This window comes from Scyliorhinus torazame, unplaced genomic scaffold (assembly GCF_047496885.1).
Source record: "Scyliorhinus torazame isolate Kashiwa2021f unplaced genomic scaffold, sScyTor2.1 scaffold_1078, whole genome shotgun sequence".
Taxonomy (NCBI): Eukaryota; Metazoa; Chordata; class Chondrichthyes; order Carcharhiniformes; family Scyliorhinidae; genus Scyliorhinus; species Scyliorhinus torazame.
In genome coordinates, this window is record NW_027308805.1 from 1 (window position 1) to 68752 (window position 68752).

At 60.7% G+C, this 68752-nt stretch overlaps 2 protein-coding genes across 2 annotated transcripts; both read right to left on the reverse strand.

Annotated features, from left to right (window-relative positions):
* Positions 1-8390: 8390 nt before the first annotated feature.
* LOC140407002 (ubiquitin thioesterase OTUB1-like) lies at positions 8391-43059 on the reverse strand (the record flags this gene model as incomplete). Its single annotated transcript, XM_072494801.1, has 6 exons — positions 42948-43059; positions 38828-38889; positions 23154-23252; positions 15996-16114; positions 15742-15826; positions 8391-8585 (listed from the first exon to the last, which is right to left on the reverse strand). Coding segments are annotated over exons 1-6 (672 nt in total), but the record flags the coding sequence as incomplete, so codon positions are not given.
* LOC140407003 (uncharacterized) lies at positions 25649-38806 on the reverse strand. The gene is made up of 12 exons (XM_072494802.1): positions 38800-38806; positions 33975-34057; positions 32582-32594; positions 32329-32444; positions 31999-32067; positions 31387-31499; positions 30178-30469; positions 29187-29270; positions 28480-28548; positions 27673-27741; positions 27032-27192; positions 25649-25793 (listed from the first exon to the last, which is right to left on the reverse strand). Exons 1-12 carry the CDS (start codon positions 38804-38806, stop codon positions 25649-25651), a joined length of 1221 nt encoding a protein of 406 aa, XP_072350903.1.
* Positions 43060-68752: the final 25693 nt, after the last annotated feature.

Consider the following 68752-nt stretch of genomic DNA (forward strand, 5'->3'; position numbering starts at 1 on the left):
TGTGGACTCGCTCGCGCGGGGAGTGGGGAGAATGTGGGACTCGCTCCCGCGGTGTGTGGGGGAGAATGTGGGACTCGCTCCCAGGGGGACTGGGGAGAATGTGGGACTCGCTCCCACGGAGAGTGGGGAGAATGTGGGACTCGCTCCCACGGGGAATGGGGAGAATGTGGGGACTCGCTCCCACAGGGAGTGGGGAGAATGTGGGACTCGCTCCCACAGGGAGTGGGGAGAATGTGGGGACTCGCTCCCACAGGGAGTGGGGAGAATGTGGGACTCGCTCCCACGGGAGTGGGGGAGAATGTGGGACTCGCTCCCGCGGGGAGCGGGGAGAATGTGGGACTCGCTCCCGCGGGAGCGGGGAGATGTGGGACTCGCTCCCACGGGGAGTGGGGAGAATGTGGGACTCGCTCCCACGGGGAGTGGGGAGAATGTGGGACTCGCTCCCACGGGGGAGTGGGGAGAATGTGGGACTCGCTCCCACGGGGAGCGGGGAGAATGTGGGACTCGCTCCCACAGGGAGTGGGGAGAATGTGGGACTCGCTCCCACGGTGTGTGGGGAGAATGTGGGACTCGCTCCCAGGGGGACTGGGGAGAATGTGGGACTCCGCTCCCACGGGGAGTGGGGAGAATGTGGGACCTCGCTCCCACGGGGAATGGGGAGAATGTGGGACTCGCTCCACAGGGAGTGGGGAGAATGTGGGACTCGCTCCCACGGGGAGTGGGGAGAATGTGGGACTCGCTCCACAGGGAGTGGGGAGAATGTGGGACTCGCTCCCACGGGGAGTGGGGAGAATGTGGGACTCGCTTCCCGCGGGGATCGGGGAGAATGTGGGACTCGCTCCCACGGTGTGTGGGTGAGAATGTGGGGACTCGCTCGCGCGGGGAGTGGGGAGAATGTGGGGACTCGCTCCCACGGTGTGTGGGGGAGAATGTGGGACTCGCTCCCAGGGTGACTGGGGAGAATGTGGGACTCGCTCCCACGGGGAGTGGGGAGAATGTGGGACTCGCTCCCACGGGGAGTGGGGAGAATGTGGGACTCGCTCCCGCGGGGAGCGGGGAGAATGTGGGACTCGCTCCCGCGGTGTGTGGGGAGAATGTGGGACTCGCTCGCGCGGGGAGTGGGGAGAATGTGGGACTCGCTCCCACGGGGAGTGGGGAGAATGTGGGACTCGCTCCCACGGGGAGCGGGGAGAATGTGGAACTCGCTCCCACGGGGAGCGGGGAGAATGTGGAACTCGCTCCCACTGGGAGCGGGGAGAATGTGGAACTCGCTCCCAGGGGGACTGGGGGAGAATGTGGGACTCGCTCCCAGGGGGACTGGGGAGAATGTGGGACTCGCTCCCACGGGGAGTGGGGAGAATGTGGGACTTGCTCCCACGGGGACTGGGGAGAATGTGGGACTCGCTCTCCCGGGGAGTGGGGGAGAATGTGGGACTCGCTCCACGGGGAGCGGGGAGAATGTGGGACTCGCTCCCACGGGGAGCGGGGGAGAATGTGGGACTCGCTCCCCACGGGGAGCGGGGAGAATGTGGGACTCGCTCCCACGGGGAGCGGGGAGAATGTGGGACTCGCTCCCACGGGGAGCGGGGAGAATGTGGGACTCGCTCCCACGGGGAGTGGGGAGAATGTGGGACTCGCTCCCACCGGGAGCGGGGAGAATGTGGGACTCGCTCCCACCGGGAGCGGGGAGAATGTGGGACTCGCTCCCACCGGGAGTGGGGAGAATGTGGAACTCGCTCCCAGGGGGACTGGGGAGAATGTGGGACTCGCTCCCGTGGGGAGAATGTGGGACTCGCTCCCAAGGGGGAGCGGGGAGAATGTGGGGCTCGCTCCCACAGGGGAGTGGGGGAGAATGTGGGACTCGCTCTCCCGGGGAGCGGGGAGAATGTGGGACTCGCTCTCCCGGGGAGTGGGCAGAATGTGGGACTCGCTCCCACGGGGAGTGGGGAGAATGTGGGACTCGCTCCCACGGGGAGTGGGGAGGATGTGGACTCGCTCCCATGGGGAGTGGGGAGAATGTAGGACTCGCTCCCACGGGGAGCGGGGAGAATGTAGAACTCGCTCCCACGGGGAGCGGGAGGGAATGTGGAACTCGCTCCCACGGGGAGCGGGGAGAATGTGGAACTCGCTCCCAGGGGGCACTGGGGAGAATGTGGGACTCGCTCCACGGGGAGCGGGAGAATGTGGAACTCGCTCCCAGGGGCACTGGGGAGAATGTGGGACTCGCTCCCCACGGGGAGTGGGGAGAATGTGGGACTTGCTCCCACGGGGAGTGGGGAGAATGTGGGACTCGCTCTCCCGGGGAGTGGGGAGAATGTGGAACTCGCTCCCACGGGGAGCGGGGAGAATGTGGAACTCGCTCCCAGGGGCACTGGGGAGAATGTGGGACTCGCTCCCACGGGGAGTGGGGAGAATGTGGGACTTGCTCCCACGGGGAGTGGGGAGAATGTGGGACTCGCTCTCCCGGGGAGTGGGGAGAATGTGGACTCGCTCTCCCGGGGAGTGGGAGAATGTGGGGACTCGCTCCCAAGGGGAGCGGGGAGAATGTGGGACTCGCTGCCACGGGGAGTGGGGAGAATGTGGGACTCGCTCCCACGGGGAGTGGGGAGAATGTGGGGCTCGCTCCCACGGGGAGTGGGGAGAATGTGGGACTCGCTCCCACGGGGAGTGGGGAGAATGTGGGGACTCGCTCCCACGGGGAGTGGGGAGGATGTGGGACTCGCTCCCATGGGGAGTGGGGAGAATGTAGGACTCGCTCCCACGGGGAGCGGGGAGAATGTAGAACTCGCTCCCACGGGGAGCGGGGAGAATGTGGAACTCGCTCCCACGGGGAGCGGGGAGAATGTGGAACTCGCTCCCAGGGGCACTGGGGAGAATGTGGGACTCGCTCCCACGGGGAGCGGGGAGAATGTGGAACTCGCTCCCAGGGGCACTGGGGAGAATGTGGGACTCGCTCCCACGGGGAGTGGGGAGAATGTGGACTTGCTCCCACGGGGAGTGGGGAGAATGTGGGACTCGCTCTCCCGGGGAGTGGGGAGAATGTGGAACTCGCTCCCACGGGGAGCGGGGAGAATGTGGAACTCGCTCCAGGGGCACTGGGGAGAATGTGGGACTCGCTCCCACGGGGAGTGGGAGAATGTGGGACTTGCTCCCACGGGGAGTGGGGAGAATGTGGGGACTCGCTCTCCCGGGGAGTGGGGAGAATGTGGGACTCGCTCTCCCGGGGAGTGGGGAGAATGTGGGGACTCGCTCCAAGGGGAGCGGGGAGAATGTGGGACTCGCTGCCACGGGGAGTGGGGAGAATGTGGGACTCGCTCCCACGGGGAGTGGGGAGGAATGTGGGGCTCGCTCCCACGGGGAGTGGGGAGAATGTGGGACTCGCTCCCACGGGGAGCGGGGAGAATGTGGGACTCGCTCCCACGGGGAGCGGGGAGAATGTGGGACTCGCTCCCACGGGGAGCGGGGAGAATGTGGGACTCGCTCCCACCGGGACCGGGGAGAATGTGGGACTCGCTCCCACCGGGACCGGGGAGAATGTGGGACTCGCTCCCACCGGGAGTGGGGAGAATGTGGAACTCGCTCCCAGGGGGACTGGGGAGAATGTGGGACTCGCTCCCGTGGGGAGAATGTGGGACTCGCTCCCACGGGGATGTGGGGAGAATGTGGGGACTCGCTCCCACGGGGATGTGGGGGAGAAATGTAGGGGCTCGCTCCCACAGGGGAGTGGGAGAATGTGGGACTCGCTCCCACAGGGGAGTGGGGGAGAATGTGGGACTCGCTCTCCCGGGGAGCAGGGAGAATGTGGGCCTCGCTCCCACGGGGAGTGGGTAGAATGTGGGACTCGCTCCCACGGGGAGTGGGGGAGAATGTGGGACTCGCTCCCACGGGAGCGGGGAGAATGTGGGACTCGCTCCCGCGGGGAGCGGGGAGAATGTGGGACTCGCTCCCGCGGGGAGTGGGGAGAATGTGGGGACTCGCTCCCGTGGGAGAATGTGGGACTCGCTCCCACAGGGAGTGGGGAGAATGTGGGACTCGCTCCCACGGGGAGTGGGGAGAATGTGGGACTCGCTCCCACGGGGAGTGGGGAGAATGTGGGACTCGCTCCCCACGGGGAAGTGGGGAGAATGTGGCACTCGCTCCCACGGGGAGTGGGGAGAATGTGGCACTCGCTCCCACGGGGAGTGGGGAGAATGTGGGACTCGCTCCCATGGGGAGTGGGGAGAATGTGGGACTCGCTCCCACGGGGAGCGGGGAGAATGTGGGACTCGCTCCCACAGGGAGTGGGGAGAATGTGGGGACTCGCTCCCACGGGGAGTGGGGGAGAATGTGGGACTCGCTCCCACGGGGAGCGGGGAGAATATGGGACTCGCTCCCACGGGGAGTGGGGAGAATGTGGGACTCGCTCCCGTGGGGAGGAATGTGGGACTCGCTCCCACAGGGAGTGGGGAGAGATGTGGGACTCGCTCCCACGGGGAGTGGGGAGAATGTGGGACTCGCTCCCACGGGGAGTGGGGAGAATGTGGGACTCGCTCCCCACGGGGAGTGGGGAGAATGTGGCACTCGCTCCCACGGGGAGTGGGGAGAATGTGGGACTCGCTCCCACGGGGAGCGGGGAGAATGTGGGGACTCGCTCCCGTGGGGAGAATGTGGGACTCGCTCCCACGGGGATGCGGGGAGAATGTGGGACTCGCTCTCACGGGGAGTGGGGAGAATGTGGGACTCGCTCCCACGGGGAGTGGGGAGAATGTGGGACTCCAGTGGGGAGAATGTGGGACTCGCTCCCACGGGGAATGGGGAGAATGTGGGACTCGCTCCCACAGGGAGTGGGGAGAATGTGGGACTCGCTCCCATGGGGAGTGGGGGAGAATGTGGGACTCGCTCCCACGGGGAGTGGGGAGAATGTGGGACTCGCTCCCACGGGGAATGGGGAGAATGTGGGACTCGCTCCCACGGGGAGTGGGGGAGAATGTGGGACTCCCTCCACGGGCAGTGGGGGAGAATGTGAACTCTCTCCACGGGGAGCGGGGAGAATGTGGAACTCGCTCCCACGGGGAGCGGGGAGAATGCGGAACTCGCTCCCACGCGGAGCGGGGAGAATGTGGAACTCGCCTCCCATGGGGAGCGGGGAGAATGTGGAACTCGCTCCCAGGGGGACTGGGGAGAATGTGGGACTTGCTCCCACGGGGAGTGGGGAGAATGTGGGCATCGCTCTCCCGGGGAGTGGGGAGATGTGGGACTCGCTCTCCCGGGGAGTGGGGAGAATGTGGGACTCGCTCCCACGGGGAGCGGGGAGAATGTGGGACTCGCTCCACGGGGAGCGGGGGAGAATGTGGGACTCGCTCCCACGGGGAAGCGGGGAGAATGTGGGACTCGCTCCCACGGGGAGCGGGGAGAATGTGGGACTCGCTCCCACCGGGAGGCGGGGAGAATGTGGGACTCGCTACCACCGGGAGTGGGGAGAATGTGGAACTCGCTCCCAGGGGGACTGGGGAGAATGTGGGACTCGCTCCCGTGGGGAGAATGTGGGACTCGCTCCCACGGGGATGTGGGGAGAATGTGGGACTCGCTCCCACAGGGGAGTGGGGGAGAATGTGGGACTCGCTCCCCCGGGGAGCGGGGAGAATGTGGGCCTCGCTCCCACGGGGAGTGGGTAGAATGTGGGACTCGCTCCCACGGGGTGTGGGGGAGAATGTGGGACTCGCTCCCCACGGGGAGCGGGGAGAATGTGGGACTCGCTCCCGCGGGGAGCGGGGAGAATGTGGGACTCGCTCCCGTGGGGAGAATGTGGGACTCGCTCCCACGGGGAGTGGGGAGAATGTGGACTCGCTCCCACGGGGAGTGGGGAGAATGTGGGACTCGCTCCCACGGGGAGTGGGGGAGAATGTGGGACTCGCTCCCACGGGGAGTGGGGAGAATGTGGGACTCGCTCCCCACAGGGAGTGGGGAGAATGTGGCACTCGCTCCCACGGGGAGTGGGGAGAATGTGGGACTCGCTCCACGGGGAGTGGGGGAGAATGTGGGACTCGCTCCCACGGGGAGTGGGGAGAATGTGGGACTCGCTCCCACGGGGAGTGGGGAGAATGTGGGACTCGCTCCCACAGGGGAGTGGGGGAGAATGTGGGACTCGCTCCCACGGGGAGTGGGGAGAATGTGGGACTCGCTCCCACGGGGAGTGGGGGAGAATGTGGGACTCGCTCCCACGGGGAGTGGGGAGAATGTGGACTCGCTCCCCACAGGGAGTGGGGAGAATGTGGACTCGCTCCCACGGGGAGTGGGGGAGAATGTGGGACTCGCTCCCACGGGGAGCGGGGAGAATGTGGGACTCGCTCCCGTGGGGAGAATGTGGGACTCGCTCCCACGGGGAGTGGGGAGGATGTGGGACTCGCTCCCACAGGGAGTGGGGAGAATGTGGGACTCGCTCCCACGGGGAGTGGGGAGAATGTGGGACTCGCTCCCACGGGGAGTGGGGAGAATGTGGGACTCGCTCCCGCGGGGGAGCGGGGAGAATGTGGGACTCGCTCCCGCGGGGAGCGGGGAGAATGTGGGACTCGCTCCCGCGGGGAGCGGGGAGAATGTGGGACTCGCTCCCACGGGGGAGTGGGCGAGAATGTGGGACTCGCTCCCACGGGGAGTGGGGAGAAATGTGGGACTCGCTCCACGGGGAGTGGGGAGAATGTGGACTCGCTCCCACTGGGAGCGGGGGAGAATGTGGGACTCGCTCCCACGGGGAAGCGGGGGAGAATGTGGGACTCGCTCCCATGGGGAGCGGGGAGAATGTGGGACTCGCTACCACCGGGAGTGGGGAGAATGTGGGACTCGCTCCCGTGGGGCGAATGTGGGACTCGCTCCCACGGGGAGTGGGGAGAATGTGGGACTCGCTCCCACGGGGAGCGGGGGAGAATGTGGGACTCGCTCCCACGGGGAGCGGGGGAGAATGTGGGACTCGCTCCCACGGGGAGCGGGGAGGATGTGGACTCGCTCCCACAGGAGTGGGGAGAATGTGGGACTCGCTCCCCACGGGGAGTGGGGAGAATGTGGCACTCGCTCCCACGGGGAGCGGGGAGAATGTGGGACTCGCTCCCGTGGGGAGAATGTGGGACTCGCTCCCACGGGGAGTGGGGAGGATGTGGGACTCGCTCCCACAGGGAGTGGGGAGAATGTGGGACTCGCTCCCACGGGGAGTGGGGAGAATGTGGGACTCGCTCCCACGGGGAGTGGGGAGAATGTGGGACTCGCTCCCACGGGGAGCGGGGAGAATGTGGGACTCGCTCCCGCGGGGAGCGGGGAGAATGTGGGACTCGCTCCCGCGGGGAGCGGGGAGAATGTGGGACTCGCTCCCACGGGAGTCGGGGAGAATGTGGGACTCGCTCCCACGGGGAGTGGGGAGAATGTGGGACTCGCTCCCACGGGGAGTGGGGAGAATGTGGGACTCGCTCCCACTGGGAGCGGGGAGAATGTGGGACTCGCTCCCACGGGGAAGCGGGGAGAATGTGGGACTCGCTACCACGGGGAGTGGGGAGAATGTGGGACTCGCTCCCATGGGGAGCGGGGAGAATGTGGGACTCGCTACCACCGGGAGTGGGGAGAATGTGGGACTCGCTCCCACAGGGGGACTGGGGGAGAATGTGGGACTCGCTCCCGTGGGGCGAATGTGGGACTCGCTCCCACGGGGAGTGGGGCGAATGTGGGACTCGCTCCCACGGGGAGTGGGGAGAATGTGGGACTCGCTCCCACGGGGAGCGGGGAGAATGTGGGACTCGCTCCCACGGGGAGCGGGGAGAATGTGGGACTCGCTCCCACGGGGAGCGGGGAGGATGTGGGACTCGCTCCCGCGGGGAGTGGGGAGAATGTGGGACTCGCTCCCACAGGGAGTGGGGAGAATGTGGGACTCGCTCCCACGGGGAGTGGGGAGAATGTGGGACTCGCTCCCATGGAGAGAATGTGGGACTCGCTCCCACGGGGAGTGGGGAGAATGTGGGACTCGCTCCCACGGGGAGTGGGGAGAATGTGGGACTCGCTCCCACGGGGAGTGGGGAGAATGTGGGACTCGCTCCCACAGGGAGTGGGGAGAATGTGGGACTCGCTCCCACGGGGAGTGGGGAGAATGTGGGACTCGCTCCCACGGGGAGTGGGGAGAATGTGGGACTCGCTCCCACGGGGAGTGGGGAGAATGTGGGACTCGCTCCCACAGGGAGTGGGGAGAATGTGGGACTCGCTCCAAATGGCCTGCAAATAAGTTTGTAACTTCTCAGAACGTGAGAAATTTCAGTTCCAAAATGGTCCTGCTAAAGCAGATCGAAGCCACGGCCGAGATCCCGGGCTGTCTGCTGCGATTATAAAGCTGCTGTCTGGACAGAACGTTTTGGGCCGATGCACAGACCAACGCTTACCTGCTGACAGAACTCTTTAACTGTGCGGCCTCCCTCAATGAAATGTTCGAAGAAGGCGGACTCTCGCTGGAGGTAGCCAGAGGTGAGGAGTCGGAGGTAGACCACCAGGTAGTCAGACGTACTCTGATCATTGAAGGCTGTCATCAGGTTCGCCAATGATCCCTGTTTCTCCACGAGCTCAATGACATCCATAAACTAAATCAAACAGGAAAAGAGGCTGTAAATTAAACCAGGTAGCCATCTGTATGTGAGGTAACATAAACCAGCCCTCCTCATTGCAAAGCAGTCCTAATACCCTGAGAATAAATCAGAGCTGCTTAATGCTGCATTTGCCGCCCAAACTGCAGTTTAAAACTTACATTAAAAACAGCAAAACATAGATTTCATAGAATTTACAGTGCACCAGCTCTTGGAAAGAGCACCCTACCCAAGCCCACACCTCCACCCTATCCCCATAACCCAGTAACCCCACCCAGCACTAAGGGCAATTTTGGACACTATGGGCAATTTATCACGGCCAATCCACCCAACAGCACATCTTTGGACTGTGGGAGGAAACCCACGCACACACGGGGAGGATGTGCAGACTCCGCACAGACAGTGACCCAAGCCGGAATCGAACCCGGGACCCTGGAGCTGTGAAGCAACAGTGCTAACCACTGTGCTCCCGTGCTGCCCATTTCCTGACGCACTGTCCCACTGCTTCACCTACCCTGCACATCTTAAACCCTCGAAGCCTTTTCTTCATTGCAGCTGACCTGTGGAGATGATTGGGGGCAGCTTTTGCCAGCTATCCCTGTCCAGCAAGCTGTGACATTCCCAGATCAGGGGCAGTTCAAGCCTGTCCCGACAGCAGCTTCGCAGGTTGGTTCCTGGACTGAGGGCTTTGTCCTGAAGGGAAACGTTTTACTAAAAAATTTCAAATACCCAATTTCCCCCCCCCCCCCCCCAATTAAGGGGCAATTTAGCGCGGCCAATCCACCTCATCCTGCACATCTTTGGGTTGTGGGAGTGAGACCCACGCAGACACGGGGAGAATGTGCCAACTCCACACGGACAGTGACCCGGGCTGGGATTGTATCCGGGTCCTCGGCACCGTGAGGCAGCAGTGCTAACCCACTGCGCCACCCGTGCCACTCCCTATGATGAAATGTTGAGCTGATTGGGGTGACATTCTGTGGCGTTTAGGAAAATGGGCAGAGATCTCATCCCACGAAATAAGCAGGTAGCAATGTGGAACGCTAGTTGGCACTGCTGTCTCACAGTGCCAGGGACCCGGGTTAACACTGCTGTCTCACAGAGCCAGGGACCCGGGTTAACACTGCTGTCTCACAGTGCCAGGGACCCGGGTTAACACTGCTGTATCACAGTGCCAGGGACCCGGGTTAACACAGCTGTCTCACAGAGCCAGGGACCCGGGTTAACACTGCTGTCTCACAGTGCCAGGGACCCGGGTTAACACTGCTGTCTCACAGTGCCAGGGACCCGGGTTAACACTGTTGTCTCACAGTGCCAGGGACCCGGGTTAACACTGCTGTCTCACAGTGCCAGGGACCCGGGTTAACACTGCTGTATCACAGTGCCAGGGACCCGGGTTAACACAGCTGTCTCACAGTGCCAGGGACCCAGGTTAACACTGCTGTATCACAGTGCCAGGGACCCGGGTTAACACAGCTGTCTCACAGAGCCAGGGACCCGGGTTAACACTGCTGTCTCACAGAGCCAGGGACCCGGGTTAACACTGCTGTCTCACAGTGCCAGGGACCCGGGTTAACACTGCTGTCTCACAGTGCCAGGGACCCGGGTTAACACAGCTGTCTCAGCGCCAGGGGCCCGGGTTAACACTGCTGTCTCACAGTGCCAGGGACCCGGGTTAACACTGCTGTCTCACAGAGCCAGGGACCCAGGTTAACACTGCTGTCTCACAGTGTCAGGGACCCGGGTTAACACTGCTGTCTCACAGTGCCAGGGACCCGGGTTAACACTGCTGTCTCACAGTGCCAGGGACCCGGGTTAACACTGCTGTCTCACAGTGCCAGGGACCCGGGTTAACACTGTTGTCTCACAGTGCCAGGGACCCGGGTTAACACTGCTGTCTCAGCGCCAGGGACCCGGGTTAACACTGCTGTCTCAGAGCCAGGGGCCCGGGTTAACACTGCTGTCTCACAGAGCCAGGGACCCGGGTTAACACTGCTGCCTCACAGAGCCAGGGACACGGGTTAACACTGCTGTCTCACAGAGCCAGGGACCCGGGTTAACACTGCTGTCTCACAGTGCCAGGGACACGGGTTAACACTGCTGTGTCACAGTGCCAGGGACCCGGATTAACACTGCTGTCTCACAGAGCCAGGGACCGGGTTAACACTGCTGTCTCACAGTGCCAGGGACCCGGGTTAACACTGCTGTCTCACAGTGCCAGGGACCCGGGTTAACACTGCTGTCTCACAGTGCCAGGGACCCGGGTTAACACTGCTGTCTCAGCGCCAGGGGCCCGGGTTAACACGGCTGTCTCACAGTGCCAGGGTCCCGGGTTAACACTGCTGTCTCAGAGCCAGGGGCCCGGGTTAACACTGCTGTGTCACAGTGCCAGGGACCCGGATTAACACTGCTGTCTCACAGTGCCAGGGTCCCGGGTTAACACTGCTGTCTCAGAGCCAGGGGCCCGGGTTAACACTGCTGTCTCACAGTGCCAGGGACCCGGGTTAACACTGCTGTCTCAGTGCCAGGGACCCGGGTTAACACTGCTGTCTCACAGTGCCAGGGACCCGGGTTAACACTGCTGTCTCACAGTGCCAGGGACCCGGGTTAACACTGCTGTCTCACAGTGCCAGGGACCCGGGTTAACACTGCTGTCTCAGCGCCAGGGACCCGGGTTAACACTGCTGTCTCAGAGCCAGGGGCCCGGGTTAACACTGCTGTCTCACAGAGCCAGGGACCCGGGTTAACACTGCTGCCTCACAGAGCCAGGGACACGGGTTAACACTGCTGTCTCACAGAGCCAGGGACCCGGGTTAACACTGCTGTCTCACAGTGCCAGGGACACGGGTTAACACTGCTGTGTCACAGTGCCAGGGACCCGGATTAACACTGCTGTCTCACAGAGCCAGGGACCGGGTTAACACTGCTGTCTCACAGTGCCAGGGACCCGGGTTAACACTGCTGTCTCACAGTGCCAGGGACCCGGGTTAACACTGCTGTCTCACAGTGCCAGGGACCCGGGTTAACACTGCTGTCTCAGCGCCAGGGGCCCGGGTTAACACGGCTGTCTCACAGTGCCAGGGTCCCGGGTTAACACTGCTGTCTCAGAGCCAGGGGCCCGGGTTAACACTGCTGTGTCACAGTGCCAGGGACCCGGATTAACACTGCTGTCTCACAGTGCCAGGGTCCCGGGTTAACACTGCTGTCTCAGAGCCAGGGGCCCGGGTTAACACTGCTGTCTCACAGTGCCAGGGACCCGGGTTAACACTGCTGTCTCAGTGCCAGGGACCCGGGTTAACACTGCTGTCTCACAGTGCCAGGGTCCCGGGTTAACACTGCTGTCTCACAGTGCCAGGGACCCGGGTTAACACTGCTGTCTCACAGTGCCAGGGTCCCGGGTTAACACTGCTGTCTCAGAGCCAGGGGCCCGGGTTAACACGGCTGCCTCACAGTGCCAGGGGCCCGGGTTAACACTGCTGTCTCACAGTGCCAGGGACCCGGGTTAACACTGCTGTCTCACAGTGCCAGAGGCCCGGGTTAACACTGCTGTCTCACAGTGCCAGGGGCCCGGGTTAACACTGCTGTCTCACAGTGCCAGGGACCTGGGTTAACACTGCTGTTTCACAGAGCCAGGGACCCGGGTTAACACTGCTGTCTCACAGAGCCAGGGACCGGGTTAACACTGCTGCCTCACAGTGCCAGGGTCCCGGGTTAACACTGCTGTCTCAGAGCCAGGGGCCCGGGTTAACACTGCTGTCTCACAGTGCCAGGGACCCGGGTTAACACTGCTGTCTCACAGAGCCAGGGACCTGGGTTAACACTGCTGTCTCACAGTGCCAGGGACCCGGGTTAACACGGCTGCCTCACAGTGCCAGGGACCCTGGTAAACACTGCTGTCACAGTGCCAGGGACCCGGGTTAACACAGCTGTCTCACAGTGCCAGGGACCCGGGTTAACACTGCTGTCTCACAGTGCCAGGGACCCGGGTTAACACTGCTGTCTCACAGAGCCAGGGACCCGGGTTAAAACTGCTGTCTCACAGTGCCAGGGACCCGGGTTAACACGGCTGCCTCACAGTGCCAGGGACCCGGGTTAACACTGCTGTCTCACAGAGCCAGGGACCCGGGTTAACACTGCTGTCTCAGTGCCAGGGACCCGGGTTAACACGGCTGCCTCACAGTGCCAGGGACCCGGGTTAACACGGCTGTCTCACAGTGCCAGGGACCCGGGTTAACACTGCTGTCTCACAGTGGCAGGGACCCGGGTTAACACTGCTGTCTCACAGTGCCAGGGACCCGGTTGAACACTGCTGTCTCACAGAGCCAGGGACCCGGGTGAACACTGCTGTCTCACAGAGCCAGGGACCCGGGTTAACACTGCTGTCTCAGTGCCAGGGACCCGGGTTAACACAGCTGTCTCAGTGCCAGGGACCTGGGTTAACACTGCTGTCTCACAGCGCCAGGGACCTGGGTTAACACTGCTGTCTCACAGCGCCAGGGACCCGGGTTAACACTGCTGGCTCACAGTGCCAGGCACACGGTTAACACTGCAATCTCACAGTGCCAGGGACCCGGGTTAACACTGCTGCCTCACAGTGCCAGAGACCAGGGTTAACACTGCTGTCTCACAGTGCCAGGGACCCGGGTTAACACTGCTGTCTCACAGAGCCAGAGACCCTGGTTAACACTGCTGTCACACAGTGTCAGGGATCAGGGTTAACACTGCTGTCTCGCAGTGCCAGGGATCCGGGTTTACACTGCTGTCTCACAGAGCCAGGGACCCGGGTTAACACTGCTGTCTCACAGTGCCAGGGACCCGGGTTAACACTGCTGTCTCACAGTGCCAGAGGCCCGGGTTAACACTGCTGTCTCAGTGCCAGGTGCCCGGGTTAACACTGCTGTCTCACAGTGGCAGGGACCCGGGTTAACACTGCTGTCTCACAGTGCCAGGGACCCGGTTGAACACTGCTGTCTCACAGAGCCAGGGACCCAGGTGAACACTGCTGTCTCACAGAGCCAGGGACCCGGGTTAACACTGCTGTCTCACAGTGCCAGGGAACCGGGTTAACACAGCTGTCTCAGTGCCAGGGACCCGGGTTAACACAGCTGTCTCAGTGCCAGGGACCCGGGTTAACACTGCTGTCTCACAGCGCCAGGGACCTGGGTTAACACTGCTGTCTCACAGCGCCAGGGACCCGGGTTAACACTGCTGCCTCACAGTGCCAGGCACACGGGTTAACACTGCAATCTCACAGTGCCAGGGATCCGGGTTTACACTGCTGTCTCACAGAGCCAGGGACCCGGGTTAACACTGCTGTCTCACAGTGCCAGGGACCCGGGTTTACACTGCTGTCTCACAGTGCCAGGGACCCGGTTAACACTGCTGTCTCACAGTGCCAGGGACCCGGGTTAACACTGCTGTCTCACAGTGCCAGGGACCTGGGTTAACACTGCTGTCTCACAGTGCCAGGGACTCGGGTTAGCACTGCTGTCTCACAGTGCCAGAGACCCGGGTTAACACTGCTGTCTCACAGAGCCAGAGACCCGGGTTAACACTGCTGTCTCACAGAGCCAGGGACCCGGGTTAACACTGCTGTCTCAGTGCCAGGGGCCCGGGTTAACACTGCTGTCTCACAGTGCCAGGGACCCGGGTTAACACTGCTGTCTCACAGTGCCAGGGACCCGGGTTAACACTGCTGTCTCACAGTGCCAGGGTCCCGGGTTAACACTGCTGTCTCACAGTGCCAGGGTCCCGGGTTAACACTGCTGTCTCACAGCGCCAGGGACCCGGGTTAACACTGCTGTCTCACAGAGCCAGGGACCCGGGTTAACACTGCTGTCTCACAGTGCCAGGGACCCGGGTTAACACTGCTGTCTCACAGTGCCAGGGACCCGGGTTAACACTGCTGTCTCACAGTGCCAGGGACCCGGGTTAACACTGCTGTCTCACAGTGCCAGGGACCCGGGTTAACACTGCTGCCTCACAATGCCAGGGACCCGGGTTAACACTGCTGCCTCACAGTGCAAGGGACCCGGGTTAACACTGCTGCCTCACAGAGCCAGGGACCCGGGTTAACACTGCTGTCTCACAGAGCCAGAGACCCGGGTTCGATTCCCGGCTTGGGTCACTGTCTGTGCGGAGTCTGCACGTCCTCCCCATGTGTGCGTGGGTTTCCTCCGGGTGATCCGGTTTCCTCCCACAGTCCAAAAATGTGCAGGTTAGTAGGATTGGTCATGATCAATTGCCCTTTAGTGTCCAAAAGATTAGGTGGGGAACGGGGGGTGGGGCGGGGAATCCGGGACGGGGCACCGGTGCGGGGTACTGGGATAGGGCCCAGGAAGGTTGCCCTTTCAGTGGGTCGGTGCCGACTCGATGGGCAGAATGACCTCCTTCTGCACTGTCGCGTTTCTATGTCTTGCTGCAGGTATGTTCACTCGGGACCATAATGGGGTTCACCAGCTCCCCCATCACACAGTACACATCACCAGCATCTCAGAGAAACAGAGAAAGCAGGAGCAGGCCATTCGGCCCTTCCAGCCTGCTCCGTTATTCACTATGATCATGGCCGATCATCAAGTTCAATACCCTGATCCCGCCACCCCCCCCATATCCCTTTCCCCCTTTAGCCCCAAGAGCCAAATCTAATTCCTTCTTGAAATTATACAACGTTTTGGCCTCAACTACTTTCTGTGGGAGTGAATTCCACAGATTCACCGATCTCTGGGTGAAGAAATCTCTCCTCACCTCAGTCCGAAAGGTTTACCCCTTATCCTCAAACCCTGACCCCTGGTTCCGGTCTCCCCACCATCGGGAACATTCTTTCTGAATCTACCCTGTCCAATCCTGTTAGAATCTTGGACGTTTCTATGAGATCGTCGAAACTCCAATGAATATAATCCTAACCCACTTAGTCTCCCCTCCTGTGACAGTCCCGCCACCCCAGGAATCAGCCTGGTCACCCTTCGCTGCTCTCCCTCCACAGCAAGAACATCCTTCCTCAGGTAAGGAGACCAGAACTGCCCACAATACTCCCGGTGCGGCCTCACCTAGGCCCCTAGGTGTTTTATAACTCTGTAACGAGTTACATGTCTTGGCAGGAGGTCTGGTTGAATGCAGCTGGGAGGGCAGAAAGGAGGATCAGAGACATACTAACCGTGTTGTGGAAATCCTCGATTGTGAATTCAGTGAACCCCTGGGTTACCAGATCCTCTTTGCTTTTGGAGGCAATGGCTTTAAATCTGAAACACAAACGGGGGGAGGGGGAAAAAAAAATCAGTTTGGTTTTTAACCGAAGGGATGGTCATCAGATTTTCTCCGACAGAAACTCGCCACCAATGAACGAGTGAATAAACAGACTGAATGGTGAGTGAGGGGGGGTTAGTCTCAGCTCCACGAGGAATTTCATACTTCTGTAACTGGTTGCTGTCTTCAAGCAGAGCCTCCAGGTGGGCAAAACCAAAAGCTCGGTAGAAACAGTTACCATCTGGTCTGGTCTTCCGCATGCAGCAATACCGATTGTGTAAATCCTGCGTCCGGGGACAAGAAAGAAAGAAATCAAATAGAAGGCAACACAGCTCGATAGCTGCACCTCTCTCTCCTCCACCCCCACAACACAGTCTCTGAAACACACAGCTCGATAGCTGCACCTCTCTCTCCTCCACCCCCTCAACAGTCTCTGAAACACACAGCTCGATAGCTGCACCGCTCTCTCCTCCACCCCCACAACAGTCTCTGAAACACACAGCTCGATAGCTGCACCTCTCTCTCCTCCACCCCCACAACACAGTCTCTGAAACACACAGCTCGATACAGACGCATAGCGATCGTTACAGACGCATAGCGATCGTTACAGACGCATAGCGATCGTTACAGACGCATAGCGATCGTTACAGACGCATAGCGATCGTTACAGACGCATAGCGATCGTTACAGACGCATAGCGATCGTTACAGGCGCATAGCGATCGTTACAGGCGCATAGCGATCATTACAGTTTTACAGCAAGCAACACCGTGGGTGTTCCCATTATCAGAATGGATCAGCCAGGGGAGCCAGACATCAACCCCCTCTCCTCGGCCACACCACCGTGGAACGGGGACAGGACAACTGGTCCAGCGGAGTTCACACTCCTTAAATCTCAATGAATTGTAGGGCGGCACGGTGACGCAGTGGTTAGCACTGCTGCCACACGGGGGCATCATGGTGGTGCAGTGGTTAGCACTACTGCCTCACGGGGACAGCACGGTGGCACAGTGGTTAGCACTGCTGCCTCACGGAGGGGCAGCACGGTGACGCGGTGGTTAGCACTGCTGCCTCACGGCGGGGGGCAGCACAGGGCGCAGTGGTTAGCACTGCTGCCTCACGGCGGGGCAGCACGGGGACGCAGTGGTTAGCACTGCTGCCTCACGGTGAGGCAGCACGGGGACGCAGTGGTTAGCACTGCTGCCTCACGGTGAGGCAGCACGGTGACGCAGTGGGTTAGCACTGCTGCCTCACGGGGGCAGCATGGGACGCAGTGGTTAGCACTACTGCCTCACGGCGGGGCAGCAAGGGGCGCAGTGGTTAGCACTGCTGCCTCACGGGGGGCAGCACGGCGGTGCAGTGGTTAGCACTGCTGCCTCACGGGGGCAGCACGGTGGCGCAGTGGTTAGCACTGCTGTCTCACAGGGGGCAGCACGGTGACGCAGTGGTTAGCACTGCTGCCTCACAGGGGCAGCACGGTGACGCAGTGGTTAGCACTGCTGTCTCACAGGGGGCAGCACGGTGGCGCACTGGTTAGCACTGCTGTCTCACGGGGGCAGCACGGTGACGCAGTGGTTAGCACTGCTGCCTCACAGGGGCAGCACGGTGACGCAGTGGTTAGCACTGCTGTCTCACGGGGGCAGCACGGTGACGCAGTGGTTAGCACTGCTGCCTCACAGGGGCAGCACGGTGACGCAGTGGTTAGCACTGCTGTCTCACAGGGGGCAGCACGGTGACGCAGTGGTTAGCACTGCTGTCTCACAGGGGGCAGCACGGTGGCGCAGTGGTTAGCACTGCTGCCTCACAGGGGCAGCACGGTGACGCAGTGGTTAGCACTGCTGCCTCACAGGGGCAGCACGGTGACGCAGTGGTTAGCACTGCTGTCTCACGGGGGCAGCACGGTGACGCAGTGGTTAGCACTGCTGCCTCACAGGGGCAGCACGGTGACGCAGTGGTTAGCACTGCTGCCTCACAGGGGCAGCACGGTGACGCAGTGGTTAGCACTGCTGTCTCACGGGGGCAGCACGGTGACGCAGTGGTTAGCACTGCTGCCTCACAGGGGCAGCACGGTGACGCAGTGGTTAGCACTGCTGCCTCACAGGGGCAGCACGGTGACGCAGTGGTTAGCACTGCTGTCTCACGGGGGCAGCACGGTGACGCACTGGTTAGCACTGTTGCCTCACGGGGGCAGCACGGGGCGCACTGGTTAGCACTGCTGCCTCACGGGGGCAGCACGGGGACGCAGTGGTTAGCACTGCTGCCTCACAGTGGGGCAGCACAGTGACGCAGTGGTTAGCACTGCTGCCTCACGGCAGGGCAGCACAGGGACACAGCGGTTAGCACTGCTGCCTCACGGGGGCAGCACGGGGCGCACTGGTTAGCACTGCTGTCTCACGGGGGCAGCACGGGGCGCAGTGGTTAGCACTGCTGCCTCACGGCAGGGGGCAGCACAGGGCGCTGTGGTTAGCACTGCTGCCTCACGGCGGGGCAGCACAGGGCGCTGTGGTTAGCACTGCTGCCTCACAGCAGGGGGCAGCACAGGGCGCTGTGGTTAGCACTGCTGCCTCACGGCAGGGGGCAGCACAGTGCGCTGTGGTTAGCACTGCTGCCTCACGGCGGGGCAGCACAGGGCGCTGTGGTTAGCACTGCTGCCTCACGGCAGGGGGCAGCACAGGGCGCTGTGGTTAGCACTGCTGCCTCACGGCAGGGGGCAGCACAGGGCGCTGTGGTTAGCACTGCTGCCTCATGGGGGGGGCAGCACGGGGACGCAGTGGTTAGCACTGCTGCCTCACGGCAGGGGGCAGCATTGGGCGCTGTGGTTAGCACTGCTGCCTCACGGCGGGGCAGCACGGGGACGCAGTGGTTAGCACTGCTGCCTCACGGTGGGGCAGCACAGTGACGCAGTGGTTAGCACTGCTGCCTCACGGGGGGCAGCACGGTGACGCAATGGTTAGCACTGCTGCCTCACAGTGGGGCAGCACGGTGACGCAGTGGTTAGCACTGCTGCCTCACGGGGGCAGCACGGTGGTGCAGTGGTTAGCACTGCTGCCTCACGGCAGGGCAGCACGGGGACACAGCGGTTAGCACTGCTGCCTCACGGGGGCAGCACGGGGGTGCAGTGGTTAGCACTACTGCCTCACGGTGGGGGGGCAGCACAGGGCGCAGTGGTTAGCACTGCTGCCTCACGGCGGGGGGGCAGCACAGGGCGCAGTGGTTAGCACTGCTGCCTCACGGCGGGGGGGCAGCACAGTGGCTCAGTGGTTAGCACTGCTGCCTCACGGGGACAGCACGGTTACGCAGTGGTTAGCACTGCTGCCTCACGGGGACAGCACGGTGACGCAGTGGTTAGCACTGCTGCCTCACGGGGACAGCACGGTTACGCAGTGGTTAGCACTGCTGCCTCACGGGGACAGCACGGTGGCTCAGTGATTAGCACTGCTGCCTCACGAGGACAGCACGGTGGCGCAGTGGTTAGCACTGCTGCCTCATGGGAGGCACGGTGGCGCAGTGGTTAGCACTGCTGCCTCACGGGGGCAGCACGGTGACGCAGTGGTTAGCGCTGCTGCCTCATGGGAGGCACGGTGGCGCAGTGGTTAGCACTGCTGCCTCACGGGGACAGCACAGGGCGCAGTGGTTAGCACTGCTGCCTCACGGGGGCAGCACGGTGACGCAGTGATTAGCACTGCTGCCTGACGGGGACAGCACGGGGCGCAGTGGTTAGCACTGCTGCCTCACGGTGGGGCAGCACGGTGACGCAGTGATTAGCACTGCTGCCTGACGGGGACAGCACGGGGCGCAGTGGTTAGCACTGCTGCCTCACGGGGACAGCACAGGGCGCAGTGGTTAGCACTGCTGCCTCACGGGGGCAGCACGGTGACGCAGTGATTAGCACTGCTGCCTGACGGGGACAGCACGGGGCGCAGTGGTTAGCACTGCTGCCTCACTGGAGGCACGGTGGCTCAGTGGTTAGCACTGCTGCCTCACGGGAGGCACGGTGGCTCAGTGGTTAGCACTGCTGCCTCACGGGAGGCACGGTGACGCAGTGGTTAGCACTGCTGCCTCACTTGGACAGCACGGTTATGCAGTGGTTAGCACTACTGCCTCACGGCGGGGCAGCACGGTGACGCAGTGATTAGCACTGCTGCCTCATGGGAGGCACGGTGGCGCAGTGGTTAGCACTGCTGCCTCACGGGGGCAGCACGGTGACGCAGTGATTAGCACTGCTGCCTCATGGGAGGCACGGTGGTGCAGTGATTAGCACTGCTGCCTCACGGGGACAGCACGGTGACGCAGTGATTAGCACTGCTGCCTCATGGGAGGCACGGTGACGCAGTGATTAGCACTGCTGCCTCACGGGAGGCACGGTGGCGCAGTGGTTAGCACTGCTGCCTCACGGGGACAGCACGGTTATGCAGTGGTTAGCACTACTGCCTCACGGCGGGGCAGCACGGTGACGCAGTGATTAGCACTGCTGCCTCATGGGAGGCACGGTGGCGCAGTGGTTAGCACTGCTGCCTCATGGGGGCAGCACGGTGTGGCAGTGGTTAGCACTGCTTCCTCACGGGGGCAGCACGGTGTGGCAGTGGTTAGCACTGCTGCCTCACGGGGGCAGCACGGCGGTGCAGTGGTTAGCACTGCTGCCTCACGGGGGGGCAGCACGGCGGTGCAGTGGTTAGCACTGCTGCCTCACGGGGGGGCAGCACGGCGGTGCAGTGATTAGCACTGCTGCCTCACGGGGGCAGCACGGCGGTGCAGTGGTTAGCACTGCTGCCTCACGGGGGGGCAGCACGGTGGTGCAGTGGTTAGCACTGCTGCCTCACGGGGGGGCAGCACGGTGGTGCAGTGGTTAGCACTGCTGCCTCACGGCAGGGCAGCACGGGGTATGCAGTGGTTAGCACTGCAGCCTCACGGCGTCGAGGATCCGGGTTCGATCCCGGCTCTGGGTCACTGTCCGTGTGGAGTTTGCACATTCTCCCCGTGTCTGCGTGGGTCTCACCCCCACAACCCAAAGATGTGCGGGGTAGGTGGATTGGCCGTGCTAAATTGCCCCTTCATTGGGAAAAATGAATTGGGTACTGAGGGAGTGCCGCACTGTCAGAGGGTCAGAACTGAAGGAGTGCTGCACTGTCAGAGGGTCAGTACTGAGCGAGCGTTGCACTGTCAGAGGGTCAGTACTGAGGGAGTGCCGCACAGTCAGAGGGCCAGTACTGAGGGAGTGCCGCACTGTCAGAGGGTCAGTACTGAGGGAGTGCCGCACTGTCAGAGGGTCAGTACTGAGGGAGTGCCGCACTGTCAGAGGGTCAGTACTGAGGGAGTGCCGCACTGTCAGAGGGTCAGTGCTGAGGGAGCGTTGCACTGTCAGAGGGTCAGTACTGAGGGAGTGCCGCACAGTCAGAGGGCCAGTACTGAGGGAGTGCCGCACTGTCAGAGGGTCAGTACTGAGGGACTGCCGCACTGTCAGAGGGTCAGTGCTGAGGGAGTGCCGCACTGTCAGAGGGTCAGTACTGAGGGAGTGCTGCAATGTCAGAGGGTCAGTACTGAGGGAGTGCCGCACTGTCAGAGGGTCAGTACTGAGGGAGTGCCGCACTGTCAGAGGGTCAGTACTGAGGGAGAGCCGCACTGTCAGAGGGTCAGTACTGAGGGAGTGCCGCACTGTCAGAGGGTCAGTACTGAGGGAGCGCCGCACTGTCGGAGGGTCAGTACTGAGGGAGTGCTGCACCGTCAGAGGGTCATTACTGAGGGACTGCAGCATTGTCAGAGGGTCAGTACTGAGGGAGTGCTGCACTGTCAGAGGATCAGTACTGAGGGAGTGTCGCACTGTCAGACGGTCAGTACTGAGGGAGTGCTGCACTGAGAGGGTCAGTAATGAGGGAGTGCCGCACTGTCAGAGGGTCAGTACTGAGGGAGTGCTGCACTGTCAGAGGGTCAGTACTGAGGGAGTGCCGCACTGTCAAATGGTCAGTACTGAGGGAGAGCCGCACTGTCAGAGGGTCAGTACTGAGGGAGAGCCGCACTGTCAGAGGGTCAGTACTGAGGGAGTGCCGCACTGTCAGAGGGTCAGTACTGAGGGAGCGCCGCACTGTCGGAGGGTCAGTACTGAGGGAGTGCTGCACCGTCAGAGGGTCATTACTGAGGGACTGCAGCATTGTCAGAGGGTCAGTACTGAGGGAGCGCTGCACTGTCAGAGGGTCAGTACTGAGGGAGTGCCGCACTGTCAGAGGGTCAGTACTGAGGGAGTGCCGCACTGTCAGAGGGTCAGTACTGAGGGACTGCAGCATTGTCAGAGGGTCAGTACTGAGGGAGTGCTGCACTGTCAAATGGTCAGTACTGAGGGAGTGCCGCACTGTCAGAGGGTCAGTACTGAGGGAGTGCCGCACTGTCAGAGGGTCAGTACTGAGGGAGTGCCGCACTGTCAGAGGGTCAGTACTGAGGGAGCGCCGCACTGTCAGAGGGTCAGTACTGAGGGAGCGCTGCACTGTCAGAGGGTCAGTACTGAGGGAGCACCGCACTGTCAGAGGGTCAGTACTGAGAGAGTGCTGCACTGTCAGAGGGTCAGTACTGAGGGAGTGCTGCACTGTCAGAGGGTCAGTACTGAGGGAGTGCTGTACTGTCAGAGGGTCAGTGCTGAGGGAGTGCCGCACTGTCAGAGGTTCAGTACTGAGGGAGTGCCGCACTGTCAGAGAGTCAGTACTGAGGGAGTGCCGCACAGTCAGAGGGTCAGTACTGAGGGAGTGTCGCACTGTCAGAGGGTCAGTACTGAGGGAGTGCCGCACAGTCAGAGGGTCAGTACTGAGGGAGTGTCGCACTGTCAGAGGGTCAGTACTGAGGGAGTGCTGCACTGTCAGAGGGTCAGTACTGAGGGAGTGCCGCACTGTCAGAGGGTCAGTACTGAGGGAGTGCAGCACTGTCAGAGGGTCAGTACTGAGGGAGTGCTGCACTGTCACAGGGTCAGTACTGAGTGAGTGCTGCACTGTCAGAGAGTCAGTACTGAGGGAGTGCTGCACTGTCAGAGGGTCAGTACTGAGGGAGTGCCGCACTGTCACAGGGTCAGTACTGAGTGAGTGCCGCACTATCGCAGAGTCAGTATCGAAGGGCTCTGTACTGTGACACCCCACATCTCGCTGATGGGGTTGATCCGTAAGCAGAACACAAGGGACTTGGTGATGGAAACTTTCCTGAACAAGAAGATGCAGAATTAATGTCTGGGCCCTTTTGGCAGAAAGGGTTCAATCCCAGAATCCCAGTTATTCCTTCTGAAAACTGTGCTTCCCCCTTGCACCACCCCTCACAAAAACTGGCCGAGCAAAGCAGGAAATGCACTTGCCTTGACTTTTAATTGATAGATCTGGTCATCTGCAGCATACTCTTTATTCAGCACCGACAGCTCTAACTTCTCTGATACAAGTGGGTTTGTTGTGGCGATCTGTGAGAGGGAGAGAGAGAGAGAGAGAGAGAGCGAGAGAGCGAGAGAGCGAGAGAGCGAGAGAGCGAGAGAGCGAGCGAGAGAGCGAGAGAGAGCGCGAGAGCGCGAGAGAGAGACAGAGAGAGAGAGCGAGAGAGAGAGCGAGAGAGCGAGCGAGAGAGCGAGCGAGAGAGAGCGCGAGAGAGAGCGCGAGAGAGAGCGCGAGAGAGAGCGCGAGAGAGAGCGCGAGAGAGAGCGCGAGAGAGAGCGCGAGAGAGCGAGAGAGAGCGAGAGAGAGCGAGAGAGAGAGCGAGAGAGAGAGCGAGGGAGCGAGTGAGGGAGCGAGCGAGCGAGAGCGAGAGAGGGAGCGAGAGAGAGAGCGAGGGAGCGAGAGAGAGAGCGAGGGAGCGAGAGAGAGAGAGAGAGAGAGAGAGAGCGAGAGAGAGAGCGAGGGAGCGAGGGAGCGAGGGAGCGAGAGAGCGAGGGAGCGAGGGAGCGAGAGAGCGAGAGAGCGAGGGAGCGAGAGAGCGAGAGAGCGAGAGAGCGAGAGAGAGCGAGGGAGCGAGCGAGAGAGCGAGCGAGAGAGCGAGCGAGAGAGAGAGCAGAGAGAGAGAGCAGAGAGAGAGAGCAGAGAGAGAGCGAGAGAGAGAGCGAGAGAGAGCGAGAGAGAGCGAGAGAGAGCGAGAGAGAGCGAGAGAGAGCGAGAGAGAGCGAGAGAGAGCGAGAGAGAGCGAGAGAGAGCGAGAGAGAGCGAGAGAGAGCGAGAGAGAGAGAGCGCGAGAGAGAGAGCGAGAGAGCGAGCGAGAGCGAGAGAGAGCGAGAGAGAGAGAGAGCGAGAGAGAGCGAGCGAGAGAGCGAGAGAGAGAGCGAGAGAGAGAGAGAGAGCGAGAGAGAGAGAGAGAGAGAGAGAGAGAGCGACAGAGAGAGAGAGCGAGAGAGAGAGAGAGCGACAGAGAGAGAGAGCGACAGAGAGAGAGAGCGACAGAGAGAGAGAGCGACAGAGAGAGAGAGCGACAGAGAGAGAGAGCGACAGAGAGAGAGAGCGACAGAGAGAGAGAGCGACAGAGAGAGAGAGCGACAGAGAGAGAGAGCGACAGAGAGAGAGAGCGACAGAGAGAGAGAGCGACAGAGAGAGAGAGCGACAGAGAGAGAGAGCGACAGAGAGAGAGAGCGACAGAGAGAGAGAGCGACAGAGAGAGAGAGCGACAGAGAGAGAGAGCGACAGAGAGAGAGAGCGACAGAGAGAGAGAGCGACAGAGAGAGAGAGCGACAGAGAGAGAGAGCGACAGAGAGAGAGAGCGACAGAGAGAGAGAGCGACAGAGAGAGAGAGCGACAGAGAGAGAGCGACAGAGAGAGAGAGCGACAGAGAGAGAGAGCGACAGAGAGAGAGAGCGACAGAGAGAGAGAGCGACAGAGAGAGAGAGCGACAGAGAGAGAGAGCGACAGAGAGAGAGAGCGACAGAGAGAGAGAGCGACAGAGAGAGAGAGCGACAGAGAGAGAGAGCGGCAGAGAGAGAGAGCGGCAGAGAGAGAGAGCGGCAGAGAGAGAGAGCGGCAGAGAGAGAGAGCGGCAGAGAGAGAGAGCGGCAGAGAGAGAGAGCGGCAGAGAGAGAGAGAGAGAGAGAGAGAGAGAGCGAGCGAGCGAGAGAGAGCGAGAGAAAGAGAGTGAGAGAAAGAGAGTGAGAGAAAGAGAGCGAGAGAAAGAGAGCGAGAGAGACAGGATGAGAGAAACAGAGAGAGGATGAGAATAGTGACACAAATCCAAACAGCGACAGAACGTGACTCCACGCAATTGAGCGCGACCTTCAATCACAATCCAGTCCCCTTCCCTTCATTCGCACCCACTTCCAATTAGAGAGTGAACCGTCGGCTCAGCTTTATTCCCTGTGGGCTCCGCGAGATGCAGAACCATCCAACATGCTGGGAGGGGTGGACAGAGGGCAGGGAATGGACAGGATAAATGGAGTGGGCACAGGGGGCAGGGCGGGATTATCCACTCACTTCACGTGAAACCAGAAGCGGAATTGGGGACGGAAAACCGAACCGGTCACACCCGCTCTCAGGATATCTAACGGCTGACGGTCCGATAATCAGCCTCAGGGCCCTGTTCCATAACTGGTGAGGTGCCCCCAGAGCGAGCCCAGGGCACTCCAGTGATCCGGACCGAGCCCAGGGCGCTCCAGTGATCCGGACCGAGCCCAGGACGCTCCAGTGGAGCCAGAGTGAGCCCAGGACGCTCCAGTGATCCGGACCGAGCCCAGGACGCTCCAGTGGAGCCAGAGTGAGCCCAGGACGCTCCAGTGGAGCCAGAGTGAGCCCAAGGCACTCCAGTAGAGCCAGAGTGAGCCCAGGGCACTCCAGTGGAGCCAGAGTGAGCCCAGGTCACTCCAGTGAGCCGGACTGAGCCCAGGGCGCTTCAGTGGAGCCAGAGTGAGCCCAGGGCACTCCAGTGATCCGGACTGAGCCCAGGGCGCTCCAGTGGAGCCAGAGTGAGCCCAGGGCACTCCAGTGATCCGGACTGAGCCCAGGGCGCTCCAGTGATCCGGACTGAGCCCAGGGCGCTCCAGTGGAGCCAGAGTGAGCTCAGGGCACTCCAGTGATCCGGACTGAGCCCAGGGCGCTCCAGTGGAGCCAGAGTGATCCCAGGGCACTCAAGTGATCCGGACTCAGCCCAGGGCGCTCCAGTGGAGGCAGAGTGAGCCCAGGGCGCTCCAGTGGAGCCAGAGTGAGCCAAGGGCACTCCAGTGATCCGGACTGAGCCCAGGACACTCCAGTGAGCCAGACTGAGCCCAGGTCACTCCAGTGAGCCAGACTGAGCCCAGGTCACTCCAGTGAGCCAGACTGAGCCCAGGACACTCCAGTGGAGCCAGAGTGAGCCCAGGGCGCTCCAGTGGAGCCCGAGTGAGCCCAGGTCACTCCAGTGAGCCGGACCAAGCCCAGGACACTCCAGTGGAGCCGGACCGAGCCCAGGACACTCCAGTGGAGCCAGAGTGAGCTTAGGGCACTCCAGTGGAGCCAGAGTGAGCCCAGGGCACTCCAGTGGAGCCAGAGTGAGCCCAGGACACTCCAGTGAGCCGGACTGAGCCCAGGACACTCCAGTGGAGTCAGAGTGAGCCCAGGACACTGCAGTGAGCCGGACCGAGCCCAGGGCACTCCAGTGGAGCCAGAGAGAGCCCAGGACAGCCCAGTGGCGCCAGACCGAGCCCAGGGCACTCCAGTGGAGCCAGTGTGAGCCCAGGGCGCTCCAGTGGAGCCAGAGCGAGCCCAGGACAGTCCAGTGGAGCCAGACCGAGCCCAGGACATTCCACTGGAGCCAGAGTGAGCCCAGGACATTCCAGTGGAGCCGGAGCAAGCACAGGACATTCCAGTGGAGCCAGACCGAGCCCAGGACATTCCAGTGGAGCCAAAGTGAGCCCAGGACACTCCAGTGGAGCCAGACCGAGCCTAGGACGATCCAGTGGAGCCAGAGTGAGCCCAGGACACTCCAGTGGAGCCAGAGTGAGCCCAGGACACACCAGTGGAGCCAGAGTGAGCCCAGGATGCTCCAGTGGTGCCAGAGTGAGCTCAGGACTCTCCAGTGCAGCCAGAGTGAGCCCAGGGCGCTCCAGTGGAGCCAGAGTGAGCCCAGGACACTCCAGTGGAGCCAGAGTGAGCCCAGGACATTCCAGTGGAGCCGGACCGAGCCCAGGACACTCCAGTGGAGCCAGAGTGAGCCCAGGACGCTCCAGCGGTGCCAGAGTGAGCCCAGGACTCTCCAGTGGAGCCGGACCGAGACCAGGACATTCCAGTGGAGCCGCACCGAGCCCAGGTCACTCCAGTGGAGCCAGAGTGAGCCCAGGACGCTCCAGTGGAGCCAGAGTGAGCCCAGGTCACTCCAGTGGAGCCAGACTGAGCCCAGGACACTCCAGTGGAGCCAGAGTGAGCCCAGGACACTCCAGTGGAGCCAGTGAGACCAGGGCGCTCCAGTGAGCCAAACCGAGCCCAAGACACTCCAGTGGAGCCAGAGTGAGCCCAGGACACTCCAGTGGAGCCAGAGTGAGCCCAGGACGATCCAGTGGAGCCAGAGTGAGCCCAGGACACTCCAGTGGAGCCAGAGTGAGCCCAGGGCGCTCCAGTGGAGCCAGAGTGAGCCCAGGACACACCAGTGGAGCCAGAGTGAGCCCAGGATGCTCCAGTGGTGCCAGAGTGAGCTCAGGACTCTCCAGTGCAGCCAGAGTGAGCCCAGGGCGCTCCAGTGGAGCCAGAGTGAGCCCAGGGCGCTCCAGTGGAGCCGGACCGAGCCCAGGGCATTCCAGTGGAGCCAGACCGAGCCCAGGACACTCCAGTGGAGCCAAAGTGAGCCCAGGACACTCCAGTGGAGCCAAAGTGAGCCCAGGACACTCCAGTGGAGCCAGACCGAGCCCAGGACGATCCAGTGGAGCCAGAGTGAGCCCAGGACACTCCAGTTGAGCCAGAGTGAGCCCAGGTCACTCCAGTGGAGCCAGAGTGAGCCCAGGACACTCCAGTGGAGCCGGACCGAGCCCAGGACATTCCAGTGGAGCCAGACCGAGCCCAGGGCACTCCAGTGGAGCCAGACCGAGCCCAGGACGATCCAGTGGAGCCAGAGTGAGCCCAGGACACTCCAGTGGAGCCAGAGTGAGCCCAGGGCACACCAGTGGAGCCAGAGTGAGCCCAGGACACTCCAGTGGAGCCAGAGTGAGCCCAGGACTCTCCAGTGGAGCCAGAGTGAGCCCAGGACACTCCAGTGGAGCCAGAGTGAGCCCAGGACACTCCAGTGGAGCCAGAGTGAGCCCAGGACATTCCAGTGGAGCCGGACCGAGCCCAGGACACTCCAGTGGAGCCAGAGTGAGCCCAGGACGCTCCAGCGGTGCCAGGGTGAGCCCAGGACTCTCCAGTGGAGCCGGACCGAGACCAGGACATTCCAGTGGAGCCGCACCGAGCCCAGGTCACTCCAGTGGAGCCAGAGTGAGCCCAGGACGCTCCAGTGGAGCCAGAGTGAGCCCAGGTCACTCCAGTGGAGCCGGACTGAGCCCAGGACACTCCAGTGGAGCCAGAGTGAGCCCAGGACACTCCAGTGGAGCCAGTGAGACCAGGGCGCTCCAGTGAGCCAGACCGAGCCCAAGACACTCCAGTGGAGCCAGAGTGAGCCCAGGACACTCCAGTGGAGCCAGAGTGAGCCCAGGACGATCCAGTGGAGCCAGAGTGAGCCCAGGACACTCCAGTGGAGCCAGAGTGAGCCCAGGACACTCCAGTGGAGCCAGAGTGAGCCCAGGACACTCCAGTGGAGCCAGAGTGAGCCCAGGACGCTCCAGTGGAGCCGGACCGAGCCCAGGACATTGCAGTGGAGCCAGAGTGAGCCCAGGACGCTCCAGTGGAGCCAGAGTGAGCCCAGGTCACTCCAGTGGAGCCAGAGTGAGCCCAGGACACTGCAGTGAGCCGGACCGAGCCCCGGACACTCCAGTGGCACCAGGGTGAGCCCAGGGGACTCCAGTGGAGCCAGAGTGAGCCCAGGGCACTCCAGTGGAGCCAGTGAGCCCAGGGCGCTCCAGTGAGCCGGACCGAGCCCAGGACACTCCAGTGGAGCCAGAGTGAGCCCAGGACACTCCAGTGGAGCCAGAGTGAGCCCAGGACACTCCAGTGGAGCCAGAGTGAGCCCAGGACACTCCAGTGGAGCCAGAGTGAGCCCAGGACACTCCAGTGGAGCCAGAGTGAGCCCAGGACACTCCAGTGGAGCCAGAGTGAGCCCAGGACACTCCAGTGGAGCCAGAGTGAGCCCAGGACACTCCAGTGGAGCCAGAGTGAGCCCAGGACACTCCAGTGGTGCCAGAGTGAGCCCAGGACTCTCCAGTGGAGCCAGAATGAGCCCAGGGTGCTCCAGTGGAGCCAGAGTGAGCCCAGGGCGCTCCAGTGGAGCCAGAGTGAGCCCAGGGCACTCCAGTGGAGCCAGAGTGAGCCCAGGGCGCTCCAGTGGAGCCGGACCGAGCCCAGGACGATCCAGTGGAGCCAGAATGAGCCCAGGTCACTCCAGTGGAGCCAGAGTGAGCCCAGGACACTCGTGGAGCCAGAGTGAGCCCAGGACGCTCCAGTGGTGCCAGAGTGAGCCCAGGACTCTCCAGTAGAGCCAGAGTGAGCCCAGGACACTCCAGTGAAGTCGGACCGAGCCCAGGACATTCCAGTGGAGCCAGACCGAGCCCAGGTCGCTCCAGTGGAGCCAGAGTGTGCCCAGGACGCTCCAGTGGAGCCAGAGTGAGCCCAGTTCACTCCAGTGGAGCCAGAGTGAGCCCAGGTCACTCCAGTGAGCAGGACCGAGCCCAGGACACTCCAGTGGAGCCAGAGTGAGCCCAGGACACTGCAGTGAGCCGGACCAAGCCCAGGTCACTCCAGTGGAGCCAGAGCAAGCCCAGGGTGCTCCAGTGGAGCCAGAGCGAGCCCAGGGTGCTCCAGTGGAGCCAGAGCGAGCCCAGGGGGCTCCAGTGGAGCCAGAGCGAGCCCAGGGGGCTCCAGTGTAGCCAGAGCGAGCCCAGGACAGTCCAGTGGAGCCAGACCGAGCCCAGGACGATCCAGTGGAGCCAGAATGAGCCCAGGTCACTCCAGTGGAGCCAGAGTGAGCCCAAGACACTCGTGGAGCCAGAGTGAGCCCAGGACGCTCCAGTGGTGCCAGAGTGAGCCCAGGACTCTCCAGTGGAGCCAGAGTGAGCCCAGGACACTCCAGTGAAGTCGGACCGAGCCCAGGACATTCCAGTGGAGCCAGACCGAGCCCAGGTCGCTCCAGTGGAGCCAGAGTGTGCCCAGGACGCTCCAGTGGAGCCAGAGTGAGCCCAGTTCACTCCAGTGGAGCCAGAGTGAGCCCAGGTCACACCAGTGAGCATGACCGAGCCCAGGACACTCCAGTGGAGCCAGAGTGAGCCCAGGACACTGCAGTGAGCCGGACCAAGCCCAGGTCACTCCAGTGGAGCCAGAGCAAGCCCAGGGTGCTCCAGTGGAGCCAGAGCGAGCCCAGGGTGCTCCAGTGGAGCCAGAGCGAGCCCAGGGGGCTCCAGTGGAGCCAGAGCGAGCCCAGGACAGTCCAGTGGAGCCAGACCGAGCCCAGGACATTCCAGTGGAGCCAGACCGAGCCCAGGACACTCCAGTGGAGCCAAAGTGAGCCCAGGACACTCCAGTGGAGCCAGACCCGGCCCAGGACGATCCAGTGGAGCCGGACCGAGCCCAGGACAGTCCAGTGGAGCCAGAGTGAGCCCAGGACACTGCAGTGAGCCGGACCGAGCCCAGGGCGCTCCAGTGGAGCCAGAGTGAGCCCAGGGCACTCCAGTGGAGCCAGAGTGAGCCCAGGGCACTCCAGTGGAGCCACACCAAGCCCAGGTCACTCCAGTGGAGCCAGAGTGAGCCCAGGTCACTCCAGTGGAGCCAGAGTGAGCCCAGGTCACTCCAGTGAGCCGGACTGAGCCCAGGACACTCCAGTGGAGCCAGAGTGAGCCCAGGGCACTCCAGTGGAGCCAGTGGGCCCAGGGCGCTCCAGTGAGCCGGACCGAGCCCAGGACACTCCAGTGGAGCCAGAGTGAGCCCAGGGCGCTCCACTGGAGCCAGAGTAAGCCCAGGGCGCTCCAGTGGAGCCAGAGTGAGCCCAGGGCGCTCCAGTGGAGCCGGACCGAGCCCAGGACGATCCAGTGGAGCCAGAATGAGCCCAGGACACTCCAGTGGAGCCAGAGTGAGCCCAGGACGCTCCAGTGGTGCCAGAGTGAGCCCAGGACGCTCCAGTGGAGCCAGAGTGAGCCCAGGACACTCCAGTGGAGCCAGAGTGAGCCCAGGACACTCCAGTGGAGCCGGACCGAGCCCAGAACATTCCAGTGGAGCCAGACCGAGCCCAGGACGCTCCAGTGGTGCCAGAGTGAGCCCAGGACGCTCCAGTGGAGCCAGAGTGAACCCAGAACACTCCAGTGGAGCCAGAGTGAGCCCAGTTCACTCCAGTGGAGCCAGAGTGAGCCCAGGTCACTCCAGTGAGCAGGACCGAGCCCAGGACACTCCAGTGGAGCCAGAGTGAGCCCAGGACACTGCAGTGAGCCGGACCAGGCCCAGGTCACTCCAGTGGAGCCAGAGGGAGGCCAGGGTGCTCCACTGGAGCCAGAGCGAGCCCAGGACAGTCCAGTGGAGCCAGACCGAGCCCAGGACATTCCAGTGGATCCCGAGTGAGCCCAGGGCACTCCAGTGGAGCCAGACCGAGCCCAGGACATTCCAGTGGAGCCAGTGAGAGCCCAGGACATTCCAGTGGAGCCAGAGTGAGCCCAGGGCACTCCAGTGAGCCGGACCGAGCCCAGGACACTCCAGTGGAGCCAGACCGAGCCCAGGACACTCCAGTGGAGCCAAAGTGAGCCCAGGACACTCCAGTGGAGCCAGATCCGGCCCAGGACGATCCAGTGGAGCCGGACCGAGCCCAGGACACTGCAGTGAGCCGGACCGAGCCCAGGGCGCTCCAGTGGAGCCAGAGTGAGCCCAGGGCACTCCAGTGGAGCCAGAGTGAGCCCAGGGCACTCCAGTGGAGCCAGAGTGAGCCCAGGGCACTCCAGTGGAGCCAGAGTGAGCCCAGGGCACTCCAGTGGAGCCAGAGTGAGCCCAGGGCACTCCAGCGGAGCCAGAGTGAGCCCAGGACACTCCAGTGGAGCCAGACCGAGCCCAGGACGATCCAGTGGAGCCAGAGTGAGCCCAGGACACTCCAGTGGAGCCAGAGTGAGCCCAGGGCGCACCAGTGGAGCCAGAGTGAGCCCAGGACACTCCAGTGGAGCCAGAGTGAGCCCAGGACTCTCCAGTGGAGCCAGAGTGAGCCCAGGACACTCCAGTGGAGCCAGAGTGAGCCCAGGACACTCCAGTGGAGCCAGAGTGAGCCCAGGACATTCCAGTGGAGCCGGACCGAGCCCAGGACACTCCAGTGGAGCCAGAGTGAGCCCAGGACGCTCCAGCGGTGCCAGAGTGAGCCCAGGACTCTCCAGTGGAGCCGGACCGAGCCCAGGACATTCCAGTGGAGCCGCACCGAGCCCAGGTCACTCCAGTGGAGCCAGAGTGAGCCCAGGACGCTCCAGTGGAGCCAGAGTGAGCCCAGGTCACTCCAGTGGAGCCAGACTGAGCCCAGGACACTCCAGTGGAGCCAGAGTGAGCCCAGGACACTCCAGTGGAGCCAGTGAGACCAGGGCGCTCCAGTGAGCCAGACCGAGCCCAAGACACTCCAGTGGAGCCAGAGTGAGCTCAGGACTCTCCAGTGCAGCCAGAGTGAGCCCAGGGCGCTCCAGTGGAGCCAGAGTGAGCCCAGGGCGCTCCATTGGAGCCGGACCGAGCCCAGGGCATTCCAGTGGAGCCAGACCGAGCCCAGGACACTCCAGTGGAGCCAAAGTGAGCCCAGGACACTCCAGTGGAGCCAAAGTGAGCCCAGGACACTCCAGTGGAGCCAGACCGAGCCCAGGACGATCCAGTGGAGCCAGAGTGAGCCCAGGACACTCCAGTTGAGCCAGAGTGAGCCCAGGTCACTCCAGTGGAGCCAGAGTGAGCCCAGGTCACTCCAGTGGAGCCAGAGTGAGCCCAGGACTCTCCAGTGGAGCCAGAGTGAGCCCAGGACATTCCAGTGGAGCCGGACCGAGCCCAGGACATTCCAGTGGAGCCAGACCGAGCCCAGGGCACTCCAGTGGAGCCAGACCGAGCCCAGGACGATCCAGTGGAGCCAGAGTGAGCCCAGGACACTCCAGTGGAGCCAGAGTGAGCCCAGGGCACACCAGTGGAGCCAGAGTGAGCCCAGGACACTCCAGTGGAGCCAGAGTGAGCCCAGGACTCTCCAGTGGAGCCAGAGTGAGCCCAGGACACTCCAGTGGAGCCAGAGTGAGCCCAGGACACTCCAGTGGAGCCAGAGTGAGCCCAGGACATTCCAGTGGAGCCGGACCGAGCCCAGGACACTCCAGTGGAGCCAGAGTGAGCCCAGGACGCTCCAGCGGTGCCAGAGTGAGCCCAGGACTCTCCAGTGGAGCCGGACCGAGACCAGGACATTCCAGTGGAGCCGCACCGAGCCCAGGTCACTCCAGTGGAGCCAGAGTGAGCCCAGGACGCTCCAGTGGAGCCAGAGTGAGCCCAGGTCACTCCAGTGGAGCCGGACTGAGCCCAGGACACTCCAGTGGAGCCAGAGTGAGCCCAGGACACTCCAGTGGAGCCAGTGAGACCAGGGCGCTCCAGTGAGCCAGACCGAGCCCAAGACACTCCAGTGGAGCCAGAGTGAGCCCAGGACACTCCAGTGGAGCCAGAGTGAGCCCAGGACGATCCAGTGGAGCCAGAGTGAGCCCAGGACACTCCAGTGGAGCCAGAGTGAGCCCAGGACACTCCAGTGGAGCCAGAGTGAGCCCAGGACACTCCAGTGGAGCCAGAGTGAGCCCAGGACGCTCCAGTGGAGCCGGACCGAGCCCAGGACATTGCAGTGGAGCCAGAGTGAGCCCAGGACGCTCCAGTGGAGCCAGAGTGAGCCCAGGTCACTCCAGTGGAGCCAGAGTGAGCCCAGGACACTGCAGTGAGCCGGACCGAGCCCCGGACACTCCAGTGGCGCCAGGGTGAGCCCAGGGGACTCCAGTGGAGCCAGAGTGAGCCCAGGGCACTCCAGTGGAGCCAGTGAGCCCAGGGCGCTCCAGTGAGCCGGACCGAGCCCAGGACACTCCAGTGGAGCCAGAGTGAGCCCAGGACACTCTAGTGGAGCCAGAGTGAGCCCAGGACACTCCAGTGGAGCCAGAGTGAGCCCAGGACACTCCAGTGGAGCCAGAGTGAGCCCAGGACACTCCAGTGGAGCCAGAGTGAGCCCAGGACTCTCCAGTGGAGCCAGAATGAGCCCAGGGTGCTCCAGTGGAGCCAGAGTGAGCCCAGGGCGCTCCAGTGGAGCCAGAGTGAGCCCAGGGCACTCCAGTGGAGCCAGAGTGAGCCCAGGGCGCTCCAGTGGAGCCGGACCGAGCCCAGGACGATCCAGTGGAGCCAGAATGAGCCCAGGTCACTCCAGTGGAGCCAGAGTGAGCCCAGGACACTGCAGTGAGCCGGACCAAGCCCAGGTCACTCCAGTGGAGCCAGAGCAAGCCCAGGGTGCTCCAGTGGAGCCAGAGCGAGCCCAGGGTGCTCCAGTGGAGCCAGAGCGAGCCCAGGGGGCTCCAGTGGAGCCAGAGCGAGCCCAGGGGGCTCCAGTGGAGCCAGAGCGAGCCCAGGGGGCTCCAGTGTAGCCAGAGCGAGCCCAGGACAGTCCAGTGGAGCCAGACCGAGCCCAGGACGATCCAGTGGAGCCAGAATGAGCCCAGGTCACTCCAGTGGAGCCAGAGTGAGCCCAAGACATTCGTGGAGCCAGAGTGAGCCCAGGACGCTCCAGTGGTGCCAGAGTGAGCCCAGGACTCTCCAGTGGAGCCAGAGTGAGCCCAGGACACTCCAGTGAAGTCGGACCGAGCCCAGGACATTCCAGTGGAGCCAGACCGAGCCCAGGTCGCTCCAGTGGAGCCAGAGTGTGCCCAGGACGCTCCAGTGGAGCCAGAGTGAGCCCAGTTCACTCCAGTGGAGCCAGAGTGAGCCCAGGTCACTCCAGTGAGCATGACCGAGCCCAGGACACTCCAGTGGAGCCAGAGTGAGCCCAGGACACTGCAGTGAGCCGGACCAAGCCCAGGTCACTCCAGTGGAGCCAGAGCAAGCCCAGGGTGCTCCAGTGGAGCCAGAGCGAGCCCAGGGTGCTCCAGTGGAGCCAGAGCGAGCCCAGGGGGCTCCAGTGGAGCCAGAGCGAGCCCAGGGGGCTCCAGTGTAGCCAGAGCGAGCCCAGGGGGCTCCAGTGTAGCCAGAGCGAGCCCAGGACAGTCCAGTGGAGCCAGACCGAGCCCAGGACATTCCAGTGGAGCCAGACCGAGCCCAGGACACTCCAGTGGAGCCAAAGTGAGCCCAGGACACTCCAGTGGAGCCAGAGTGAGCCCAGGACACTGCAGTGAGCCGGACCGAGCCCAGGGCGCTCCAGTGGAGCCAGAGTGAGCCCAGGGCACTCCAGTGGAGCCAGAGTGAGCCCAGGGCACTCCAGTGGAGCCACACCGAGCCCAGGTCACTCCAGTGGAGCCAGAGTGAGCCCAGGTCACTCCAGTGGAGCCAGAGTGAGCCCAGGGCGCTCCAGTGAGCCGGACCGAGCCCAGGACACTCCAGTGGAGCCAGAGTGAGCCCAGGGCGCTCCACTGGAGCCAGAGTAAGCCCAGGGCGCTCCAGTGGAGCCAGAGTGAGCCCAGGACGATCCAGTGGAGCCAGAATGACCCCAGGACACTCCAGTGGAGCCAGAGTGAGCCCAGGACGCTCCAGTGGTGCCAGAGTGAGCCCAGGACGCTCCAGTGGAGCCAGAGTGAGCCCAGGACACTCCAGTGGAGCCAGAGTGAGCCCAGGACACTCCAGTGGAGCCGGACCGAGCCCAGAACATTCCAGTGGAGCCAGACCGAGCCCAGGACGCTCCAGTGGTGCCAGAGTGAGCCCAGGACGCTCCAGTGGAGCCAGAGTGAACCCAGAACACTCCAGTGGAGACAGAGTGAGCCCAGTTCACTCCAGTGGAGCCAGAGTGAGCCCAGGTCACTCCAGTGAGCAGGACCGAGCCCAGGACACTCCAGTGGAGCCAGAGTGAGCCCAGGACACTGCAGTGAGCCGGACCAGGCCCAGGTCACTCCAGTGGAGCCAGAGGGAGGCCAGGGTGCTCCACTGGAGCCAGAGCGAGCCCAGGACAGTCCAGTGGAGCCAGACCGAGCCCAGGACATTCCAGTGGATCCCGAGTGAGCCCAGGGCACTCCAGTGGAGCCAGACCGAGCCCAGGACATTCCAGTGGAGCCAGTGAGAGCCCAGGACATTCCAGTGGAGCCAGAGTGAGCCCAGGGCACTCCAGTGAGCCGGACCGAGCCCAGGACACTCCAGTGGAGCCAGACCGAGCCCAGGACACTCCAGTGGAGCCAAAGTTAGCCCAGGACACTCCAGTGGAGCCAGATCCGGCCCAGGACGATCCAGTGGAGCCGGACCGAGCCCAGGACACTGCAGTGAGCCGGACCGAGCCCAGGGCACTCCAGTGGAGCCAGAGTGAGCCCAGGGCACTCCAGTGGAGCCAGAGTGAGCCCAGGGCACTCCAGTGGAGCCAGAGTGAGCCCAGGGCACTCCAGTGGAGCCAGAGTGAGCCCAGGGCACTCCAGTGGAGCCAGAGTGAGCCCAGGGCACTCCAGCGGAGCCAGAGTGAGCCCAGGGCACTCCAGTGGAGCCAAAGTGAGGCCTGGACACTCCAGTGGAGCCAGAGTGAGCCCAGGACATTCCAGTGGAGCCAGACCGAGCCCAGGACATTCCAGTGGAGCCAGACCGAGCCCAGGACACTCCAGTGGAGCCAGACCGAGCCCAGGACACTCCAGTGGAGCCAAAGTGAGGCCTGGACACTCCAGTGGAGCCAGAGTGAGCCCAGGGCACTCCAGTGGAGCCAGAGTGAGCCCAGGACGCTCCAGTGGAGGGAGCCAGAGTGAGCCCAGGGCACTCCAGTGGAGCCAGAGTGAGCCCAGGCACTACAGTGGAGCCAGAGTGAGCCCAGGACGCTCCAGTGGAGCCAGAGTGAGCCCAGGAAGCTCCAGTGGAGCCAGAGTGAACCCAGGACGCTCCAGTGGAGCCAGAGTGAACCCAGGACGCTCCAGTGGAGCCAGAGTGAACCCAGGACGCTCCAGTGGAGCCAGAGTGAACCCAGGACGCTCCAGTGGAGCCAGAGTGAGCCCAGGACATTCCAGTGGAGCCAGAGTGAGCCCAGGACAGTCCAGTGGAGCCAGAGTGAGCCCAGGTCGCTCCAGTGGAGCCAGAGTGAGCCCAGGACGCTCCAGTGGAGCCAGAGTGAGCCCAGGACGCTCCAGTGGAGCCAGAGTGAGCCCAGGGCACTCCAGTGGAGCCAGAGTGAGCCCAGGCACTCCAGTGGAGCCACAGTGAGCCCAGGACGCTCCAGTGGAGCCAGAGTGAGCCCAGGACGCTCCAGTGGAGCCAGAGTGAACCCAGGACGCTCCAGCGGAGCCAGAGTGAACCCAGGACACTCCAGTGGAGCCAGAGTGAACCCAGGACGCTGCAGTGGAGCCAGAGTGAACCCAGGATGCTCCAGTGGAGCCAGAGTGAGCCCAGGACATTCCAGTGGAGCCAGAGTGAGCCCAGGACATTCCAGTGGAGCCAGAGTGAGCCCAGGTCACTCCAGTGGAGCCAGAGTGAGCCCAGGACGCTCCAGTGGAGCCAGAGTGAGCCCACGACGCTCCAGTGGAGCCGGACCGAGCCCAGGACATTCCAGTGGAGCCAGACCGAGCCCAGGTCACTCCAGTGGAGCCAGAGTGAGACCAGGACGCTCCAGTGGAGCCAGAGTGAACCCAGGATACTCCAGTGGAGCCAGAGTGAGCCCAGGACGCTCCAGTGGAGCCAGAGTGAGCCCAGGACGCTCCAGTGGAGCCAGAGTGAGCCCAGGACACTCCACTGGAGCCAAAGTGAGCCCAGGACACTCCACTGGAGCCAGAGTGAGCCCAGGACACTCCACTGGAGCCAGAGTGAGCCCAGGACACTCCACTGGAGCCAGAGTGAGCCCAGGACACTCCACTGGAGCCAGAGTGAGCCCAGGACACTCCAGTGGTGCCAGAGTGAGCCCAGGACGCTCCAGTGGTGCCAGAGTGAGCCCAGGACGCTCCAGTGGAGCCAGAGTGAGCCCAGGGCACTCCAGTGGAGCCAGAGTGAGCCCAGGGCGCTCCAGTGGAGCCAGAGTGAGCCCAGGGCGCTCCAGTGGAGCCAGAGTGAGCCCAGGGCGCTCCAGTGGAGCCAGAGTGAGCCCAGGACTCTCCAGTGGAGCCGGACCGAGCCCAGGACGATCCAGTGGAGCCAGAATGAGCCCAGGACACTCCAGTGGAGCCAGAGTGAGCCCAGGACACTCCAGTGGAGCCAGAGTGAGCCCAGGACACTCCAGTGGAGCCAGAGTGAGCCCAGGACACTCCAGTGGAGCCAGAGTGAGCCCAGGACACTCCAGTGGTGCCAGAGTGAGCCCAGGACATTCCAGTGGAGCCAGAGTGAGCCCAGGACTCTCCAGTGGAGCCAGAGTGAGCCCAGGACACTCCAGTGGAGCCAGAGTGAGCCCAGGTCACTCCAGTGGAGCCAGAGTGAACCCAGGACAATCCAGTGGAGCTAGGCCGAGTGCCGCTGTTGAACTGAGGACAGCTAGGCTCTCTGGATAGGGATGGCTGTACATTTTTGTATGGCATGGTAGCACAGTGGTTAGCACAGTTGCTTCACAGTGCCAGGGTCCCGGGTTCGATTCCCGGCTTGGGTCACTGTCTGTGCGGAGTCTGCACGTTCTCCCCGTGTCTGCGTGGGTTTCCTCCGGGTGCTCCGGTTCACTCCCACAAGTCCCGAAAGACGTGCTTGTTGGGTGAATTGGACATTCTGAATTCTCCCTCTGTGACCCGAACAGGCTCCGGAATGTGGCGACTAGGGGATTTTCACAGGAACCTCATCGCAGCGTTTATGTCAGCCTGCTTGTGACACTAATAAAGATGATTATTATTCCGACATTACCTTCCATCCGTTTGGCCCCGAGACTCACCTCTTGCTGAATACGGTCCTGTTGGGCCATGATCGCTTCATCGTAAGCCAGGTAGTTAACGGCTGCAGGGGACAAGAGAAGAATATTAATACAATACAGACCTCCTCTCGCCGAGACTCCACATCGATCCCTGCCAGCCCCAAACCTCTGCCTCTTCTCTAACCTGACCTGGGTCGGGGGTTGCACCTGATCTTGCTCCACACTCTAGCACGGAATTCATTCAATGGTTGTGAAAGACTGGGCGCGGTTGTGACTCCCCCTCAGGTCGAATAGTAAAAGGTTCAAGCACACAGGCCTCCTTCGCCCACTCCACAATGTGGTCACCCCAACAGCACAGACAGAAACATCGGGAACAAACAACAGCGTGTACTTGGCTATCACCCTTAACATCCTAAAATACTTCACACAGGCACAGGTCAGGCTCCAAGCCACGAGGTGATATTAGAACAGGTGACCCGTTTTTACAATTCCTTCTTTGTGGGTATTGCTGCCTCACCCCTAGTTGCCCTTCAGAAGACGGTGGTGTTCTCCTTTCTTGAACCTGCTGCAGTCCATGTAGGTACACCCACTGTGCTGTCAGGGAGGGAGTTCCAGGGTGTTGCCCCGGCGACAGTGCAGGAACGGCCGATATATTTCCCAGTCGGGATGTTGAGTGACTCGGGAGGGGAGCCTCCAGGTGGGGGGGGGGGGGGGGGGGGTTCCCCATGTGTCTGCTGCCCTCGTCCTTCTTACGCCTGACATCGGAGAAGAAAAATACCCTTTATATAACACTGGCACAGTAGGAGGCCATTCAGCCCCTCAAACCTGTTCCTGCCATTGAATTGGATCACCCCCTGATCTTCCAAATTCCACCCGTGCCTGCAGAATGTAACCCTTTCAGCCCCAGTATCATTCGAATGAATCGGTGCTGCCCGGGAACTCCTTCAGGTGAGGTCGAGCTCAGGTGGAGCCCTCAGCTCAGTTTCCCCACCCCAGGGCTTGTGCAGAAACCTCAGTACGGCGCATGGTGAGACGTTAAATTGAGGCTCCCTCTCCCTGTTCGGGTGGGTGTAAACGATCCCACAGCCACTACTGGAAAAATGTCTCCCTGGTGTCCTGGGGCCAATATCTATCCCTCGAGCAACATCACAAAAACAGCACGGGCAGCACAGCGGTTAGCACGGCTGCCTCACAGCGCCAGGGTCCCGGTTTCGATTCCCGGCTTGGGTCACTGTCTGTGCGGAGTCTGCACATCCTCCCCGTGTCTGCGTGGGTTTCCTCCGGGTGCTCCGGTTTCCTCCCACAGTCCAAAGATGTGCAGGTTAGGTGAATTGGCCGTGATAATTTGCCCTTAGTGTTCAAAAAAATGTTAAGTGGGGGTTATGGGGATAGGGTGGAGGTGTGGGCTTGGGTAGGATGCTCTTTCCCAGGGCCGGTGCCGACTCGATGGGCCGAATGGCCTCCTTCTGCACTGTAAAGTCCACGATTCTATGAGATGATCTGGGTCATTCTCACATTGCTGTGTGCGGGATCTTGCTGTGTGTAAACTGGCTGCTGCGTTTCCCACATCACAGCAGCGACCTCACTTCACACAACTGGCTGTAAAGTGACAAATAAATGTCACTTTTTATACCTTTCCTGAACACGGACTCCTGAGATCAGGTCGAACGGGAACTTTACAGAAGCTCAACACACACACCCCTGTTCACACTTGTAGAGGGGCTCGCGGCCCGGCCCGGCAGGCAGGCAGGCTGCAGACCGCCCGGCAGGCAGGCTGCAGACCGCCCAGCAGGCAGGCAGGCTGCAGACCGCCCGGCAGGCAGGCAGGCGTGCAGAGCGCCCAGCAGGCAGGCAGGCGTGCAGAGCGCCCGGCAGGCAGGCAGGCTGCAGACCGCCCGGCAGGCAGGCAGGCGCAGACCGCCCGGCAGGCAGGCTGCAGACCGCCCGGCAGGCAGGCAGGCGCAGACCGCCCGGCAGGCAGGCAGGCGCAGACCGCCCGGCAGGCAGGCAGGCGCAGGCCGCCCGGCAGGCAGGCTGCAGACCGCCCGGCAGGCAGGCAGGCGCAGGCCGCCCGGCAGGCAGGCTGCAGACCGCCCGGCAGGCAGGCAGGCGCAGACCGCCCGGCAGGCAGGCAGGCGCAGACCGCCCGGCAGGCAGGCAGGCGCAGGCCGCCCGGCAGGCAGGCTGCAGACCGCCCGGCAGGCAGGCAGGCGCAGGCCGCCCGGCAGGCAGGCGCAGACCGCCCGGCAGGCAGGCGCAGAGCGCCAGGCAGGCAGGCAGGCGCAGAGCGCCCGGCAGGCAGGCAGGCAGACCCCCCGGCAGGCAGGGTGCAGACCCCCCGGCAGGCAGGCGTGCAGACCGCCCGGCAGGCAGGCAGGCAGACCCCCCGGCAGGCAGGGTGCAGACCCCCCGGCAGGCAGGCGCGCAGACCGCCCGGCAGGCAGGCAGGCAGACCGCCCGGCAGGCAGGCAGGCAGGCGTGCAGAGCGCCCGGCAGGCAGGCAGGCGTGCAGAGCGCCCGGCAGGCAGGCAGGCAGACCGCCCGGCAGGCAGGCAGGCGCAGAGCGCCCGGCAGGCAGGCAGGCAGACCCCCCGGCAGGCAGGGTGCAGACCCCCCGGCAGGCAGGCGCGCAGACCGCCCGGCAGGCAGGCGTGCAGACCGCCCGGCAGGCAGGCAGGCAGACCCCCCGGCAGGCAGGGTGCAGACCCCCCGGCAGGCAGGCGCGCAGACCGCCCGGCAGGCAGGCAGGCAGACCGCCCGGCAGGCAGGCAGGCGTGCAGAGCGCCCGGCAGGCAGGCAGGCGTGCAGAGCGCCCGGCAGGCAGGCGCAGACCGCCCGGCAGGCAGGCAGGCAGACCGCCCGGCAGGCAGGCAGGCAGACCGCCCGGCAGGCAGGCAGGCGTGCAGAGCGCCCGGCAGGCAGGCAGGGTGCAGAGCGCCCGGCAGGCAGGCAGGCGCAGACCGCCCGGCAGGCAGGCAGGCGTACAGACCGCCCGGCAGGCAGGCAGGCAGACCGCCCGGCAGGCAGGCGCGCAGACCGCCCGGCAGGCAGGCAGGCGCAGACCGCCCGGCAGGCAGGCAGGCGCAGACCGCCCGGCAGGCAGGCAGGCGCAGAGCGCCCGGCAGGCAGGCAGGCACAGACCGCCCGGCAGGCAGGCAGGCGTGCAGAGCGCCCGGCAGGCAGGCAGGCGTGCAGAGCGCCCGGCAGGCAGGCGCAGACCGCCCGGCAGGCAGGCAGGCAGACCGCCCGGCAGGCAGGCAGGCAGACCGCCCGGCAGGCAGGCAGGCGTGCAGAGCGCCCGGCAGGCAGGCAGGCGCAGACCGCCCGGCAGGCAGGCAGGCGTACAGACCGCCCGGCAGGCAGGCAGGCAGACCGCCCGGCAGGCAGGCGCGCAGACCGCCCGGCAGGCAGGCAGGCGCAGACCCCCCGGCAGGCAGGCAGGCTGCAGACCGCCCGGCAGGCAGGCAGGCGCAGAGCGCCCGGCAGGCAGGCAGGCGCAGACCGCCCGGCAGGCAGGCAGGCGCAGAGCGCCCGGCAGGCAGGCAGGCGCAGACCGCCCGGCAGGCAGGCAGGCGCAGAGCGCCCGGCAGGCAGGCAGGCGCAGACCGCCCGGCAGGCAGGCAGGCTGCAGACCGCCCGGCAGGCAGGCAGGCGCAGACCGCCCGGCAGGCAGGCAGGCTGCAGACCGCCCGGCAGGCAGGCAGGCAGACCGCCCGGCAGGCAGGCAGGCGCAGAGCGCCCGGCAGGCAGGCAGGCAGACCGCCCGGCAGGCAGGCAGGCGCAGACCGCCCGGCAGGCAGGCAGGCGCAGAGCGCCCGGCAGGCAGGCAGGCTGCAGACCGCCCGGCAGGCAGGCAGGCGCAGACCGCCCGGCAGGCAGGCAGGCGCAGACCGCCCGGCAGGCAGGCAGGCGCAGAGCGCCCGGCAGGCAGGCAGGCGCAGACCGCCCAGCAGGCAGGCGCAGACCGCCCGGCAGGCAGGCAGGCGTACAGACCGCCCGGCAGGCAGGCAGGCTGCAGACCGGCCCACTCCATAAATAATAAACTCACTGCGTCCTCTAAGAAGTGGAGCCGCACTACTTCATCCTGGTTTTCAGCTCACAGCAGGCGCTGTGATGTCGAATATTGGTCCAGCTATCTCACCTGTCAAGTCAGAGGTTGCGTGGATGGAGACTGCTTGGAAACCCGATTGGCTGGAACTGCTGGGCTGACTGGCGTCACTCACGTGCACGGCTGTCGAGTGAAGAAAAGCCATCACGGTGAGTGGGCCTTTGTCAATTAGCTGCAGACTGTGTCTGCACACTCAGCTATGCCATTATCAAACAGCTCAGATTGGCACAGGCACACAGTGGTTAGCACAGCTGCTTCACCGCTCCAGGGTCCCAGGCTCGATTCCCGGCTTGGGTCACTGTCTGTGCGGAGTCTGCACGTCCTCCCCGTGTCTGCGTGGGTTTCCCCCGGGTGCTCCGGTTTCCTCCCGCAAGTCCCGAAAGATTCTGAATTCCCCCTCCAACCCTACAAAAGAGCATCCGACCTCGGTCCAATTCCCTGTCCTGTTCTTGCAACCCCACCCAAAGGGGCAATTAATCGCGGCCAAACCACCGAACCTGCACATCTTTGGACTATGGGAGAAAACCGGAGCACCCGGAGGAAACACGGGGAGGATGTGCAGACTCAGTCACCCGAGGTCGGAATTGAACCTGGATCCCTGGCGCTGTGAGGCAGCAGTGCTAACCACTCTTGCCGCCACTGGTTAACACATGCGGAGACTATACTGGCATCACAGTTAGATAGATTCTTAAGCAACAAAGGAGTTGACGGTCATCGGGGTAGGAGTAACATGTAGTCGAGGGTTGTCAGGGTAGGAGTGACGTGGAGTTGAGGGATATCGGGGTAGGAGTGACGTGGAGTTGAGGGATATCGGGGTAGGAGTGATGTGGAGTTGAGGGATATCAGGGTAGGAGTGACGTGGAGTTGAGGGATATCAGGGAGGAGTGACGTGGAGTTGAGGGATAACGGGGTAGGAGTGACGTGGAGTTGAGGGATATCAGGGTAGGAGTGACGTGGAGTTGAGGGATATCAGGGAGGAGTGACGTGGAGTTGAGGGATATCGGGGTAGGAGTGACGTGGAGTTGAGGGATATCAGGGTAGGAGTGACGTGGAGTTGAGGGATATCAGGGTAGGAGTGATGTGGAGTTGAGGGATCTCGGGGTAGGAGTGATGTGGAGTTGGGCGATATCAGGGTAGGAGTGATGTGGAGTTGAGGGATATCGGGGTAGGAGTGACGTGGAGTTGAGGGATATCAGGGTAGGAGTGATGTGGAGTTGAGGGATATCAGGGAGGAGTGATGTGGAGTTGAGGGATATCGGGGTAGGAGTGACGTGGAGTTGAGGGATATCGGGGTAGGAGTGACGTGGAGTTGAGGGATATCAGGGTAGGAGTGACGTGGAGTTGAGGGATATCAGGGAGGAGTGATGTGGAGTTGAGGGATATCGGGGTAGGAGTGATGTGGAGTTGAGGGATATCAGGGAGGAGTGATGTGGAGTTGAGGGATATCAGGGTAGGAGTGATGTGGAGTTGAGGGATATCAGGGTAGGAGTGATGTGGAGTTGAGGGATATCGGGGTAGGAGTGACGTGGAGTTGAGGGATATCAGGGTAGGAGTGATGTGGAGTTGAGGGATATCAGGGAGGAGTGATGTGGAGTTGAGGGATATCAGGGTAGGAGTGATGTGGAGTTGAGGGATATCAGGGTAGGAGTGATGTGGAGTTGAGGGATATCGGGGTAGGAGTGACGTGGAGTTGAGGGATATCGGGGTAGGAGTGATGTGGAGTTGAGGGATATCGGGGTAGGAGTGACGTGGAGTTGAGGGATATCAGGGAGGAGTGATGTGGAGTTGAGGGATATCAGGGTAGGAGTGATGTGGAGTTGAGGGATATCAGGGAGGAGTGATGTGGAGTTGAGGGATATCAGGGTAGGAGTGATGTGGAGTTGAGGGATATCAGGGTAGGAGTGATGTGGAGTTGAGGGATATCGGGGTAGGAGTGACGTGGAGTTGAGGGATATCGGGGTAGGAGTGATGTGGAGTTGAGGGATATCGGGGTAGGAGTGACGTGGAGTTGAGGGATATCAGGGAGGAGTGATGTGGAGTTGAGGGATATCGGGGTAGGAGTGACGTGGAGTTGAGGGATATCAGGGAGGAGTGATGTGGAGTTGAGGGATATCAGGGAGGAGTGATGTGGAGTTGAGGGATATCAGGGAGGAGTGACGTGGAGTTGAGGGATATCGGGGTAGGAGTGACGTGGAGTTGAGGGATATCAGGGAGGAGTGATGTGGAGTTGAGGGATATCAGGGAGGAGTGATGTGGAGTTGAGGGATATCGGGGTAGGAGTGACATGGAGTTGAGGGATATCGGGGTAGGAGTGACGTGGAGTTGAGGGATATCAGGGAGGAGTGATGTGGAGTTGAGGGATATCGGGGTAGGAGTGATGTGGAGTTGAGGGATATCAGGGTAGGAGTGATGTGGAGTTGAGGGATATCGGGGTAGGAGTGATGTGGAGTTGAGGGATATCAGGGTAGGAGTGATGTGGAGTTGAGGGATATCAGGGTAGGCGTGATGTGGAGTTGAGGGATATCAGGGAGGAGTGATGTGGAGTTGAGGGATATCAGGGAGGAGTGATGTGGAGTTGAGGGATATCGGGGTAGGAGTGATGTGGAGTTGAGGGATATCAGGGTAGGAGTGATGTGGAGTTGAGGGATATCAGGGTAGGAGTGATGTGGAGTTGAGGGATATCAGGGAGGAGTGATGTGGAGTTGAGGGATATCAGGGAGGAGTGATGTGGGGTTGAGGGATATCAGGGAGGAGTGATGTGGAGTTGAGGGATATCAGGGAGGAGTGACGTGGAGTTGAGGGATATCGGGGTAGGAGTGACGTGGAGTTGAGGGATATCGGGGTAGGAGTGACGTGGAGTTGGGGGATATCAGGTAGGAGTGATGTGGAGTTGAGGGATATCAGGGTAGGAGTGATGTGGAGTTGAGGGATATCGGGGTAGGAGTGACGTGGAGTTGAGGGATATCAGGGAGGAGTGACGTGGAGTTGAGGGATATCAGGGTAGGAGTGATGTGGAGTTGAGGGATATCGGGGTAGGAGTGATGTGGAGTTGAGGGATATCAGGGTAGGAGTGACGTGGAGTTGAGGGATATCAGGGAGGAGTGACGTGGAGTTGAGGGATATCAGGGAGGAGTGATGTGGAGTTGAGGGATATCGGGGTAGGAGTGACGTGGAGTTGAGGGATATCGGGGTAGGAGTGACGTGGAGTTGAGGGATATCAGGGAGGAGTGACGTGGAGTTGAGGGATATCGGGGTAGGAGTGATGTGGAGTTGAGGGATATCGGGGTAGGAGTGACGTGGAGTTGAGGGATATCAGGGAGGAGTGATGTGGAGTTGAGGGATATCAGGGTAGGAGTGATGTGGAGTTGAGGGATATCAGGGAGGAGTGATGTGGAGTTGAGGGATATCAGGGTAGGAGTGATGTGGAGTTGAGGGATATCAGGGTAGGAGTGATGTGGAGTTGAGGGATATCGGGGTAGGAGTGACGTGGAGTTGAGGGATATCGGGGTAGGAGTGATGTGGAGTTGAGGGATATCGGGGTAGGAGTGACGTGGAGTTGAGGGATATCAGGGAGGAGTGATGTGGAGTTGAGGGATATCGGGGTAGGAGTGACGTGGAGTTGAGGGATATCAGGGAGGAGTGATGTGGAGTTGAGGGATATCAGGGAGGAGTGACGTGGAGTTGAGGGATATCAGGGAGGAGTGACGTGGAGTTGAGGGATATCGGGGTAGGAGTGACGTGGAGTTGAGGGATATCAGGGAGGAGTGATGTGGAGTTGAGGGATATCAGGGAGGAGTGATGTGGAGTTGAGGGATATCGGGGTAGGAGTGACATGGAGTTGAGGGATATCGGGGTAGGAGTGACGTGGAGTTGAGGGATATCAGGGAGGAGTGATGTGGAGTTGAGGGATATCGGGGTAGGAGTGATGTGGAGTTGAGGGATATCAGGGTAGGAGTGATGTGGAGTTGAGGGATATCGGGGTAGGAGTGATGTGGAGTTGAGGGATATCAGGGTAGGAGTGATGTGGAGTTGAGGGATATCAGGGTAGGCGTGATGTGGAGTTGAGGGATATCAGGGAGGAGTGATGTGGAGTTGAGGGATATCAGGGAGGAGTGATGTGGAGTTGAGGGATATCGGGGTAGGAGTGATGTGGAGTTGAGGGATATCAGGGTAGGAGTGATGTGGAGTTGAGGGATATCAGGGTAGGAGTGATGTGGAGTTGAGGGATATCAGGGAGGAGTGATGTGGAGTTGAGGGATATCAGGGAGGAGTGATGTGGGGTTGAGGGATATCAGGGAGGAGTGATGTGGAGTTGAGGGATATCAGGGAGGAGTGACGTGGAGTTGAGGGATATCGGGGTAGGAGTGACGTGGAGTTGAGGGATATCGGGGTAGGAGTGACGTGGAGTTGGGGGATATCAGGTAGGAGTGATGTGGAGTTGAGGGATATCAGGGTAGGAGTGATGTGGAGTTGAGGGATATCGGGGTAGGAGTGACGTGGAGTTGAGGGATATCAGGGAGGAGTGACGTGGAGTTGAGGGATATCAGGGTAGGAGTGATGTGGAGTTGAGGGATATCGGGGTAGGAGTGATGTGGAGTTGAGGGATATCAGGGTAGGAGTGACGTGGAGTTGAGGGATATCAGGGAGGAGTGACGTGGAGTTGAGGGATATCAGGGAGGAGTGATGTGGAGTTGAGGGATATCGGGGTAGGAGTGACGTGGAGTTGAGGGATATCGGGGTAGGAGTGACGTGGAGTTGAGGGATATCAGGGAGGAGTGATGTGGAGTTGAGGGATATCGGGGTAGGAGTGATGTGGAGTTGAGGGATATCAGGGTAGGAGTGATGTGGAGTTGAGGGATATCGGGGTAGGAGTGATGTGGAGTTGAGGGATATCAGGGTAGGAGTGATGTGGAGTTGAGGGATATCAGGGTAGGCGTGATGTGGAGTTGAGGGATATCAGGGAGGAGTGATGTGGAGTTGAGGGATATCAGGGAGGAGTGATGTGGAGTTGAGGGATATCGGGGTAGGAGTGATGTGGAGTTGAGGGATATCAGGGTAGGAGTGATGTGGAGTTGAGGGATATCAGGGTAGGAGTGATGTGGAGTTGAGGGATATCAGGGAGGAGTGATGTGGAGTTGAGGGATATCAGGGAGGAGTGATGTGGAGTTGAGGGATATCAGGGAGGAGTGATGTGGAGTTGAGGGATATCAGGGAGGAGTGACGTGGAGTTGAGGGATATCGGGGTAGGAGTGACGTGGAGTTGAGGGATATCGGGGTAGGAGTGACGTGGAGTTGGGGGATATCAGGTAGGAGTGATGTGGAGTTGAGGGATATCAGGGTAGGAGTGATGTGGAGTTGAGGGATATCGGGGTAGGAGTGACGTGGAGTTGAGGGATATCAGGGAGGAGTGACGTGGAGTTGAGGGATATCAGGGTAGGAGTGATGTGGAGTTGAGGGATATCGGGGTAGGAGTGACGTGGAGTTGAGGGATATCAGGGTAGGAGTGACGTGGAGTTGAGGGATATCAGGGAGGAGTGATGTGGAGTTGAGGGATATCAGGGAGGAGTGACGTGGAGTTGAGGGATATCAGGGTAGGAGTGATGTGGAGTTGAGGGATATCAGGGTAGGAGTGATGTGGAGTTGAGGGATATCGGGGTAGGAGTGACGTGGAGTTGAGGGATATCAGGTAGGAGTGATGTGGAGTTGAGGGATATCAGGGAGGAGTGATGTGGAGTTGAGGGATATCGGGATAGGAGTGATGTGGAGTTGAGGGATATCAGGTAGGAGTGATGTGGAGTTGAGGGATTTCGGGGTAGGAGTGACGTGGAGTTGAGGGATATCGGGGTAGGAGTGATGTGGAGTTGAGGGATATCAGGGAGGAGTGATGTGGAGTTGAGGGATCTCAGGGAGGAGTGACGTAGAGTTGAGGGATATCGGGGTAGGAGTGATGTGGAGTTGAGGGATATCAGGGTAGGAGTGATGTGGAGTTGAGGGATATCAGGGAGGAGTGATGTGGAGTTGAGGGATCTCAGGGAGGAGTGATGTGGAGTTGAGGGATATCAGGGTAGGAGTGACGTGGAGTTGAGGGATATCAGGGAGGAGTGATGTGGAGTTGAGGGATATCAGGGAGGAGTGATGTGGAGTTGAGGGATATCAGGGAGGAGTGACGTAGAGTTGAGGGATATCAGGGTAGGAGTGATGTGGAGTTGGGAGATATCAGGGTAGGAGTGATGTGGAGTTGAGGGATATCGGGGTAGGAGTGACGTGGAGTTGAGGGATATCAGGGTAGGAGTGACGTGGAGTTGAGGGATATCAGGGTAGGAGTGATGTGGAGTTGAGGGATATCGGGGTAGGAGTGACGTGGAGTTGAGGGATATCGGGGTAGGAGTGATGTGGAGTTGAGGGATATCAGGGTAGGAGTGATGTGGAGTTGAGGGATATCGGGGTAGGAGTGATGTGGAGTTGAGGGATATCAGGGTAGGAGTGATGTGGAGTTGAGGGATATCAGGGTAGGAGTGATGTGGAGTTGAGGGATATCAGGGTAGGAGTGATGTGGAGTTGAGGGATATCAGGGTAGGAGTGACGTGGAGTTGAGGAATATCGGGGTAGGAGTGATGTGGAGTTGAGGGATATCAGGTAGGAGTGATGTGGAGTTGAGGGATTTCGGGGTAGGAGTGATGTGGAATTGAGGGATATCAGGGTAGGAGTGACGTGGAGTTGAGGGATATCAGGGTAGGGGTGATGTGGAGTTGAGGGATATCGGAGTAGGAGTGACGTGGAGTTGAGGGATATCAGGTAGGAGTGATGTGGAGTTGAGGGATATCGGGGTAGGAGTGATGTGGAGTTGGGGGATATCAGGGTAGGAGTGATGTGGAGTTGGGGGATATCAGGGTAGGAGTGATGTGGAGTTGAGGGATATCAGGGTAGGAGTGACGTGGAGTTGAGGGATATCGGGGTAGGAGTGATGTGGAGTTGAGGGATATCAGGTAGGAGTGATGTGGAGTTGAGGGATTTCGGGGTAGGAGTGACGTGGAGTTGAGGGATATCGGGGTAGGAGTGATGTGGAGTTGAGGGATATCAGGTAGGAGTGATGTGGAGTTGAGGGATTTCGGGGTAGGAGTGACGTGGAGTTGAGGGATATCAGGGTAGGAGTGATGTGGAGTTGGGGGATATCAGGGTAGGAGTGATGTGGAGTTGAGGGATATCAGGTAGGAGTGATGTGGAGTTGGGGGATATCGGGGTAGGAGTGACGTGGAGTTGGGGGATATCGGGGTAGGAGTGATGTGGAGTTGAGGGATATCAGGTAGGAGTGACGTGGAGTTGAGGGATATCGGGGTAGGAGTGATGTGGAGTTGAGGGATATCAGGTAGGAGTGACGTGGAGTTGAGGGATATCGGGGTAGGAGTGATGTGGAGTTGAGGGATATCAGGTAGGAGTGATGTGGAGTTGAGGGATATCAGGTAGGAGTGACGTGGAGTTGAGGGATATCGGGGTAGGAGTGATGTGGAGTTGAGGGATATCAGGTAGGAGTGATGTGGAGTTGAGGGATTTCGGGGTAGGAGTGACGTGGAGTTGAGGGATATCAGGGTAGGAGTGATGTGGAGTTGAGGGATATCAGGGAGGAGTGATGTGGAGTTGGGGGATATCAGGGTAGGAGTGATGTGGAGTTGAGGGATATCAGGTAGGAGTGATGTGGAGTTGGGGGATATCGGGGTAGGAGTGACGTGGAGTTGGGGGATATCGGGGTAGGAGTGATGTGGAGTTGAGGGATATCAGGTAGGAGTGACGTGGAGTTGAGGGATATCGGGGTAGGAGTGATGTGGAGTTGAGGGATATCAGGGAGGAGTGATGTGGAGTTGAGGGATATCAGGGAGGAGTGACGTGGAGTTGAGGGATATCGGGGTAGGAGTGACGTGGAGTTGAGGGATATCGGGGTAGGAGTGACGTGGAGTTGGGGGATATCAGGTAGGAGTGATGTGGAGTTGAGGGATATCAGGGTAGGAGTGATGTGGAGTTGAGGGATATCGGGGTAGGAGTGACGTGGAGTTGAGGGATATCAGGGAGGAGTGACGTGGAGTTGAGGGATATCAGGGTAGGAGTGATGTGGAGTTGAGGGATATCGGGGTAGGAGTGATGTGGAGTTGAGGGATATCAGGGTAGGAGTGACGTGGAGTTGAGGGATATCAGGGAGGAGTGACGTGGAGTTGAGGGATATCAGGGAGGAGTGATGTGGAGTTGAGGGATATCGGGGTAGGAGTGACGTGGAGTTGAGGGATATCGGGGTAGGAGTGACGTGGAGTTGAGGGATATCAGGGAGGAGTGATGTGGAGTTGAGGGATATCGGGGTAGGAGTGATGTGGAGTTGAGGGATATCAGGGTAGGAGTGATGTGGAGTTGAGGGATATCGGGGTAGGAGTGATGTGGAGTTGAGGGATATCAGGGTCGGAGTGATGTGGAGTTGAGGGATATCAGGGTAGGAGTGATGTGGAGTTGAGGGATATCGGGGTAGGAGTGATGTGGAGTTGAGGGATATCGGGGTAGGAGTGATGTGGAGTTGAGGGATATCAGGGTAGGCGTGATGTGGAGTTGAGGGATATCAGGGAGGAGTGATGTGGAGTTGAGGGATATCAGGGAGGAGTGATGTGGAGTTGAGGGATATCGGGGTAGGAGTGATGTGGAGTTGAGGGATATCAGGGTAGGAGTGATGTGGAGTTGAGGGATATCAGGGTAGGAGTGATGTGGAGTTGAGGGATATCAGGGAGGAGTGATGTGGAGTTGAGGGATATCAGGGAGGAGTGATGTGGAGTTGAGGGATATCAGGGAGGAGTGATGTGGAGTTGAGGGATATCAGGGAGGAGTGACGTGGAGTTGAGGGATATCGGGGTAGGAGTGACGTGGAGTTGAGGGATATCGGGGTAGGAGTGACGTGGAGTTGGGGGATATCAGGTAGGAGTGATGTGGAGTTGAGGGATATCAGGGTAGGAGTGATGTGGAGTTGAGGGATATCGGGGTAGGAGTGACGTGGAGTTGAGGGATATCAGGGAGGAGTGACGTGGAGTTGAGGGATATCAGGGTAGGAGTGATGTGGAGTTGAGGGATATCGGGGTAGGAGTGACGTGGAGTTGAGGGATATCAGGGTAGGAGTGACGTGGAGTTGAGGGATATCAGGGAGGAGTGATGTGGAGTTGAGGGATATCAGGGAGGAGTGACGTGGAGTTGAGGGATATCAGGGTAGGAGTGATGTGGAGTTGAGGGATATCAGGGTAGGAGTGATGTGGAGTTGAGGGATATCGGGGTAGGAGTGACGTGGAGTTGAGGGATATCAGGTAGGAGTGATGTGGAGTTGAGGGATATCAGGGAGGAGTGATGTGGAGTTGAGGGATATCGGGGTAGGAGTGATGTGGAGTTGAGGGATATCAGGTAGGAGTGATGTGGAGTTGAGGGATTTCGGGGTAGGAGTGACGTGGAGTTGAGGGATATCGGGGTAGGAGTGATGTGGAGTTGAGGGATATCAGGGAGGAGTGATGTGGAGTTGAGGGATCTCAGGGAGGAGTGACGTAGAGTTGAGGGATATCGGGGTAGGAGTGATGTGGAGTTGAGGGATATCAGGGTAGGAGTGATGTGGAGTTGAGGGATATCAGGGAGGAGTGATGTGGAGTTGAGGGATCTCAGGGAGGAGTGATGTGGAGTTGAGGGATATCAGGGTAGGAGTGACGTGGAGTTGAGGGATATCAGGGAGGAGTGATGTGGAGTTGAGGGATATCAGGGAGGAGTGATGTGGAGTTGAGGGATATCAGGGAGGAGTGACGTAGAGTTGAGGGATATCAGGGTAGGAGTGATGTGGAGTTGGGAGATATCAGGGTAGGAGTGATGTGGAGTTGAGGGATATCGGGGTAGGAGTGACGTGGAGTTGAGGGATATCAGGGTAGGAGTGACGTGGAGTTGAGGGATATCAGGGTAGGAGTGATGTGGAGTTGAGGGATATCGGGGTAGGAGTGACGTGGAGTTGAGGGATATCGGGGTAGGAGTGATGTGGAGTTGAGGGATATCAGGGTAGGAGTGATGTGGAGTTGAGGGATATCGGGGTAGGAGTGATGTGGAGTTGAGGGATATCAGGGTAGGAGTGATGTGGAGTTGAGGGATATCAGGGTAGGAGTGATGTCCAGTTGAGGGATATCAGGGTAGGAGTGATGTGGAGTTGAGGGATATCAGGGTAGGAGTGACGTGGAGTTGAGGGATATCGGGGTAGGAGTGATGTGGAGTTGAGGGATATCAGGTAGGAGTGATGTGGAGTTGAGGGATTTCGGGGTAGGAGTGATGTGGAATTGAGGGATATCAGGGTAGGAGTGACGTGGAGTTGAGGGATATCAGGGTAGGAGTGATGTGGAGTTGAGGGATATCGGAGTAGGAGTGACGTGGAGTTGAGGGATATCAGGTAGGAGTGATGTGGAGTTGAGGGATATCGGGGTAGGAGTGATGTGGAGTTGGGGGATATCAGGGTAGGAGTGATGTGGAGTTGGGGGATATCAGGGTAGGAGTGATGTGGAGTTGAGGGATATCAGGGTAGGAGTGACGTGGAGTTGAGGGATATCGGGGTAGGAGTGATGTGGAGTTGAGGGATATCAGGTAGGAGTGATGTGGAGTTGAGGGATTTCGGGGTAGGAGTGACGTGGAGTTGAGGGATATCGGGGTAGGAGTGATGTGGAGTTGAGGGATATCAGGTAGGAGTGATGTGGAGTTGAGGGATTTCGGGGTAGGAGTGACGTGGAGTTGAGGGATATCAGGGTAGGAGTGATGTGGAGTTGGGGGATATCAGGGTAGGAGTGATGTGGAGTTGAGGGATATCAGGTAGGAGTGATGTGGAGTTGGGGGATATCGGGGTAGGAGTGACGTGGAGTTGGGGGATATCGGGGTAGGAGTGATGTGGAGTTGAGGGATATCAGGTAGGAGTGACGTGGAGTTGAGGGATATCGGGGTAGGAGTGATGTGGAGTTGAGGGATATCAGGTAGGAGTGACGTGGAGTTGAGGGATATCGGGGTAGGAGTGATGTGGAGTTGAGGGATATCAGGTAGGAGTGATGTGGAGTTGAGGGATATCAGGTAGGAGTGACGTGGAGTTGAGGGATATCGGGGTAGGAGTGATGTGGAGTTGAGGGATATCAGGTAGGAGTGATGTGGAGTTGAGGGATTTCGGGGTAGGAGTGACGTGGAGTTGAGGGATATCAGGGTAGGAGTGATGTGGAGTTGAGGGATATCAGGGAGGAGTGATGTGGAGTTGGGGGATATCAGGGTAGGAGTGATGTGGAGTTGAGGGATATCAGGTAGGAGTGATGTGGAGTTGGGGGATATCGGGGTAGGAGTGACGTGGAGTTGGGGGATATCGGGGTAGGAGTGATGTGGAGTTGAGGGATATCAGGTAGGAGTGACGTGGAGTTGAGGGATATCGGGGTAGGAGTGATGTGGAGTTGAGGGATATCAGGGAGGAGTGATGTGGAGTTGAGGGATATCAGGGAGGAGTGACGTGGAGTTGAGGGATATCGGGGTAGGAGTGACGTGGAGTTGAGGGATATCGGGGTAGGAGTGACGTGGAGTTGGGGGATATCAGGTAGGAGTGATGTGGAGTTGAGGGATATCAGGGTAGGAGTGATGTGGAGTTGAGGGATATCGGGGTAGGAGTGACGTGGAGTTGAGGGATATCAGGGAGGAGTGACGTGGAGTTGAGGGATATCAGGGTAGGAGTGATGTGGAGTTGAGGGATATCGGGGTAGGAGTGATGTGGAGTTGAGGGATATCAGGGTAGGAGTGACGTGGAGTTGAGGGATATCAGGGAGGAGTGACGTGGAGTTGAGGGATATCAGGGAGGAGTGATGTGGAGTTGAGGGATATCGGGGTAGGAGTGACGTGGAGTTGAGGGATATCGGGGTAGGAGTGACGTGGAGTTGAGGGATATCAGGGAGGAGTGATGTGGAGTTGAGGGATATCGGGGTAGGAGTGATGTGGAGTTGAGGGATATCAGGGTAGGAGTGATGTGGAGTTGAGGGATATCGGGGTAGGAGTGATGTGGAGTTGAGGGATATCAGGGTAGGAGTGATGTGGAGTTGAGGGATATCAGGGTAGGCGTGATGTGGAGTTGAGGGATATCAGGGAGGAGTGATGTGGAGTTGAGGGATATCAGGGAGGAGTGATGTGGAGTTGAGGGATATCGGGGTAGGAGTGATGTGGAGTTGAGGGATATCAGGGTAGGAGTGATGTGGAGTTGAGGGATATCAGGGTAGGAGTGATGTGGAGTTGAGGGATATCAGGGAGGAGTGATGTGGAGTTGAGGGATATCAGGGAGGAGTGATGTGGAGTTGAGGGATATCAGGGAGGAGTGATGTGGAGTTGAGGGATATCAGGGAGGAGTGACGTGGAGTTGAGGGATATCGGGGTAGGAGTGACGTGGAGTTGAGGGATATCGGGGTAGGAGTGACGTGGAGTTGGGGGATATCAGGTAGGAGTGATGTGGAGTTGAGGGATATCAGGGTAGGAGTGATGTGGAGTTGAGGGATATCGGGGTAGGAGTGACGTGGAGTTGAGGGATATCAGGGAGGAGTGACGTGGAGTTGAGGGATATCAGGGTAGGAGTGATGTGGAGTTGAGGGATATCGGGGTAGGAGTGACGTGGAGTTGAGGGATATCAGGGTAGGAGTGACTTGGAGTTGAGGGATATCAGGGAGGAGTGATGTGGAGTTGAGGGATATCAGGGAGGAGTGACGTGGAGTTGAGGGATATCAGGGTAGGAGTGATGTGGAGTTGAGGGATATCAGGGTAGGAGTGATGTGGAGTTGAGGGATATCGGGGTAGGAGTGACGTGGAGTTGAGGGATATCAGGTAGGAGTGATGTGGAGTTGAGGGATATCAGGGAGGAGTGATGTGGAGTTGAGGGATATCGGGGTAGGAGTGATGTGGAGTTGAGGGATATCAGGTAGGAGTGATGTGGAGTTGAGGGATTTCGGGGTAGGAGTGACGTGGAGTTGAGGGATATCGGGGTAGGAGTGATGTGGAGTTGAGGGATATCAGGGAGGAGTGATGTGGAGTTGAGGGATCTCAGGGAGGAGTGACGTAGAGTTGAGGGATATCGGGGTAGGAGTGATGTGGAGTTGAGGGATATCAGGGTAGGAGTGATGTGGAGTTGAGGGATATCAGGGAGGAGTGATGTGGAGTTGAGGGATCTCAGGGAGGAGTGATGTGGAGTTGAGGGATATCAGGGTAGGAGTGACGTGGAGTTGAGGGATATCAGGGAGGAGTGATGTGGAGTTGAGGGATATCAGGGAGGAGTGATGTGGAGTTGAGGGATATCAGGGAGGAGTGACGTAGAGTTGAGGGATATCAGGGTAGGAGTGATGTGGAGTTGGGAGATATCAGGGTAGGAGTGATGTGGAGTTGAGGGATATCGGGGTAGGAGTGACGTGGAGTTGAGGGATATCAGGGTAGGAGTGACGTGGAGTTGAGGGATATCAGGGTAGGAGTGATGTGGAGTTGAGGGATATCGGGGTAGGAGTGACGTGGAGTTGAGGGATATCGGGGTAGGAGTGATGTGGAGTTGAGGGATATCAGGGTAGGAGTGATGTGGAGTTGAGGGATATCGGGGTAGGAGTGATGTGGAGTTGAGGGATATCAGGGTAGGAGTGATGTGGAGTTGAGGGATATCAGGGTAGGAGTGATGTGGAGTTGAGGGATATCAGGGTAGGAGTGATGTGGAGTTGAGGGATATCAGGGTAGGAGTGACGTGGAGTTGAGGGATATCGGGGTAGGAGTGATGTGGAGTTGAGGGATATCAGGTAGGAGTGATGTGGAGTTGAGGGATTTCGGGGTAGGAGTGATGTGGAATTGAGGGATATCAGGGTAGGAGTGACGTGGAGTTGAGGGATATCAGGGTAGGAGTGATGTGGAGTTGAGGGATATCGGAGTAGGAGTGACGTGGAGTTGAGGGATATCAGGTAGGAGTGATGTGGAGTTGAGGGATATCGGGGTAGGAGTGATGTGGAGTTGGGGGATATCAGGGTAGGAGTGATGTGGAGTTGGGGGATATCAGGGTAGGAGTGATGTGGAGTTGAGGGATATCAGGGTAGGAGTGACGTGGAGTTGAGGGATATCGGGGTAGGAGTGATGTGGAGTTGAGGGATATCAGGTAGGAGTGATGTGGAGTTGAGGGATTTCGGGGTAGGAGTGACGTGGAGTTGAGGGATATCGGGGTAGGAGTGATGTGGAGTTGAGGGATATCAGGTAGGAGTGATGTGGAGTTGAGGGATTTCGGGGTAGGAGTGACGTGGAGTTGAGGGATATCAGGGTAGGAGTGATGTGGAGTTGGGGGATATCAGGGTAGGAGTGATGTGGAGTTGAGGGATATCAGGTAGGAGTGATGTGGAGTTGGGGGATATCGGGGTAGGAGTGACGTGGAGTTAGGGGATATCGGGGTAGGAGTGATGTGGAGTTGAGGGATATCAGGTAGGAGTGACGTGGAGTTGAGGGATATCGGGGTAGGAGTGATGTGGAGTTGAGGGATATCAGGTAGGAGTGACGTGGAGTTGAGGGATATCGGGGTAGGAGTGATGTGGAGTTGAGGGATATCAGGTAGGAGTGATGTGGAGTTGAGGGATATCAGGTAGGAGTGATGTGGAGTTGAGGGATTTCGGGGTAGGAGTGACGTGGAGTTGAGGGATATCAGGGTAGGAGTGATGTGGAGTTGAGGGATATCAGGGAGGAGTGATGTGGAGTTGGGGGATATCAGGGTAGGAGTGATGTGGAGTTGAGGGATATCAGGTAGGAGTGATGTGGAGTTGGGGGATATCGGGGTAGGAGTGACGTGGAGTTGGGGGATATCGGGGTAGGAGTGATGTGGAGTTGAGGGATATCAGGGTAGGAGTGATGTGGAGTTGAGGGATATCAGGGAGGAGTGATGTGGAGTTGAGGGATATCAGGGAGGAGTGATGTGGAGTTGAGGGATATCAGGGAGGAGTGATGTGGAGTTGAGGGATATCAGGGAGGAGTGACGTGGAGTTGAGGGATATCGGGGTAGGAGTGACGTGGAGTTGAGGGATATCGGGGTAGGAGTGACGTGGAGTTGGGGGATATCAGGTAGGAGTGATGTGGAGTTGAGGGATATCAGGGTAGGAGTGATGTGGAGTTGAGGGATATCGGGGTAGGAGTGACGTGGAGTTGAGGGATATCAGGGAGGAGTGACGTGGAGTTGAGGGATATCAGGGTAGGAGTGATGTGGAGTTGAGGGATATCGGGGTAGGAGTGACGTGGAGTTGAGGGATATCAGGGTAGGAGTGACGTGGAGTTGAGGGATATCAGGGAGGAGTGATGTGGAGTTGAGGGATATCAGGGAGGAGTGACGTGGAGTTGAGGGATATCAGGGTAGGAGTGATGTGGAGTTGAGGGATATCAGGGTAGGAGTGATGTGGAGTTGAGGGATATCGGGGTAGGAGTGACGTGGAGTTGAGGGATATCAGGTAGGAGTGATGTGGAGTTGAGGGATATCAGGGAGGAGTGATGTGGAGTTGAGGGATATCGGGGTAGGAGTGATGTGGAGTTGAGGGATATCAGGTAGGAGTGATGTGGAGTTGAGGGATTTCGGGGTAGGAGTGACGTGGAGTTGAGGGATATCGGGGTAGGAGTGATGTGGAGTTGAGGGATATCAGGGAGGAGTGATGTGGAGTTGAGGGATCTCAGGGAGGAGTGACGTAGAGTTGAGGGATATCGGGGTAGGAGTGATGTGGAGTTGAGGGATATCAGGGTAGGAGTGATGTGGAGTTGAGGGATATCAGGGAGGAGTGATGTGGAGTTGAGGGATCTCAGGGAGGAGTGATGTGGAGTTGAGGGATATCAGGGTAGGAGTGACGTGGAGTTGAGGGATATCAGGGAGGAGTGATGTGGAGTTGAGGGATATCAGGGAGGAGTGATGTGGAGTTGAGGGATATCAGGGAGGAGTGACGTAGAGTTGAGGGATATCAGGGTAGGAGTGATGTGGAGTTGGGAGATATCAGGGTAGGAGTGATGTGGAGTTGAGGGATATCGGGGTAGGAGTGACGTGGAGTTGAGGGATATCAGGGTAGGAGTGACGTGGAGTTGAGGGATATCAGGGTAGGAGTGATGTGGAGTTGAGGGATATCGGGGTAGGAGTGACGTGGAGTTGAGGGATATCGGGGTAGGAGTGATGTGGAGTTGAGGGATATCAGGGTAGGAGTGATGTGGAGTTGAGGGATATCGGGGTAGGAGTGATGTGGAGTTGAGGGATATCAGGGTAGGAGTGATGTGGAGTTGAGGGATATCAGGGTAGGAGTGATGTGGAGTTGAGGGATATCAGGGTAGGAGTGATGTGGAGTTGAGGGATATCAGGGTAGGAGTGACGTGGAGTTGAGGGATATCGGGGTAGGAGTGATGTGGAGTTGAGGGATATCAGGTAGGAGTGATGTGGAGTTGAGGGATTTCGGGGTAGGAGTGATGTGGAATTGAGGGATATCAGGGTAGGAGTGACGTGGAGTTGAGGGATATCAGGGTAGGAGTGATGTGGAGTTGAGGGATATCGGAGTAGGAGTGACGTGGAGTTGAGGGATATCAGGTAGGAGTGATGTGGAGTTGAGGGATATCGGGGTAGGAGTGATGTGGAGTTGGGGGATATCAGGGTAGGAGTGATGTGGAGTTGGGGGATATCAGGGTAGGAGTGATGTGGAGTTGAGGGATATCAGGGTAGGAGTGACGTGGAGTTGAGGGATATCGGGGTAGGAGTGATGTGGAGTTGAGGGATATCAGGTAGGAGTGATGTGGAGTTGAGGGATTTCGGGGTAGGAGTGACGTGGAGTTGAGGGATATCGGGGTAGGAGTGATGTGGAGTTGAGGGATATCAGGTAGGAGTGATGTGGAGTTGAGGGATTTCGGGGTAGGAGTGACGTGGAGTTGAGGGATATCAGGGTAGGAGTGATGTGGAGTTGGGGGATATCAGGGTAGGAGTGATGTGGAGTTGAGGGATATCAGGTAGGAGTGATGTGGAGTTGGGGGATATCGGGGTAGGAGTGACGTGGAGTTGGGGGATATCGGGGTAGGAGTGATGTGGAGTTGAGGGATATCAGGTAGGAGTGACGTGGAGTTGAGGGATATCGGGGTAGGAGTGATGTGGAGTTGAGGGATATCAGGTAGGAGTGACGTGGAGTTGAGGGATATCGGGGTAGGAGTGATGTGGAGTTGAGGGATATCAGGTAGGAGTGATGTGGAGTTGAGGGATATCAGGTAGGAGTGACGTAGAGTTGAGGGATATCGGGGTAGGAGTGATGTGGAGTTGAGGGATATCAGGTAGGAGTGATGTGGAGTTGAGGGATTTCGGGGTAGGAGTGACGTGGAGTTGAGGGATATCAGGGTAGGAGTGATGTGGAGTTGAGGGATATCAGGGAGGAGTGATGTGGAGTTGGGGGATATCAGGGTAGGAGTGATGTGGAGTTGAGGGATATCAGGTAGGAGTGATGTGGAGTTGGGGGATATCGGGGTAGGAGTGACGTGGAGTTGGGGGATATCGGGGTAGGAGTGATGTGGAGTTGAGGGATATCAGGTAGGAGTGACGTGGAGTTGAGGGATATCGGGGTAGGAGTGATGTGGAGTTGAGGGATATCAGGTAGGAGTGATGTGGAGTTGAGGGATATCAGGTAGGAGTGACGTGGAGTTGAGGGATATCGGGGTAGGAGTGATGTGGAGTTGAGGGATATCAGGTAGGAGTGATGTGGAGTTGAGGGATTTCGGGGTAGGAGTGACGTGGAGTTGAGGGATATCAGGGTAGGAGTGATGTGGAGTTGAGGGATATCAGGGAGGAGTGATGTGGAGTTGGGGGATATCAGGGTAGGAGTGATGTGGAGTTGAGGGATATCAGGTAGGAGTGATGTGGAGTTGGGGGATATCGGGGTAGGAGTGACGTGGAGTTGGGGGATATCGGGGTAGGAGTGATGTGGAGTTGAGGGATATCAGGTAGGAGTGACGTGGAGTTGAGGGATATCGGGGTAGGAGTGATGTGGAGTTGAGGGATATCAGGTAGGAGTGACGTGGAGTTGAGGGATATCGGGGTAGGAGTGATGTGGAGTTGAGGGATATCAGGGAGGAGTGATGTGGAGTTGAGGGATATCGGGGTAGGAGTGATGTGGAGTTGAGGGATATCAGGTAGGAGTGATGTGGAGTTGAGGGATATCGGGGTAGGAGTGATGTGGAGTTGGGGGATATCAGGGTAGGAGTGACGTGGAGTTGAGGGATATCGGGGTAGGAGTGACGTGGAGTTGGGGGATATCAGGGTAGGAGTGATGTGGAGTTGAGGGATCTCGGGGTACGAGTGACGTGGAGTTGAGGGATATCAGGGTAGGAGTGATGTGGAGTTGAGGGATATCAGGTAGGAGTGATGTGGAGTTGAGGGATATCGGGGTAGGAGTGATGTGGAGTTGAGGGATATCAGGGTAGGAGTGATGTGGAGTTGGGGGATATCAGGGTAGGAGTGACGTGGAGTTGAGGGATATCGGGGTAGGAGTGACGTGGAGTTGGGGGATATCAGAGTAGGAGTGATGTGGAGTTGAGGGATCTCGGGGTAGGAGTGACGTGGAGTTGAGGGATATCAGGGTAGGAGTGACGTGGAGTTGAGGGATATCAGGGTAGGAGTGATGTGGAGTTGAGGGATCTCGGGGTAGGAGTGACGTGGAGTTGAGGGATATCGGGTTGGAGTGACGTGGAGTTGAGGGATATCAGGGTAGGAGTGATGCGGAGTTGAGGGATATCAGGGAGGAGTGATGTGGAGTTGAGGGATATCAGGGTAGGAGTGACGTGGAGTTGGGGGATATCAGGGTAGGAGTGATGTGGAGTTGGGGGATATCAGGGTAGGAGTGATGTGGAGTTGAGGGATATCAGGTAGGAGTGACGTGGAGTTGGGGGATATCAGGGTAGGAGTGATGTGGAGTTGAGGGATCTCGGGGTAGGAGTGATGTGGAGTTGAGGGATATCGGGGTAGGAGTGACGTGGAGTTGAGGGATATCAGGGTAGGAGTGATGTGGAGTTGGGCGATATCAGGGTAGGAGTGATGTGGAGTTGAGGGATATCGGGGTAGGAGTGACGTGGAGTTGAGGGATATCAGGGTAGGAGTGATGTGGAGTTGAGGAATATCAGGGTAGGAGTGATGTGGAGTTGAGGGATATCGGGGTAGGAGTGATGTGGAGTTGAGGGATATCAGGGTAGGAGTGACGTAGAGTTGAGGGATATCAGGGTAGGAGTGACATGGAGTTGAGGGATATCGGGGTAGGAGTGATGTGGAGTTGGGCGATATCAGGGTAGGAGTGATGTGGAGTTGAGGGATATCGGGGTAGGAGTGATGTGGAGTTGAGGGATATCAGGGAGGAGTGATGTGGAGTTGAGGGATATCAGGGTAGGGGTGAACTGGAGTTGAGGGATATCGGGGTAGGAGTGACGTGGAGTTGAGGGATATCAGGGTAGGAGTGATGTGGAGTTGAGGGATATCAGGGAGGAGTGACGTGGAGTTGAGGGATATCAGGGTAGGGGTGAACTGGAGTTGAGGGATATCGGGGTAGGAGTGACGTGGAGTTGAGGGATATCAGGGTAGGAGTGATGTGGAGCTGAGGGATATCGGGGTAGGAGTGACGTGGAGTTGAGGGATATCAGGGAGGAGTGATGTGGAGTTGAGGGATATCGGGGTCGGAGTGACGTGGAGTTGAGGGATATCAGGGTAGGAGTGATGTGGAGTTGAGGGATATCAGGGAGGAGTGACGTGGAGTTGAGGGATATCAGGGAGGAGTGACGTGGAGTTGAGGGATATCAGGGAGGAGTGACGTGGAGTTGAGGGATATCAGGGAGGAGTGACGTGGAGTTGAGGGATATCAGGGAGGAGTGATGTGGAGTTTAAATATACAATGACCCCAACCCCCAAACACCTGGGTTCCAAAGTCACACAACCCTCAAAGGATAAGATTCTCCTCATCTGTCCTGGGAGGGCGGGAGGGCGACCCCGAATTGTACACCAGCTCTGTGCTCGCCCACGTCCACCTTGCCAATACCACTCAGCTTCTTACCCCTCACTCATCTCAATCCCAGGGCATATAAATCCGTCTCAGCTCCAGGACATCACTGCAGGAGTTCCCCAGGTCGTGTCCTCGGACCAACACATTCAGCTGCTCCATCAATGACCTCCCTTCCATCAGAAGGTCAGAAGTGGGGATGTTTGCGGATGACTGCACCATGTTCAGCACCATTCGCGACTCCTCAGATACTGAGCAGTCCCCCACAATCAACACCCTGGGGGTTACCATTGATCAGAAACTGAACTGGACCCAGCCACATTAATACTGTGGCTACCAGGGCAGGTCAGAGGCTGGGAATCCTGCGGAGAGTAACTCACCTCCTGACCCCCCCAAAGCCTGTCCATCTACAAGGCACAAGTCAGGAGTGTGAGGGAATACTCTCCACTTGCCTGGATGAGCGCAGCTCCAACAACACTCAAGAAGTTCGACACCATCCAGGACAAAGCAGCCCCGCTTGATGCTCCCCTTCCACAAACATTCACTCCCTCCCCCCCCCCCCCCGACGCACAGTGGCAGCCGTGTGTCCCATCTACAAGATGCACTGCAGCAACTCACCAAGGTTCCTCAGGCAGCACCTTCCAAACCCACGCCCTCCAACATCTAGAAGGACAAGAGCAGCAGATACCTGGGAAACCCCCCACCACCTGGAGGTTCCCCTCCGAGTCACTCACCACCCCGACTGGGAAATATATCGGCCGTTCCTTCACTGTCGCCGGGGCAATACGCTGGAACTCCCTCCCTAACAGCAGGGTGGGTGTACCTATACCACACAGGGACTGCAGCGGTTCAAGAAGGCAGCTCACCCCCACCTAAGGGCAATAACTGCTGGTCTAACCAGTGACAGCCACATCCCGTAAATCAATTTTTAAAACTCCTCTGAACCGTATCCAATCATTTATAACCTTCCTTAAATAGAGACCAAAACTTTGCAACTCTTCGAGATGCGGTTTCACCAATGCCCTGGGTCACTGAAGCCTGTCCAATCGTAATTGCATTATCCTATTGTAATTACTTGCTGCCCCTGCACACTAATGCACTGGAACACTGGGCCGAAGGGCCTGTACTGCGCTATGTTCTAGAACACCGCGATCCCCTGCACCGCGGAATTCTGCAGTCAGATTCCATTTAAGACTTTGTTATTCTTCCTGCCCACATGGTGAAAAGTGAACATCTTCCCACATTGTGTCCATCAGCCAGACTTTGCTCATTCACTCAACCTACCCGGATGTCTTCTTCACAAAATGCTTTCCTACCTATCTTAGTAACATCTGCAAATTTAGGTACCATGCCTTCACTCCCCTCATCCAAGTCATTGATGCAAATGTTTAAGAAGTTGAGGCCCCAGCACAGAGCCTTGTGGGACTCTACTCGTCACGTCCTGATACTCAAAGACCCATTTGTGTCAGCCCAGCCAAGCTTCAATGCTAGCTAACCTGTTACCCCCTCCACCATGAACTTCTATTATTGCAATAACCTTTGATGTTGCACCTTATCAAATACCTTCTCGGAATCCAAGTACAGTACATCTACCGGTTCCCCTCTATCCACAGAACATTAGTCATTCAAAGAACACGAATAAATTGGTTAGACCTGATTTATTTCCCCTAAACTCATGCTGACCAATTCACTTGAGCTGGAGCCCAGCTATAATATGCTTAATGATCGATCCCGACACCAGGTTGTCACAATGTTGAGGGAAAGTTTTATTTGCAGAGATGAGATTAAAATATGTCACCCGCTCACTATTCAAAGAGCAGTAAATTCTCCCCTAGTGACTTTCCTCCCCTCCAACGCAAGAGAAAAACAAGGCCTCTGATTGTGACACCAGACATTGTGATCGGGAAAGAATTCATTGTGAGATCCAATACTCAACGAGACAGATCCTTTGCTCAAATGCCGCCTTGGACCTGTAAGCGCAATATACGGGCCCCGAGCTCTTTCCTCTGCCCACATCTCACTCTTGCAGACCCATTTGTCACCACTGATCCAAACAGCATTGGCACAAACAACGCCCACACATCTTGCAGCAGGAGTCATTCCAGCAAGCAGGAATACTGTACCCCCCGGCCCCCACTGAGCCGCAGGATCAGGAACCCAGATCACTCGAATTGTCCATAACCCCAGAAACGATCATTCTCGTCTCCCAGGGCCACATTCGGGTTCCAAAGGATGTGTCAGTGAATACCATCCATCACTCATGCTGTTTCTAAATTTACACCGTGCGTCCATGTCACTCGACTCCTGAGTGACACCCCCACCCCCCCCCTGATTCTGTCCCCTTACAATGGACACCCCGCCCAGAATTGATTCAAAAACAGCTTCTTCCCCGGGCCCCCCCCCCCCCCTCCCCGGGCCTCCCTCTCCCTCCCCGGGCCTCCCTCTCTCTCCCCGGGGCCTCCGCCTCCCTCCCCGGGGCCTCCGCCTCCCTCCCCGGGGCCTCCGCCTCCCTCCCCGGGGCCTCCGCCTCCCTCCCCCCCCCCCCCCCCCACTCCCCAGGGCCTCCCTCTCCTCCCCGGGGCCTCCCTCTCCCTCCCCAGGGCCTCCCTCCCCGGGGACTCCGCCTCCCTCCCTGGGGACTCCGCCTCCCTCTCTGGCGCCTCCCTCTCTGGGGCCTCCCTCTCCCTCCCCCTCCCCGGGGCCTCCCTCTCCCTGGGGCCTCCCTCTCCTCCCCGGGGCCTCCCTCTCCCTCTCCTCCCCGGGCCCCCCCCCCCCCCCCCCCACCCCTCCCCGGGGCCTCCCCCCCCCCCTCTCTCCCTCTCCTCCCCGGGGCCTCCCCCCCCCCCCCTCTCCCTCCCCTCTCCTCCCCGGGGCCTCCCCCCCCCCCACTCTCCCTCCCCTCTCCTCCCCGGGGCCTCCCCCCCCCTCTCCCTCCCCTCTCCTCCCCAGGGCCCCCCCCCCCTCTCTCCCTCTCCTCCCCGGGGCCTCCCCCCCCCCTCTCTCCCTCTCCTCCCCGGGGCCTCCCCCCCCCCCCCCCCCCTCCCTCCCCTCTCCTCCCCGGGGCCTCCCCCCCCCCCTCTCCCTCCCCTCTCCTCCCCGGGGCCTCCCCCCCCCCCCTCCCTCCCCGGGGCCTCCCCCCCCCCCCCTCTCTCCCTCCCCTCTCCTCCCCGGGGCCTCCCCCCCTCTCTCCCTCCCCGGGGCCTACCCCCCCCCCCTCTCTCCCTCCCCTCTCCTCCCCGGGGCCTCCCCCCCACCCCTCTCCCTCCCCTCTCCTCCCCGGGGCCTCCCCCCCCCCCCTCTCCTCCCCGGGCCCTCTCCCCCCCCCCCTCTCTCCCCCCCCCCTCCCCTCTCCTCCCCAGGGCCTCCCCCCCCCCCCCGCCCCCCCCCTCTCTCCCTCCCCTCTCCTCCCCGGGGCCTCCCCCCCCCCTCTCCCTCCCCTCCCGCCCCCCCCCCTCTCTCCCTCCCCGGGGCCTCCCCCCCCCCTCTCCTCCCCGGGGCCTCCCCCCCCCTCTCCCTCCCCTCTCCCTCCCCGGGGCCTCCCCCCCCTCTCCCCCCCCCCCCCTCTCCTCTCCTCCCCGACGCCTCCCCCCCCTCTCCTCCCCGGGGCCTCCCCCCCCCTCTCCTCTCCGGGGCCTCCCCCCCCCCCTCTCTCTCCCTCCCCTCTCCTCCCCGGGGCCTCCCCCCCCCTCTCTCTCCCTCCCCTCTCCTCCCCGGGGCCTCCCCCCCCCCCTCTCTCTCCCTCCCCTCTCCTCCCCGGGGCCTCCCCCCCCCCCCCTCTCTCCCTCCCCTCTCCTCCCCGGGGCCTCCCCCCCCCTCTCCTCTCCTCCCCGGGGCCTCCCCCCCCCCCCTCTCTCCCTCCCCTCTCCTCCCCGGGGCCTCCCCCCCCCCCTCTCTCCTCTCCTCCCCGGGGCCTCCCCCCCCCCTCTCTCCCTCCCCTCTCCTCCCCGGGGCCTCCCCCCCCCCCTCTCTCCCTCCCCTCTCCTCCCCGGGCCCTCTCCTCCCCGGGCCCTCTCTCCCCCCCTCCCTCTCCTCCCCGGGCCCTCTCTCCCCCCCTCCCTCTCCTCCCCGGGCCCTCTCTCCCCCCCCTCCCTCTCCTCCCCGGGCCCTCTCTCCCCCCCCTCCCTCTCCTCCCCGGGCCCTCTCTCCCCCCCTCCCTCTCCTCCCCGGGCCCTCTCTCCCCCCCTCCCCGGGCCCTCTCTCCCCCCCTCCCTCTCCTCCCCGGGCCCTCTCTCCCCCCCTCCCTCTCCCCGGGGGCGCCCCTCTCCCTCCCTCTCCCCGGGGGCGCCCCTCTCCCTCCCTCTCCCCCGGGGCCTCTCTCCCTCCCTCCCCTCTCCCCGGGGCCTCTCTCCCTCCCTCCCTCTCCCCGGGGCCTCTCTCCCTCCCTCCCTCTCCCCGGGGGCGCCCCTCTCCCTCCCTCTCCCCGGGGCCTCTCTCCCTCCCTCCCTCTCCCCGGGGCCTCTCTCCCTCCCTCCCTCTCCCCGGGGGCGCCCCTCTCCCTCCCTCCCTCTCCCCGGGGGCGCCTCCCTCCCTCTCCCCGGGGGCGCCCCCCTCCCTCCCTCCCTCTCCCCGGGGGCGCCCCTCTCCCTCCCTCCCTCTCCCCGGGGGCGCCCTCTCCCTCCCTCCCTCCCTCTCCCCGGGGGCGCCCCTCCTCCCTCCCTCCCTCTCCCCGGGGGCGCCCCTCTCCCTCCCTCCCTCTCCCCGGGGGCGCCCCCCTCCCTCCCTCCCTCCCTCTCCCCGGGGGCGCCCCCCTCCCTCCCTCCCTCTCCCCGGGGGCGCCCCCCTCCCTCCCTCCCTCCCTCTCCCCGGGGGCGCCCCCCTCCCTCCCTCCCTCTCCCCGGGGGCGCCCCTCTCCCTCCCTCCCTCTCCCCGGGGGCGCCCCCCTCCCTCCCTCTCCCCGGGGGCGCCCCTCTCCCTCCCTCCCTCTCCCCGGGGGCGCCCCTCTCCCTCCCTCCCTCTCCCCGGGGGCGCCCCCCTCCCTCCCTCCCTCTCCCCGGGGGCGCCCCCCTCCCTCCCTCCCTCTCCCCGGGGGCGCCCCCCTCCCTCCCTCCCTCTCCCCGGGGGCGCCTCCCTCTCCCCGGGGGCGCCCCCCTCCCTCCCTCCCTCCCTCTCCCCGGGGGCGCCTCCCTCTCCCCGGGGGCGCCCCCCTCCCTCCCTCCCTCTCCCCGGGGGCGCCCCCCTCCCTCCCTCCCTCTCCCCGGGGGCGCCCCTCTCCCCGGGGGCGCCCCCCCTCCCTCTCCCTCTCCCCAGGGGCGCCCCCCTCCCTCCCTCCCTCTCCCCGGGGGCGCCCCCCTCCCTCCCTCCCTCTCCCCGGGGGCGCCCCCCCTCCCTCCCTCCCTCTCCCCGGGGGCGCCCCTCTCCCTCCCTCCCTCTCCCCGGGGGCGCCCCTCTCCCTCCCTCCCTCTCCCCGGGGGCGCCCCTCTCCCTCCCGCCCTCTCCCCGGGGGCGCCCCTCTCCCTCCCTCCCTCTCCCCGGGGGCGCCCCTCTCCCTCCCTCCCTCTCCCCGGGGGCGCCCCTCTCCCTCCCTCCCTCTCCCCGGGGCGCCCCTCTCCCTCCCTCCCTCTCCCCGGGGGCGCCCCTCTCCCTCCCTCCCTCTCCCCGGGGGCGCCCCTCTCCCTCCCTCCCTCTCCCAGGGGGCGCCCCCCTCCCTCCCTCCCTCTCCCCGGGGGCGCCCCCCCTCCCTCCCTCTCCCCGGGGGCGCCCCCCTCCCTCCCTCTCCCCGGGGCCCTCGCCCCCCCTCCCTCTCCCCGGGGCCTCACCCCCCCCTCCCTCTCCCCGGGGGCGCCCCTCTCCCTCCCTCTCCCC

Excerpts from the sequence above, each read along its gene's own strand:
- LOC140407003 (XM_072494802.1), bottom strand. Across the intron at positions 29,271-30,177 it reads CTTGCTCTGGCTCCACTGGA|TCTGGCTCCACTGGAGTGAC; the intron begins GTGACCTGGGCT and ends TCCTGGGCTCAC. Across the intron at positions 27,742-28,479 it reads CTCACTCTGGCTCCACTGGA|TCCACTGGAGTGTCCTGGGC; the intron begins GTGTCCTGGGCT and ends GCTCGGTCCGGC.